Here is a 72,089-nt window from a genome sequence, read left to right as displayed (position 1 = left end):
AGAAAAATGCACTAAGGGCATTCAGAGCCAAATCCCAACCAAAACAAATGCTAGGAATGCACAAACATTGGTGTGGGAGTAAGAAGCCAATCCAACAAAATGAACTAAATATAACAAACCCGCTACTTGTTTAACCACCACGATAGAGGAGCTAGGCAATGCTATTGAAAAGAAGAAGGAGAAGGTGCAACAAATGGATCTAGATACAAACCCCAATCAACAGGACTCAATAGAAGCACTCTTCAGTTGTTGTTGGATGGAGGGAAAGATCAAACACTCTTACATGGAGTTAAAATGATTGCAACAACTGCCCAGAAGTGCCAAAGTACCACCTTGGTTTCCATGGCAATAAACAAAATAAAGGTATCCATTACTCAAATGGATACAAGGTAAAAATCAGGATCATTCACTTCATTTAACCTTTGAATGCATGATTGAGCGTCTGAGCATAAAAGGAACGTAGGGTATCAACCTTGCACACACTTGGCACAAAATAGTTCATGTCGTGAACTGGTTCAAAAAGGTTCACGTCGTCGTCGTGAAACAGCCAAAATAGTTCACGTCGTGAATTGGTTCAAAAAGGTTCAGGTCGTGAAACAGTCTAATCAGTTCCTGCCATGAACTTATTCTCAAAGGTTCACACCATGAAACGGTCAAATTTTCTTCGACCTATCATTGGAAGCCACATGGCATTCTTCATTATTAAGGCAACCGCCCAGTCCAACGGCTATGCCATAAATTTATTTTCTTTCCCTTTTCGTGCATTTTTCATTCGTAATCTTCATCGTGTGTGCGATCCTCGAGCTTGTATCTCCACGATTTCGATTCCCATCTGCGTATCTACCTGCAAAATTGACATATCAGGGTTGAGGTGGGAGCTCGTACCTTGCCTTTGCGTTTTCTTTTCATGTTTTTGGTTCTTTCCTTCTTGAGCATAAATTGCATAATCAAAAGTGGTTGATTGCATAGGCTTGATTGATCGCTCCCCGTGTCTTCAATTACATACATTCTCATCATCTCACAAACCCCACAATCTATTGGTAAATCACATCCTGCACTCTCACGGTACTATATATTCACAAAAACTTGTTGTTGCATATGAATCTTTTGTACCATAACTACACTCACCCATTCACTCTTCAAACAGGATATAAAACCTGCACTTTTACGGAAACGTCTTTCACGGAACTAAAACCTGCATGTTCACGGAAATACCATTTCACGGTTTTGAGCTATTTCACGGAAACACCATTTCATGCCGTTTAAACCTTCACGTTCACGGAAATACCATTTCACGGTCACTCCACTACACAACCACACAACAAAAACAACCAATTTCTCACAACTTTTTACTTCCATTCAAATCTTATCCATTCATTCCATACACAATGCACTACTAGAATGCAAAGGCAATGATGAAACTTATGTAATGGGAGTTGAAACTCAAAGAGGATGGAAGAAACAAAGGTGTTTCCCTGACAGCGGTGCCAAAAATGTTATGAGCTACCACACCTCCAATAAGGAACTCAATGAATTCACCTTTGGAAAGAGCAATAGAACACAACTGTCATAGGGCACTTGCCAATGCTTCGAGCTCATGTCCCTTGAGGTCTCCAAGCTCACTTGAGAAGCTCCAAGCTCCACCTCCACGCTGTCACCGTAGAGTCACTCACACCACCACACAAGGCAATCACTCTCTCTCACTCCTCCATACAAGCATACAACATACAAGTATAGACAAGGCACATGTGCTTGCATATTTTGGAGGAGAGGCTGAAGTCAAGGAAAAACTAGAGAGAGTTGGCCGATGGCAGAATGTCTCCCCCAAACCATTGATACAAAGCTGTGTGCGGAGTACCTCAAGACATACGACAAGGCCACTAAGAGGGGAAAGGTAACTAAAAGCAAATGACACCAAAGAGAAAGTTTTAATCACAGAAGAATCGATATACGGGAGGATCTACAATTACCACCACCACTTAATATACACTCTCATGATTATGAAAAGATACCCTTGGATGCCATGCTGAAGAAAAGTTCTTACAACTCCAATGGGGCCGAGTATGACAACATTAGGGACGGAGCGACAGAAAAGGCCTGTAGAGCAATGTCACTCATAATGCAAGAAAAGCTAGTAGACAGGTACAACAGGGTGCCCCCTAACAAGATAGCCAAAGTACATGAAGAAAAAGAAGATGACTAGGCTTATTACATCCATAGAGAAATGGATAATTATCTAACGGCACACCAGTCAAAGATATGCAACCCTTATTTGATGACACAGGTGCTGAATCACATAGCTCAATGCTCTCTTCCAGATCCGGAACCAGAACCAGAAGAAAGGATGCAACTAAAAATACAGACAGTACCACCACCACTTACCTCTAGAGAAATGCAAGGACAAGCCATACTAATGGAAACAAAAGAAATCATGAAGGAGATCAAGAAAGGGAGAAAGAAGAAGACTAAAAAGAATATGAGAGGAATTATGCCTGACGTTGCTTAGGAAACACAAAGTACTAGGGCACCAGGAAGCAACAAGTCTCAGCTTGTCAGCACCTCCAGTAGAGGGAACGGTAGCACATATACATTATCAAACCCCCCCTCCAAGTACAGCACAACTGATTTTTAAAAATCTTTCCCCTCTTAAAAATTCAACAATGTCAGATACACCTACTTCTGCTGAGCTTCATAAAGATACTCAACAGGAAGCATTTCCAAAAGCAGAGCACCAAGGACACAAAGAAGCCACAACATCACTCCCAGAGAAGGACTTCCCAAAGAGCCACTAAATACAGGGAAACGACAAAGGACTAAAGAGACACCAAGCCCTAGTAAAAGGCAACGTCTGGATGATGCAAAGGAGATTCCAAAGACATCTTTCCTCCATATCTTTCCTCCATAACATGGATTACGACAAATTCTTTCATGAGACTATGGAAGGCCTGGAAGGACTCTTGCAATTGCCACACTCTGGACTGGAAGGGGTAGCAGCAGCAAGTGCCTCCCTTTGTGGGAACAAGAGTAGAGAGTATGGGCGCGATGACATCTTCTTACAACTCATATGCTTCATGATAGAAACGCAATGCTATGTAAGTAGGTCCAGGAGGCTACCAATCAAGTTCAAACACTGCAAGAGCATCTAACAGCAACGGAAGCAACACACAGGGATGTAATCCTAAAAAGCTTAAAGGCTGCCAAGGAGCAAGAAGTCAGATACCAAACACTCAAAAGTAATAACCTTGTTTTGATTCAAACTTTAGTGCAAAAAATCAAGGAAAATACAAAATTGAAAGCGCAGCTGAAACAGGCAAAGAAGCAAATTCAAAGGGAAGTAGCACATAACAAGCAACAAGCAACTATCCAAGCTAAACAGCTACAGGAGCTACAGCATACCTCCCACCAAGCTAAGGAAGAAGAACTACAAGGAAACCTAAGTTCACTATCCTCAACTCTGAAGGACACAAAACAAAGAGTGCTCCAACTCCAACAAGAAAGAGAACAAAGCAATAGAAAAAATATGAGCACTCAATGAGACAATTAGCACCAACAACCTAGAAATGGAGAAGATGATGGATACACACAAAGAGGCAATGCTACAAGTAACACAACAGCTCCAAGCAAGTCAAAGCCTTGGCCGCAGAAAGACTTCACAAGATTACAGAGGCTCAAGGAATGGAGGCTACAGCCAGCAGACGAGCACAGGAGGTAGCAACAAGGCGATTTGAAGAACTGGATGCCGCAAGGATAGTGCAAGAAACAAGTATATCAGATCTTCTCACCACCAAGTACTCGCATATACAAGAGTTGGAGTGCCGGCTGGCAATCCAGGAACGCAGCCAAAGACACGAACCAGATGACGAGATACGACTACTCCTTGATGAGCGAGCCTCAGAGAGGTTCGTTACTAGTAACTCCTCGGGCCCCTCCTCAAACTCTGACTTTCTTTTTGTCTACACTAACCCTCTCTTTACTATAATATGATATCAATCTATCTGATGATCTAAGCCTAGGAGAACTAACACTTATTAAACAAAATACAGAGTGTGATGCTTACCCTACTGTCATCATGGGAATTTTTCAGGGGGACCTAGTACTACTGATTGATCCTAAAGATATTTTCTTCTATACATTGCACCCCACTGTGCTCAACCTTTGTAGTTGGTGTCGGGTGCTACAAAACTTAGACATCCTGGACAACAGTGTCCATAAATTAGACATGTTTGTTCTAGATGATATTCCTGAAACACTGACCAATTACGAGGTTTGTGAGTCTACATTATATCATCCTTTTGGTATTCTTAAACTATATCAGAATATCCACAAACATCTAGAAGCCATGTTGACCACTGTACTTTACAATTTTGATAAAATACATATTGAGTATCCTAACATATCTGGAGAGGATATCACTAAGCTGCAAGAATTTATGAAGCTCCATAAATCCACCCACCCCCTAGTTCCGGGGAGAGGGTCAAGAAGAAGCATCAAGTTCATCACCTAATCCTACTCACCCTGTATATTCAAATGGTGCAAGTAAATTGCTTAATCCATATCCAAGTGCTCCACCTACTAATAAATCTCAAGCCGACTGTATGTTTTCTAGACTTCTTTCTCAACCCTTAGAATTTCCCACATAACATTCTCTCCCCCAAGGAGTTGCCAGGACCAAACTCGTCTCCAACACAACCAACTCAAGAGGTTAGTCACACTCTACCACACAAGATACACTTGAGCCATTTACTGATGATTCTATTCTTGAGTCTTTATCTGCTGCTGTAGAGTACGAAGGTTTAATAAGAGCTGGGAATCCTCTACTCAAGCCAAAATTAATGTTCAAAGTGTTAATGCAAATAACACCTTTTGAACCTACTCGTCGATGTTACACCAACGAAGCAGTTGTATGTACCATACACTCTCCGAGCACCAAGACTGGACTTAGAAGGCTACCGAACGCACACTTGGCAGATCTACTGGAAATTAGAATTGTTACATTTATGATCAGTTACTACTTTCGCATGTGGAGAAAGGCTAATCCAGTCCACACAAGAGGGGGTTATACACCCATTGTCACAAATGATGCCAACCCCAAACTAGAATATTTTGGTATATAGCCGGATTGGAGGAAAGAGTACCTTATCATTCCAGAATATAGCCATCAATATATGTGTGCACCACCAGCACAGAGAGTGGACCCTTTGTACCTACCACTGAAAAGAAGGTGGACACCATTGGAATTTCAAGAGGCAAAGCAAAGGGATTCACATGTCTGCTATGACTTCCCTATATTCTTGCCAGCAACATTTAAAGGTATAGGAGAGCAAAGAAAGCAATTGCTGACTTGGATACATGCATAGCGCCGCATTCTGGACCCGAAAATTATAGCCAGTATTTGGTTCTTGAAACTAATTGTGGTCCTCATAGATAAACCTAAAGAAAGATATGGTGGATAAGATGCTAATCAGGTGCAATTCGACATGAATCAAGAACCTAGTGATAGAGGCATGATGCTATATTATCATCCGCCTAAGGTGTCTACCAGCATACATGCATGTCACATTCAAGGATATGGTTGACACTGGGTTCTGGAGATCACACGCTGCATCCAGAAGAACCCTTAAAAAGCTTCAGCCACGCTGGAACTTTTATTGTCATTCACGAGTTCAGAGAGACCAGATCATCTTTAGACCTCAATAACAGGTTCCACGGACAGAACCTACATCAGGTAGGGAGGGATGTTAATCCTATTTTGGATTAACAAATATGCTCCTCCATTTGAGGATATTAATAAGTGTCATGCAAAGGCACTATAATAGTTGTACATTATGAGATATTAGCCACCCAAGGCCTTAGTTAAGTAAGTTTTGGGCACCCATGTGTGTGAATAAGGGCCAAGTGTATATAAGGCATGAGAGATTAGGTTCTTATGTCTACATCTAGGCTCTTGCAACCTATTGGGTTGGCTCAAAATTCAAGTTGATATACATTATGTGCTTGAATATGATGGAATTACCATTATAGTACCCTTGAGCTTGGAGCAGGTGTGTAGGCGCCATATTTCTTGAATTGTGTATATTGGGGATGCCATTATTATTAAGTTTTGGTTATGCAAGCTCTGGCTATCTTGTGGTTTTCCTTGGAATCCACAATTTAGAATTATCTTTGTAATGTAGCCATGCTAATGTGGAACCCATAACTTTTGATTTTTTAGAGGTTTTTACCAGAGGATGTGTGAGTTTTCATCGAAGACATGGTAGAGTATGCCCATAGCCACCCATAGCCAACAAACTAGATTACTACCCTCAAAATAGCATTGATCTATCAAAACAACTTCTTTTCCACCCATCTTTTAAAGCTTTGTAGATATCTTGAAATTGACCGACAATGTGGGAGGAAGTTTAGTTTTTGTGGGTTTGGGCCCATCATTGTTGTAGATGAGGTTTGGGTCTACAACAAGAGAGGGGATGGCCGATGATGTTGAGGTCTTAGGAATGGATTCATAAGATTGCCTTTGTTGTTGTTGTTGTGAATGACTTGGGGATATTATTAAGAACTTCTATCGATGATAAAGTTTTTGTGATGAAAGCCTTTTTGTCCTTTGGTGAGGTTGATTGAGTAGAGGCTTTATCATAGAATTTTTTTGTTGTGGAGGAAAATTCTTGATTTTTACTAGTGGCACATGTTGGAGAGCCTATACTTGTAGAGGAATATTCTTGATTTTTACTAGTGACACATGTTGAAGAGGCTATACTTGTGGAGAAAGCATCTATAGATGTTCAGACTGGTTTGGGGTTAAGATTTGATTTGTGTTATTGTGGTGTTGACAAAATCTATGAGACATCTTTAAATTTGGACTCAAAATTTTTCCCTTGAAGGGATCTCTCTCTCTCTTCCATGTGTTATAGCTTACACCACTCTTTGTGACATTACTCAAACATCAAGTCATGCTTACATTAATTTATCTTGGGGACTTGTCGATTCCTGAGCTATAACACATGGAAGAGAGAGACAGATCCCTTCAAAATTTTTCCCTTAAAGGGAAAAATTTGGACTCAAAATTTTTCCCTTTAAGGGCTCTCTTCCTCTGTCATGTGTTATAGCTTGCACCACTCTTTGTGACATTGCTCAAACATCAAGTCATGTCTATCTTAACTTATCTTGGGGACTTGTCGATTCTCAAGCTTGTATCTCTCAAAGACTCCAAGTTCTAATAGTTAGTGCTAGCTTCTTCTCCTCTGAATCCCACTCCTTGTTGTTATTGCAAAAGGAGCTCCATACATACCTCCAAGGCTCTTGCTCACTCTCACACAATGGAGAATAGGCACATGCAATAGTCATGCACACTACTCTCAAAAGGAGCTCCGTACATACCTTCAAGGACTCTCACTCCTCTCACTCTTGATCACTCTCACATGATGAAAAAGAGACACATCCAAGAGTCATGCACACTACTCTCAAACTCTGTCTCTCATACAAGACTAGAGCATAAAAAATAAAGTAGACAAACAAGGCTCATCTGATTATGAGAAACAGTTACTTATATACATATGGCCTTTATTCACGCTTGGGTACCCAAAAAACTTATAGTGAGCTTGGTGAATGGCTAGCGTTTCTCATAATGCAACATTTTATAATGCCGTTCATGACACTTATTACAAAATCCATATCTCATGTATACATGTTACATTACCATGGCATAGCATACCTCTTATGTAGGAACAAACAAAGTGGGATGGAAGAGATACATAGGCATATGCGTTGCTTACTTTGTCAGTCAAGAGGAGTATTATTCCTCACATTCGATCATGCACTTGCATCATTATACCATGTATGTAATGAAGCACGTGTTGCTTATCTATGCAAGCACTTAGAGTCAGAGCATATGGATGAGGGAGACTCCATGGACAATTTCCTTTACAAAAATCAAGAATTTTTAGGAGTAGCTAGCCAGTGTTGATGAAGTATATTCTGAGAGCTCATTGGTACCTACTGTCTTAAATGTGCTCTTGCCAGAAGATCAATCTCCATGCAAAATCATACGTATAGAAGATTAGGCTTTTGCTTTCAACCAACAAAGAGGCAAAGATAAATTTTCCTTAGGGGTAGTTATGAGCGAAAATGAGAGTCATCGAGCAAGCCTGCAGACAAGGAAGGCGATAAGCCAAAGAAAAAGGAAAAATGAAACTCTTGCAGAAAAAATTGGTCACCACATTAATGAGTGTAAGAAATAGCTGGAGAAGGAGATAAAGAAAGACTCAGGTGTGGTTGTAGATGTTTCATCAGCATCTAATGCAGAATCTGTAAATTATGCACATGATGATTGGGCTTTCATTATGAAACAGCTGCATGCCCCTAAAGACTCACACTGGGTTGGACACACGCATGTCCACGAGTGGTTTTTGCTTTCACCTTGGTGATTCATGTATATCTCAACAAGAAGCAACCTACTTTGGGCCACTTATAGGTGTGAAGCTGAGTACTGGACAGCGTTTAAAGCTACAGTTGAGTGTGTTTGGCTGAAGCGCCTTATTAATGATTTGGGCATTGGCGAGTCCTCAGCCACTACCATCTTCACTAGCAATCAAAGCGTTATGGTAGTTGTGAGGAATCTAGATTTTCAAGCTCGCACAATGCACATTGAGATGCACTATCATTATGTTAGGGAGAGATGCTTTACGGGGAAAATTAGCTTGGCTTATATTCCAACACAAGACAACTTGGCAGATTTGTTCATAAAGGCTCTCCCACGAGAGAAGTATGAAGCTTTTCGCAAAGCTTTAAACTTACTTCTCTTTGGGGACTAGTCTTTGCTCCCTACTATCACAGTCCAAAGAGCCTAATACATCTCTGTACTTCTAGTGTCGGCTCACCCCTTGTTCACATCTCATCACTCCATGGGGATTTGTAGCCATATTTGGTAGTAATGTTAGTGTGTGAACACACTAGGACCATCCGGGATACTTTTTTCCTTTTTAGGAGGTTATTTTCCTCGTACTAGTATACACCCATCTTGGGGTATACTTATCATCTTTGTATAGTAGTACACATTCATTATCTATCTATCATCTCATTATGTACTCCCTTGAGCTTCTCCATTTTTTTGTAGATGTGTGTGTGTGTGTGCGCGCGCGCGCGTGCATGCGCGTGCATTCTTGTAACCCTAACCAAGATGAAAGGGATGAGATAAAGAGCTAAAGGAAGATTACACCTAACCCCTCTTTAGGCCTATCATTTCCTTAGCTCAAGAAAGCATAGAAGCCAAGAAGAGGGAGGATACTAATAAATAGAGAGATATTGACCCTTCTTCTTCTTCTTCTTCTTCTTTCTAAAATTTCTATTTCCCCCCACTAACACTCTAAACCCCAAGGAGTTGCCAAAAACAATGCCAACAACTGCAACCAATCCACAACAGCAAGAGACTCCATTTGAAGATCAGCACCGATGTCATCCCTGACATGCCAGCAAGTATGAGGTGATGATCCGAACAGTTAACCCACTGCTCAAAGCTTTGCAAAACAAACCACACCTTTTGATCCCACAACATTTATTCTACCTGAGGCCTATGTAAATACAAAGAAGCAGCCAGGGTTACCGTACATAATCAAGGCTCCAAGGCCAAAAATGAAAATCAATGCCGATGTGACAAGTGAAGGAACCTTATGGAAAAATATAGATGTGCACAGAAAGTTAGCTAATCCAAACTAGGGAGATCTTTTGGAAATCCAAATTGTCATATACATAATCAACTACTATTACGTAGCAATTTTCCTGCCAAGTAAAGGGGAGGATATGAAGAGATCACACCCAATGCTGATGGTAAGTATACAATAGACAGCTACGGCATTCAACCTGCATAGCGTATGCATTCCTCAAAATACAAGAGTCTACCAACATTTACAAAAGATCTCCACAGGCACTCTGGGTAGATCCTATGTACATGCCGATAAAAATGAGGTTGGCTGAAGCAAAATTCAAAGCTCACAAAGATAGAGATTCCCACTAATGCTTCAATTTTTCCTTCTTTAAACATAACAAATTTGATACCTTAAACCTGTATTACATGTTGATAATAATGAAAGTGTAATGGAACATTCCAAATCCAACAGTCATGGCAACACTCAGATTCTTCAAGCTGTTGATTGTCCTAATAGATAAACAAGATGATTATGTACACATTAAATAGAGAACGCATGAATTTTGATCTTAATAAACGGTCGGAAGAAGATGAACTATTATCACAAGTATGCTATCTTACATGCATACTACATTTAAAGACATGACCGACATAGGCTTTTAGACGTCCTTTTATTATATGAGATGAACCCTAAGAAGGCAGCTACCAACTAAAAGATCCAGATACCAAATCTTCTTGGAATCAAATGTCTTTTAGAAATAAAGATTCTAAGGACATAATCTACATTAGGTGGGAGGGGATGTTAACCCCATTTTTGGGTTAACTAAGCATCTCTTCCGGCTCTACATATGAGAGATTACTCATAATAAAATGTCATGAACGGCACTATAAATATTGTATTATGAGAAGAGATGACCAATGACCAAGTTTATAATAATTTTTTGGGTGTCCAAGTGTGAATAATGCCCATTTGTATATAAGTAACTTTTTCTCATAATCTAAGACATAATCTTCCTTGGTGCCAATTGAGTCTTGCTTGTCTACTTTCTCTTATGCTCTAGTCTTGTGAGAGAGAGAGAGAGAGAGAGAGAGAAAGTTGAGAGTAGAGTATATGATTCTTGGTGCATGTGCCTCTTGTTTATTGTGTGAGAGTGAGCAAGAGTGAGAGCAGAGAAAGTCCTTGCGGGTGCACATGAGATTCGGAGGAGAAAAAGCTAGTACCAACTAGTGGAGCTTTGAGCCTTCAAGATATATGAGCTCGAGAATCGACAAGTCTCCACGTCAAGCTAGGGTAAGCATAGATTAGTATTTGAGAAATCTTGCAAAGGATTGTGCAAGACATAATAAGCACACATGCCATACAAAGGCTCAGAACCAAATCAATGCACACTTGCACAACATCCACATGAAAATGCATGCAGATTTGATAGAGGCTAATGAAAAATGAAAGAAAAACTTTGTTTGCACCAATGGTGGATGCACAAGTGAAGCGCCTACAACAGAAAATTTTACAAATGCAGGTTGAGCAACAGAACGAAAAAGCAACAAGCACTAACTCAAGGCTGATGTTACATAGGAACAATTTAGAATGTGCGGCACAATGTTTAACTAGGCTAGCAAAAGGTTATGATAAAGATGATTTGCCAATATCAATCAATAGAGAGAAGCTTCAAAAACTTATTTAAGTGTACAAACCCACTAACCTAGGGCATCAAAATGCAACATCAACACACAAACTCATCCAAGCCGCTCTATACAATTTGACAGTCCACGTCTTCAAGCTAGCACAGGGCGTTCGCTCAGGGTGTAGGATGTAGTACTACCTTTGCAATAGTTGTTGCTGCATCCGAAGATGGTAGTCAGATTGTATTGGATGAGAAGGCAAAAGCAACGTCAGACCCCTGGACATAACTTCACACGAAAGCCAAGTTTTATGTCCAGGTGTCTACATACCAAAGTCTACACCCCTCTACAAAGAAATCATTTGACCAAATCAAAGGAAGAAAAAACAAAGAGAAAGAAGGGAAGCTTGGAAGCCGGCAAGTGCAATGATGCCCCCTCCATCCCTGTATATCAGTCATTCCTCGATCATGATAATCTCTGACAAGGCTAGTCCAGCTGCATGTCGTCAACGTAGATAGCAACATTTACCATGTACAATACTCCGTAATCATCAAACAATAAAACATAACTAACAAGCGCAGGCATATGAGCCACATGTGCAGCATGGGAGAGGAGAATGATCTGACAAGAGTTGAAAATAGCAAATAGTGAGCAAATAGTTGGTTAGTTAACCATTCAAAGAGTCTTTCTCTCATTTTTTCCATGGCGCATACTGATACATTGATATGCATTAACTCTCTTGTAACTCTCTTACATATATTAATACAAGATTGTGCATCCGCCTTAGTGTGCAAGCTTCTCTTGCTTAAGTTCTTTCAGTGGTCTGTTAGTGTACTCCCCTAGTGCGTTGTGCATTACACTTCACCATTCAACTGGCAATCCTACTCATTGGGCAAGCATTGTCAAATTCGTCCTAAACAATGGACGACAATCGTCACTTGACCCCCGAAAGGGAGCGACCGTCTGAAACTCATAAGCAAATTAGAGATTGGCATCATTTAAAGCAAATTAGAGATGGACATCATATAAAGCAAAAATAATGATGAGCATGTCAAGTACATAATCATTGCTCACCCACTCTCTGCATGGTTTGAAAAGATGTAGAGAGGGAAGAGAGCTTAAGCTCTTGCAAGCACACATACTCATACAAACCCTAGAAGAGCACACACAAAATGAAGCTGAAAATTCTTCTTCTTCTTCACACAACAAAAAAGGTCTACAAAGAAGATAAAGTGACTAACACACATAATAGAGTATATACCAACGGTCCATAATGTGAACACACTAAGAAGAGTGGGTAGATGTGGACTAGTCGGTGTAGTCCAGCTCTGTAGAATCTCTGGCATAGAAGTAATATGGGTAGTCAAAAGAGCTAGGCGGTGATGCGTTCTAGAAGAATCACAGGCAGCGCGACGGATTCATGAAGTACACCAAGTTGGGAGTTTTCAGGATAGATTCATGAGTGGTGGTTGAGAGGAATCATGAGAGAATGGAGTAGCGAAGATATGTCAGTGCCAGCTACCAAACCCACCAGTAATGTAAACGTCGAACGATCATGCAAACCCCTCATGAGTGTCAGCTCATGTTGAGCTTGACATCTCAACATAGTTATAAGCCCATCATGGCCTATATCGAGGGCTTATCTCTTGATTACCAAGACTAGATTACTCCTCGATACAAGCCAAGATGGCTGCAAAACCATGCAAAGATGCAAGTTCGAAATAAATTAATCCACAAGAAAGTACAAATCCAAGGTCATCAATCAGACAAGCTATTAGTCGAGAAGGAGACAGCCTGTTTCTACTAGGAAGAGAGCAAGACGTGCCTGTCCTTGACCACTCTGCAAACAACGGTGTCAGGACTGCTGCTCTTCCTAGCAGACACATGTTGCCTCCTTCACAACTTGGCTTTCCTTCCTAACACGACAAGACATACGGCCTCACACTTTCATGCCATGCTAGGAAGAAAGCAGGTCGTGCCTTTCCTTGGCTGGTGCAAGGACTTCTCTAGTCCTAGCACCAACTTGCAAGGTAGCCAAGGGTATGACAAAGAAAGATAGCGACTCACAACAAGCTGAGTAAGTGTCTTAACTAAAAGGCGGGAGAAAGAAAGAAAGATATATTAACGTCTACAAGAGGCCAAAGTGGCGTATGAGACAAAAGTACCAATACATCCAAAACTCAAGGAAACTAAATGTCCCGAGTAGAAAATGAAAAGCATAAACTGAAAAACAACTAGCCATAACATGTGGCCAAAGAGGAACTAGTGGCCTGATACAACTGCCAAAAAAAAGGCATATCTGATAATAAAAGTGTGAAACTGGAAAAATGATAGGCTATGGGAAGCGGCTGAAATAGACTCATCCCATAATGTCTCACATAGGCCGATCCAGCATAGACAAGATGAAGCACCGAGGTCGTGCCGCACGACGTCGTGCCAATATCGCATGTATCCTATGATAATCTCTTGACTGGGACCGCGGCCCAATGGGTTGTGGACATCGTGCTCTACATAGCTCTCCAACGTTGTCCAAGGTGACTCCTCGAGGTGGCTGTGTGGGCCCAACCAACTCGTGGTCAACGGTGCACAAGTCGCTGCTGCTTTGGAGAAGTTGAAAAGGGTGCGCTGGCCCATGTCTCGTACGTGTCTCCCCTATCTGGAGCATAGGATGTAGTCTCGATGTCTGCACAGCTCGAGGAGAAAAAGCCCAAGGCAACATTGGTCTGAGTAGTCCATCACTCTGGACAATGACCCAAATCCATCTCGGAAGACGCAATGAAAGCGCCCCCAAATCTCATAATACACTGGGCACTGACATGTAGTGCTCCTCAGTCTCTGGCTCCAACTGACAGAGTTGGCAAATCCGATCCTCGAGGGCAAAGGAGACAACTCCATATCGATCGGTCTCTATCCTCAGCTAATGTGAAGACGTGCAGATCTAGCCAATTGCACATCCGACTCCATGAGAGAGGTGATTGTCCATGTACCTCGAGAGGACAACAAAACCATCAAGGGGTAAGTGGAGAAGATGCTCTCAATAAAAAGCCATCTTCATCCCTAGTGGCTCGGCCGATGATCCCGATCTCTATCCTAAACTGAGGTGAAGACGTGCGGATCTGGCCAATAGCACATCTGAGTCCATGAGAGGTGATTAATCGTCCATGTACCTCGAGAGGACAACAAAACCATCAAGGGATAAGTGGAGAAGATGCTCTTAGTAAAAAGCCATCTTCGTCCCTAGTGGCTCGGCCGGTGTGATCCACGTGCTTAATATGTGTAGCTGAATGATGTCCATCCTGATGATCTTGTTGAGCTCATTCCGACTTAACCCCAAGAAGGGGGGGGGGGAGTAGGGAGGGAGTCCAAGCTATACTGTAAAGGTGGAAGGCGGTCCATGTGCATACCACATAGCTGTATCCATGTGCTAGTCTGGACATACCAACATTGTGTCACCTTGTGATGCAAGCTGTCTGGACGATACTAGCGCAAGTCTAGATTATCTGTGCCTAGAGAAGGCTCCATAGCCTATGTATGAAAGTGACCATGTGAAAGAGGGTCTCAACTATGATCAGTGGGGCTCCCATCTCCACCTGAACTATCTCATGTGGTACTGATGATTTACTCCTAATCATGTGGCAAATGATCATCACTAGTGGTCTCTCCATCTGCTCCCACCCATCATAAAACTCCCCTCCACTCGAGGTTGGCTGCTCTGCTAGAGATCCACTCCTCCGCCTGTGAGAGACTCAGCACCCAAATGGGAGCGCCGTACAAAAGCGTTGGCGTAACCACCATGTCAAATAACCAGAGCTTCGTCCGAGGCTTATGAAACTTCATGTGTGCACACTGGCTCTCCAGGGCTCCGAGTGCAACATACCCTCTAGTCAATCTGTCCGCCGCCACCCTCCTCATGGTAAAGCACAGTCCAACAAAAGTGACCCCAAGTAGACATATCTCCTGACTCTCTGCACTGTCTCCTCACCATAGGTGAACTCAGGCAACCGGTCAGCCAACTGCTGAGAGGTGTTAAACAGCATTACCTTGGTCTTCCCAATGTTCACTGTAAGATCCCTATCCTGGCAGAAGGTCTGTAATGCATCCAGGTGTCTCTGCAACCCTTCTGGTGTATCTGAGATAAGTACAATGTCTTCGGCATAGAGCAACAGAGGGATCAGCACTCCTCCCAAGCCAACTCCCAAGTCCTTCTAGTCTATCAACGTAGTCGAGGATCTCATCAATGCATCAATGTACAGCCCGGAGAGAGAGAGAGAGAGAGAGAGAGAGAGAGAGAGAGAGAGAGAGAAAGACCTTCTCGGGGCTGTAATCGAGTGTGCTAAGACACAGAGCTTTGTTCATCCTACATGTCTCGTGTGGAGAGTTCAATACATGATATTATAACCGTAATAAAAATTCATATATTTAATAAGCAAACTATTATATTCAATAAAATTGCACACCCGAATAACACATTCATTACTATCCATCATGCCGGCACCGGGGGGGGGGGGGGGGGGGGGGGTTGCCTGGCAAGCACGCCAACACTACCTACACCCTTATCACAATGTCCAAATGCACATCGCCCTGCCGTGTAGGGAGCTCCCACAAATAATAAATAGATTTGTGATATTTTCATTCGGTTCAAAATGATTTTTCTAGCAACAGTCCATATAATCAATAGTTTTAAAAAACCTGTTTTAAAAAAATACATTTTATCAATAATAAATATTAAATAATAATTAGTAAAAATTTGTGGTCTGTCAACATTATATTTGAGTATAACAAGATATCCCAATACTGAAAAACATAGCAAGTGGAAGTTTTGACTCACCAATGTGAATAGTACTCCCTTCTCCTGTAAGTCATTATGCCTTTCAAATATACTTTAATAAATACAGTGATATTTTTCGACAGAGTAATTGAGCAGGAAGACAAACAGAATGTGTCCTTTCATGAAAACATTGTCCTGGATATTGATGCGTACACTATATTTCGAGTACCAGTGTCAGCATTCCAAGTAATTCTGACTCTTTCCACGTGGTGATGTCCTCACAAAGTTGGTGGAAGATAGTGAATACAAGCGGATCTACCCAAGCTTTATGATGATCTTTAAATTCGAAAAGGGATGGAGGGAATGGAGGAGAAATACAATGGAAATGCATGAAATTCTTAAGCTCAAGCATTACAGGAACTCAAGCGCCCAACTCCCTTGTGTCCAGGCTAGGTAACATGTACGTTCTGACAGCACATGAACTTGGTTCAAGACAAACCACACAAGAACGTTTGTATCCTACCCTAAAAAGCTCATCCAGCCATTCTTGACTTAGGAGTGTTCAAATATCAAGCATATAACAACCATACTCCACAGAAACCAAAAAATCATGCAGACTTACCTGTCAAGCTCTACCACCACTTTAATCATATTCATAATTGGGACTCACCTTGAATATACCTTCATAACCTGCGTAAGACACTTGTTAACGTCTATAATTGTATACACTCCTCTTAATTAACTCTTGTTTGGCGCTCAGTAATCAACAACCATGGAAGAAGACTGCACCCTTTTGGTCTTAGCTTGAAGTTTCTTTTTTCCAAACCAGTATCTGAACCTCTACATTACAAATCAACTGCAGTTACATGCACAGGGAAATTACCATCACATCAAGCTAATGCTCATTCCCACGACGACTGTTCAACATAGCTCAATCAAGGACTCAAATGAAGATGCTGGGAGACCAAAGCTGCAGGTATGGACTTTAGCCTTACTGACTGCAGACTTTTAAAAACTTCTGCATGTAGGGATGGTCATCATGTCAACGACCCCAGGTCCGGGAGCCTCCGAGTGGTATCGTATTAGAGCCAGATTTGAATGACCCTCGACCTCCAAACCCACGACTACGTTGATCACGAAATCCTGCATTGCCCAAAGCTCTATTATATATAATTGATCAGTTATGTCGTTTTAAATAGTAAAGAAAACACTCTCCACAGAAAAACAACATTCAAAAGTAGGTATCAGACAGGTATCATACCTCCACCAAAACTAGACCCTGCCATTCCTTGCAAAGCAGGGTTAATAGGTTGCCCTGCTTCACTTAGAATGCCAATGAGCTCTCTCGCATGCTTTGCATTTGCTGCTGTGAAAAACGTGTACGCAGTACCAGTGGCTCCAGCTCGACCAGTACGCCCAATTCGATGCACATAGTCTTCGCAAGAACCCGGAAAGTCATAGTTGATCACACACTTGATATCTTTGACATCTGTAAATAGTTCGAGAAATTAGTTGATAAAGCATGCCAGAACCGACTCCAAAAGAGATCCAAACCTGCTAGTTTAAGGCCTGTTGACCGTCCAGACACTACACCCAAACATCAGTTTCTAACCAATTCCTACGACCTAACCTCGACATCCTCAACCTTGAACAACACTTCCCCAAAAATTTGGTTCAACAACACTGTGCCAACTTCCTTTACTTCTGCCATGGACAGCATGAGAAGCCCACCTTTGTAGGATAAGAGCCACGCCTCGAAATCAGTCGGGCTGCACATTGAAGCCAGCTCCAAACATGCGGACCACAGCATGGCGGCGGCAGAGGCCACATTCATAACAATAGCACCTAGCACATCCCATGTATCACTGCACCGCCGCCACGCCACAATCTCGCCTTTAGAACGCTGGCCAGCAGCCCGCTGATTTCCATACCTCTTTAATATGGTGCAAATTAGTCTGAAACAGTACTCTGAAGCAACCTTAGAAAGAGCCCACTATCAATGTACATACCCAACCCGCGGGCAGCAACATCAGTTGCTGTCATAATTGGACTTTTTCCTGCCTTGAACTCAGAAAGAACCCAATCACGTTCAGCTTGACTTTTGTCACCATGAATGGATAAAGCTGGCCATCCATCCATGCGCAGTTGCCTGGTCACTTGATCACACCCTCGCTTGGTCTCCATGAAGATCAATAATCGACTTCCATCCATTATTTCTTCTAGAAGCTTGATCAGCCTAAAACAACCCTCATTAGACTGGTTAGAATCCATTGCAGATACACCGAAAATAAGCAAATGCCTGCCACCGACTCATGATTCATGTTTTCAGGAACAGTAGGTTTAAAGCATAGCCAGTGCCAGTAGAAGTGATTTCAATAGTATGCTGATTCCATGCCCACCTAAAATTGATAAGCTCCAATCAACTGCAGACTTACTTTAAATACTTCTCCTGCTCGGAGACAACATCTACAATTTGTCGAATGGCATGGTTGGCCTTCAGGTCAGTTGAACCAATGATGACCTATTAAAGATCACAGCCGGTCATAACAGTAATAGAAATCTATACACTATGTGCTTTCAGTTATTGGATAACGAAGCAACAAGTGTTACCTTGTAAGGATTATGTAGAGATTGCCTGGCCAGGAACTCAACCTCTTTCGGCCAAGTTGCACTCCAATACAAGGTTTGTCTGTCTGGTCGTATCTGCAAGAAATACCATTTTCCGATCAAAAGCCACATATTGGCAGCGCAATAACCACTTACCAATGAACGACACAATTGGAACCCCAACATTTGAACACCATGTAGACTGCTCAATATGGACCTGTGAAACAATTTTTCGGATCTGTGGTTCGAATCCCATATCCAACATCCTATCAGCTTCATCGAGAACAAGATAAGTCACCCTCCGTAAATTTGTTTGCCTAGCCTCAAGCATGTCAATCAGTCTCCCTGGAGTTGCAATCACTATTTCCACACCTGCAAAGAGCAATAATACATATTAAGACCTGAAAGGCTTGCAAATAGCAGCCAAAAAGACACACTGTGGTGAAAAGACCCAAGTCTGACAGACCTTTCTGAAGATCTCGAATTTGTGGGCCCTTTGGAGCCCCTCCGTAAATACACGTGTTCTTGATCTTCGACGATGCCCCAAACTTTGTGGCTTCCTGCTGAATTTGAACCGCAAGCTCTCTTGTGGGCGCAAGGACCAGAACGATCGGCCCATCTCCAGGAGCTGGCCAAAAAAAAAACAAAACAAAAAAAAAAACAAAGGCTATCCATAAGCGCTTGCGCACACGCGCGCACACACACACACACACACACACACATACATATATGTGCCAATAAAAAGTTCAGGGTATTCTGAAACTTGACAAAAAAACAAAATGTGATCTTGACTCCATGTGAGTCTACTCACAAAGCGGACATAAAAAGCCTGCTCACAAAAAACAATAATCATTGCTATGCTACGTTTTCTGAATAACAATAGTTTGTCCTAAGCATTGGTTACATATACTCTAGCGATATGAGAGAGGAGGAACCTTTGTCGCAGTGCATATTAACCTTCACGAGCTCAATACTTAGTCTCGTTATTACCTAGATAGCTTAGGTTCTAAAATAGACATCAACTTCGTATACACTTAGTCAACACCTTTTTTATGAGGATGTTTTGTCTTACAAACCTACACTACACATACGACACATACTAAAAGCTGATGACGCTAGAGTGTCTTTCATGCTACATCCTTACTTAGCCAAGTCCAATATTCAATTCTGGTTACACAACCTAAGAATTAAGAAATAGGCTAACTGATATCAGCTAGGCTAAGGGTTAGGGTTAAAGGCTAGCCCAAAATTAACGTTAGGGTTTCATCAGGCTTCGGGGCTAATAGGAGCTTGGGCGTGGGGCTAGCAAAGATGAAGTCTAGATGGCCTTGCATCAAGTACCTCGATGACTACCAATAATGGTCGTGCATGTCATGGAGTAGCTCTGCACAAAATGTTTTCAACACACAGAGTTGATCTTTGTAAAAGAGCCAACCATCCCGTATGATGAAGTAATGTCACCAATTGGCCGACCATTTGGTCCATTCCTAACTTTTGCGTCTCGTTCACTTGAGGCCAGGCCGGTGTCTCATGTGAAGAGGCCAGTATTTTGCTGACATGGACGGGAGCCAGGACTGGTGCCACCCGTGTGTTAGCAGGATGGTGTCGTATGGACGGGAGCCAGAACAGTGCCACCCGTGTATGACCTGGACTGTGTTCGATCCATGGGACTGTCACGCCATGGAAGAGCCAGTATTCGTGCCGTGTTTTACCTATGGGACTGTCACACCTAGGGAAACTCGTGCCTGGAACTGTGTCTTACCTATGGGACTGTCACTCCATAGGAAGACCAGGTTTTTATGTAATAAATGTCGTGCCAGTTTTGTGCCGACAAATATTTTGTACATGTTCCATGAACGGGAGATATGTCCATGTTACTTTTGCACATGCACACATATTTTGCATGCTTGAAACTGTTTTCGCATGACATGTATTCGTGTGTTTGCCTGCTTGACGTGTTACTTACTGAGCGGGGACGCCTGCCAGTGAGTCGTGAAGTGTGCTCTGTATTCTGACGAGTTTCAGTGCATGTGAACAGGTGGTAAGTATATGGTACATGTTGTTTTAATATTTAAAATTCTAACCCTTTGATTTATAAGGTTAGGGGATTCACACTTATTTAAAAGTGGGCACCCCCTTTGGGCACCCACTTTGGGGCCAAGGTGGGGAGCCCCACTTTTAAGTGAGTGTGGGGGTGGGCATGGTCACCAACCCCCACTAGTCCCCCACATGCATGCCTAGAATTTACTAAGGCTAACTTCACTTTAATTTATTAAAAAAGAAATCTCTCTTTCAAGCGTGGGATAAAAAAATCGCTTCTCCCTGGCGTGGCTTCATCACCCTTCGTAAGCTTCTTGGCGGCTGGAGATTTGCTACGCCTGCTGCTGGGGTGTTTATGCTGCTGCTGCCTACACCAACCTCTCTACAGGCGGGCTACGAACTGCACAGCAGGAGACTGCCTATGCTGCTGCTCTCCACAGGCGGCTGCTCATCTCCTACAGGCAGCTGGCTGCGCCTGACCCTCTACAGGCGACTGAACCTGTCCCCAGGTGGCTGTCTTCCACCTTTGCTCTGCCAGCTGCGCCTGCCCCTCTACAGGCGGCTGAACCCTGCTGCTGGTGGCTGCGTTGAAATCCGCAAGGTACTACTCATGCTGCTGCTGCCTGCGCCAACATCTCTACAGGCGGTTGAATGTGTTGCTGGCTGCGCCTACTACCCTAGGCAACTGCTGAAACCTGTCCTTCACAAGGCTATGTTGTGGCTGCTCTGAGACGTGGACTCTCTACAGGCTGCGCTGCCTTTCTTCTTCACTGTTTTCAGACGTGGCCACATCCACCAGGACTATTGTGGCTGCTCTCACAGGCGGCTGTGGTCTCTCGTGGTGGTGCTTGTTTTGTTAGTTCTACACGAGACTGCTCCTTCATCAACAAGGGTGGTTTCATCTTCCTCATTCCGCAAGATTTGGTCTTTTATCAACCAACTACAAGTAAGTGATTTTCAGATTTGAGTAAAGCATTTAAATGTTTAAATCTGGTAAAAGATTCGTCCCGCTCGGCCTACACCCGTTCGGTGCCGGGTTGTCCAAGCTATATGGGCGAACCTCGGTCCAAAGGTGCTGAGATCGGGAGAGCCAGGCGTTAGTACGAGAGCGCCTGTCTGTGCGTGGTCTCGGAACACCAGTGTGGTGCTCTCCGCGGAGTCCAGTGAAAGCACAGGACCGTAGTGATTGGACCACACTAGTGGTCGTTCTGCTCCGAGTTTTTCTACATCGAAATTCGAGCTATTTGTTTAGTACTGTTTTCATATGTACATGGACATGATCTGGTTCTCAGAACCCATGGAGCATTGTATTCTTTAAATACTCCCAATAAATATATCATATATTGAGGGGGGGGTCGGCCCGTTCCGGCCCCAGTGCTGGTGTCCATCTTTCCATTTCTGTTCATTTAAATTTCAAGTTGTTTTAAGTTGTCCATTTCATATTTGTGGTTTTAAAGTTGTGCTATTAAACGTGTAGGTGTCCAACTGAGTCTTTCCCACTTGACGGGATCGGTTTCATTGGTATCAGAGCACGGTTGTTTCCCTCTTCCTAGTGGGGAAACGAACCTGTGTATTGGACATCCCGCTTTTAGCAAACTTTGAACACAATGGACAGCCAAGGCAACCCTTTGGAAGTACCAAATTCGAGGGGTCTCTCTAGTGCTTCTCGTGGGTCTGATGCCCTGCGAGGTAGATACAAGCCTCTTGAAAGGGTTCTTGATAGTGAATCCAAAGGTCAACTGTCTCCAGGAAAGACAGTTATGCTTGAACAAGACCCTGATGCTATGAGGGCTGAAATGGAACATATGAGAAAACTTTTGCAGGCTCAAGAGCAAGAATTGAAGTTTTTGCATGAAGATCCTCATCTGCAAAGTGCTATTGAAGCCAGGAAGGCTGATGCTATGGTTGATGTAACCTTTGAATCTATGGCTCGTGAAGTGGGCAAGAAACCAAGGGAATTGGCACTTGCCTATCTCCTTCGCAAAGGTGATATCAAAGAGGGGGATGACGGAGAGCTAAAATTCAGAAATCCACCTCGTTTAAAGCATGGAGATCCTGCATCCCAGAGGCTGAAATCTTATATGCAAAAGGAAGAGGTGACTGTCACCTCTCGTCATGCATCCTCTCCCCAAGGCACTAAGCCTGACAGAAATATGTATGCCAGTGCTCATGGAGGGCACGAAAGTCACATGCATGCAAGATATGTATCTCATGGTGACAGGTCTGCTTCCAGGAAAGTTTTGCCTTCTGAGTTGTCTCATGGAGAGACCATGCCATATGCAGGTAAGTCACATGCATCTGAGCTTCGAGTTCGTGGAGCACATGCCACCGTGCCCCATGAAGCTTCTATGACGGCCCATGGAGCCCATGCAGACAGGGCTACCCCGTTGGATAAGGGGAAAAGAAAAAGAGAGGACCATGAGCCTCATGCCAGGAAGCTCAAGGAGTTCAAAGCAGGTGATAAATCTGTCAAATTTGATGTCTTTCATGGTGAACATGATGCTTCTAAGGTGCTAGCGTTTGTGGCACAGTTCGACATTGCTTTTAGCGATGAAGACTTTACAGAAAAGTCGAAGGTGCGCCATGCTAGTATGTTTTTGAAAGGCACTGCTGCCCATTGGTGGATCACCGAAAAGATCACCAAGGATCCCATCTCTACTTGGAAGGAATTCAAAGACAGATTTTATGCTCAGTTCCTGCCACCCAATGCAGAGCAAACTCTCACTCAAAAGTGGGACAGGCTGGAACAAAAAGATAATGAGAGTGTGCAACAGTATGTGAACAAATTTTGGAAAGTGTTGCTGGAAGTGACTCCCTTCATGCTAATCTCTGAGGAGGAAAGAAAGAGGAAATTTCGTTCTGGATTGCAACCTGCTTATAGATCGGGTATTGAATTGCACCCAAAACATACGTTGCAACAACTCACAGCTTCTGCCCTTGCTACAGAGCAATTGGTGCTCAAGATCAAGCAAGATCAAGGAGGTTCCAAGGCAAAGGACAAGGCTGCCCCAAATCAGCAAAAGGGTGGACAGCCACCTAAAAAGAACTTCCGGGAGCCTTACAAGGGTGGTAAAGCTGAAAACAACCCATCTAAAGAACAGGGCCCAAGAAAGAACAAATTTGGATTAACCCCGGAGCAAAGAGAGCAATATGCTAAGGATGGAAAATGCTTTTCTTGTGGTAGCAAAGACCACATGTTTCGGCAATGCCCAGATCGCAAACCAAAGCACGAGGACAAGCATACCAAAGCAAATGTTCATGCAGTTCCTGATGTGCAAGGTAATACAGGTCATGATGCTAAAGAGAGAATGGTTTGCAAGGCATGGGGGCAAGTTAAGGATCAGCCCGCACTCTTCATGTTTGATGACTGTGCAACTGACAATTTCATCTCTATGCAAATGGCAGCTGCATTGGGAATTGAGGTTGAAAGTATGGGACCTCAGATTGAAGCCGAAGCTGCATTTATTGGCAAAGAGGTGCAGGTTACCCCTTTGATTGGGAAGTTGCGTATTCATATTCAGGGCTATCTGGATAATGAGCATTTTTTAGTTGCTCCTTTGAATGGATGTGATGTATTGTTGGGCAAGCCGTGGCATCATAGGCTTGAGCCCCGCAAAGACTACAAGTCCAATATGATTTCTTTTATGCATAAAGGCCGCATGCACTTTATTGATGCTGGCAAAGAAGGGGATTCCATCCCAGTTGTATCACACATCCAAATTAATAAAGCAATGAAAAAGAGTCTTTCAGCGTACTTGATTTTTGTGCGTGATAGTCTTGTGCCAAATCATCAAAGTGTGGATGCTATGTCTAATGATAAGCTGAATTTTCTTAATGCATTCAAAGACTGTTTTGCTGACTCATTGCCAGGTGAACTACCTCCCCAAAGGCCCGAAGATCATTGCATAGATCTTGTGCCAGGTAGTTCTCCACCTAACAAACCCGCATACCGAGTGAGTGCTGCACAACAAGAAGAAATTATGAAGCAGGTTAACGAGCTTTTAGAGAAAGGATTGGTTCAGCCCAGTTCCTCACCTTACTGCTCTCCTGTGCTTCTTGTTCAAAAGAAGGACGGATCATTCCGTATGTGTGTGGACTATAGAGCTTTGAACAAGCTTACCATCAAGAACAGATTTCCTATTCCACGTATTGATGATATCTTGGATAAGCTTGATGGCTCAGCTTGCTTTAGCAGACTTGATTTGAAGAGTGGTTATCACCAGATCCGAGTGGTGCCACAAGATGTCCATAAGACTGCATTCAGGACAGCCTTCGGATTATATGAATTCTTGGTAATGCCTTTTGGTCTCACCAATGCTCCTGCTACTTTTAATCGTATGATGGATAGGATATTCCGACCCCATCGTAAGTTTACAGGAGTCTTCTTTGATGATATCTTGGTTTTCTCCAAGAATGAGCAGGAACACAGAACTCATTTGGTCACAGTGTTCGAAGAGTTGCGAAAGCACAAACTTTTCGTCAATGCCAAGAAAAGTGAGTTTTTCCTTTCAGAGATTCATTATCTGGGACATATTGTATCCAAGGATGGAGTTACAATGGATCCTGCAAAGATAGAGACTATTCGGAATTGGCCCGAATTGCAAAACGTACATCAAGTACGTAGTTTTCTGGGATTATGTTCGTATTACAGGCGTTTCATAAGGCACTTTGCTATGATTGCAACTCCTCTACATGATCTCACGAAGAAGAAAACTGTTTTCAAATGGACTTCAAAGGAACAGGATGCTTTCTTGCAGCTCAAGCATGCGATCATATGTGGTCCAGTATTGATTGTTCCTGACTTGCACAAGTCATTCGTGGTTGAATGTGATGCTTGTGGTGATTGCATAGGAGCTGTCCTAAATCAAGAAGGGCATGCAGTTGCATACGAGAGCCGTCGTTTGCATGATGCTGAGCTTCATATGGATATCTATGAGAAAGAGCTCTTGGCTGTAATTCACGCCTTAAAGATTTGGAAACACTACCTTCTTGGGGCTGAATTTGTGGTCAAGACAGATCATCAAAGCTTGAGATACTTTTTATCTCAAACCAAGCTTTCAGAGAAGCAAATGAGAATGGCGAATTTTCTTTCCATGTTTCATTTTCAGATTGTGCATACTCCAGGAAAGAAAAATGTAGTGGCCGATGCACTATCTAGGAGGCCTTATATTGCTGCAGTCTCAGTGGCCTCTCATGGCGATCTATCTGCTATGAGAGATTTGTATCATTTGGATGCTGATTTTTGCCATATATGGACTGATTTGATGGCTGGTCATTCACATGCCTCTTATGTTATCAATGAGGGTTATCTCATGAAGGATAATTGCCTATGTGTGGTGAAGGATTTGCGTCCAAAGGTTATGGACGAATGTCATGCTCCACCTTATGCTGGTCATAGAGGTATTATGCCTACTACTCGCATGATTCAGAGGTATTTCTTTTGGCCAAGCATGCGTAAGGATATTGAGGCTTATGTGCGTGCATGTATTACTTGCCAAAAGGTGAAATTTGACAGGCAAAAGCCTCCAGGTTTGCTTCAGCCATTGCCTATTCCCTCGCAACCTTGGGAAAGTATTACGATGGATTTTATTATGGACTTGCCTAGATCCCAGCATGGGAATGATGCTATTTGGACTATTGTGGACAGGTTTAGCAAGCAAGCTCACTTCTTGCCCGTCAAGAAAACCATTAAAGCTGATCATATGGTAAAGCTTTTTCTTGCTAATATTTTCAAGCATCATGGTATGCCTAAATCCATTGTTGGGGATAGAGATCCCAGGACTACAAGCCTATTTTGGAGGGCTTTGTTTGATAATATGGGTACTAAGCTTGAGTTTTCATCAGCTTATCATCCCCAAACGGATGGCCAAAGTGAAGCTGCGAATTCAGCTGTGTTGGATTTATTGAAGTGTTATGTGGCAGATCAAAAGAGTGCATGGGAGAAGTATCTTCCACTTGTTGAGTTTGCCTACAACAATACAATCCATGCTTCCACAAGAAAGGCTCCATTTGAGGTTGTTTATGGCAGAGTGGTCTTGCCACCCATCCTTCGTACCAAGGATGAGATTTTTGCTGCTGATGAATATGTTCGTGACTTGGATGTTGCCTTTGGTCAAGTGCGGACAGCCATTGCAAGATCTCAGGATAAGCATAAAAAGGCTGCTGACAAGCATAGAAGGGACATGGAAGTCAAAGAAGGTGATTGGGTATTGCTGAAATTTGAGAAGGCTAGGCTTCGGAAGAGGCCAGGACGAGAAGGATCATATCCTAAGCTTTCTCCTCGCTATTATGGACCCTTCAAGGTGATTCACAAAATCAATGACGTGTCCTACAGACTTGCTCTACCTAGTCATTGGAAGATTCACAATGCTTTTCATGTGAGTCTATTTCGGAAATATGTGGGGCCAGATCCTGATGAGCCTGTCACAGAAGATCCGCCAGAAATTGAAGAGCTTGAGGAGATCCTCCAGCCAGAACAGATTGTATTTCACAAGGAGCGAAAGCTACCTGCAGGAAAGCTTTCCAGGAGATACCTTGTGAAGTTTAAAAATTATTTGCCTATTGATGCCAAGTGGGTAAATGAGGATTATTTTGCAGATTATCCACAATTGTTGCAGGCATATCTTGAGGCTTTTAAGTTGAGGTCAACTCTTTAGAAGCCCGGGGGGATGTCACCAATTGGCCGACCATTTGGTCCATTCCTAACTTTTGCGTCTCGTTCACTTGAGGCCAGGCCGGTGTCTCATGTGAAGAGGCCAGTATTTTGCTGACATGGACGGGAGCCAAGACTGGTGCCACCCGTGTGTTAGCAGGATGGTGTCGTATGGACGGGAGCCAGAACAGTGCCACCCGTGTATGACCTGGACTGTGTTCGATCCATGGGACTGTCACGCCATGGAAGAGCCAGTATTCGTGCCGTGTTTTACCTATGGGACTGTCACACCTAGGGAAACTCGTGCCTGGAACTGTGTCTTACCTATGGGACTGTCACTCCATAGGAAGACCAGGTTTTTATGTAATAAATGTCGTGCCAGTTTTGTGCCGACAAATATTTTGTACATGTTCCATGAAAGGGAGATATGTCCATGTTACTTTTGCACATGCACACATATTTTGCATGCTTGAAACTGTTTTCGCATGACATGTATTCGTGTGTTTGCCTGCTTGACGTGTTACTTACTGAGCGGGGACGCCTGCCAGTGAGTCGTGAAGTGTGCTCTGTATTCTGACGAGTTTCAGTGCATGTGAACAGGTGGTAAGTATATGGTACATGTTGTTTTAATATTTAAAATTCTAACCCTTTGATTTATAAGGTTAGGGGATTCACACTTATTTAAAAGTGGGCACCCCCTTTGGGCACCCACTTTGGGGCCAAGGTGGGGAGCCCCACTTTTAAGTGAGTGTGGGGGTGGGCATGGTCACCAACCCCCACTAGTCCCCCACATGCATGCCTAGAATTTACTAAGGCTAACTTCACTTTAATTTATTAAAAAAGAAATCTCTCTTTCAAGCGTGGGATAAAAAAATCGCTTCTCCCTGGCGTGGCTTCATCACCCTTCGTAAGCTTCTTGGCGGCTGGAGATTTGCTACGCCTGCTGCTGGGGTGTTTATGCTGCTGCTGCCTACACCAACCTCTCTACAGGCGGGCTACGAACTGCACAGCAGGAGACTGCCTATGCTGCTGCTCTCCACAGGCGGCTGCTCATCTCCTACAGGCAGCTGGCTGCGCCTGACCCTCTACAGGCGACTGAACCTGTCCCCAGGTGGCTGTCTTCCACCTTTGCTCTGCCAGCTGCGCCTGCCCCTCTACAGGCGGCTGAACCCTGCTGCTGGTGGCTGCGTTGAAATCCGCAAGGTACTACTCATGCTGCTGCTGCCTGCGCCAACATCTCTACAGGCGGTTGAATGTGTTGCTGGCTGCGCCTACTACCCTAGGCAACTGCTGAAACCTGTCCTTCACAAGGCTATGTTGTGGCTGCTCTGAGACGTGGACTCTCTACAGGCTGCGCTGCCTTTCTTCTTCACTGTTTTCAGACGTGGCCACATCCACCAGGACTATTGTGGCTGCTCTCACAGGCGGCTGTGGTCTCTCGTGGTGGTGCTTGTTTTGTTAGTTCTACACGAGACTGCTCCTTCATCAACAAGGGTGGTTTCATCTTCCTCATTCCGCAAGATTTGGTCTTTTATCAACCAACTACAAGTAAGTGATTTTCAGATTTGAGTAAAGCATTTAAATGTTTAAATCTGGTAAAAGATTCGTCCCGCTCGGCCTACACCCGTTCGGTGCCGGGTTGTCCAAGCTATATGGGCGAACCTCGGTCCAAAGGTGCTGAGATCGGGAGAGCCAGGCGTTAGTACGAGAGCGCCTGTCTGTGCGTGGTCTCGGAACACCAGTGTGGTGCTCTCCGCGGAGTCCAGTGAAAGCACAGGACCGTAGTGATTGGACCACACTAGTGGTCGTTCTGCTCCGAGTTTTTCTACATCGAAATTCGAGCTATTTGTTTAGTACTGTTTTCATATGTACATGGACATGATCTGGTTCTCAGAACCCATGGAGCATTGTATTCTTTAAATACTCCCAATAAATATATCATATATTGAGGGGGGGGTCGGCCCGTTCCGGCCCCAGTGCTGGTGTCCATCTTTCCATTTCTGTTCATTTAAATTTCAAGTTGTTTTAAGTTGTCCATTTCATATTTGTGGTTTTAAAGTTGTGCTATTAAACGTGTAGGTGTCCAACTGAGTCTTTCCCACTTGACGGGATCGGTTTCAAGTAACATGGTCATGTGGCTTCCAATGCATGTGCCAAACTCCTCGGAGTCGATGTACTTGTGCTCCATGTCCTCTAGTCAACACCCATCAAGCATGCTAAATTGCTGGAAAATATGGACAGTGTTGGCGTTCACTCCATTGTGCACTAGGCATGGTTTGCAACCATTTAAGCATAGTTGTTTCTCGTACCGGTACGAACCCATTCGTACCATACGGTTCGTACGGTACAATTTTTTTTCTCCCCTTCCCTGCCCCCACCTTGAGAAAAAAATTCCAAATGCTAAAAAAAATTTAGAAATCTTGCTTAACGAAGATCCCAAATGCCCGCAATACTTCGCAACTTTCGTGTCCACTGAGTATTCCATATGGGGTTGCTGAGAGACCTAAAACATCGGGCAAGGTAGACTGGTAGTGTACACATGATTGGTAGAATGAGAGAATCTTGCTACATCACTTGGAGATCCCTAGTATAGGTAGGCTAGACAGTGAGATCCTCAAGTTACAAGTTATGTACGAGGGAGAAGATTTGGACATGGCCATTTTGATCTAGAGAGGAGTCCCTAAACCTATCACCCTAGATGCACTGCTCGTGCAAGGACGGTCCCTTAGTCATAAACGCTACACTCGGAGACCTTTGGTATTGCATTCGGAGACCTTTGGTATTGCATTACCCATGCAGGTTCTTTTTTGGAGACAATTGGGAGATCCAACTCGGAGAGACACATCTCCATGTTCTGGTTCCTCAAGCACTGTAGACTCCCCCCCCCCCCCCCCCCCAACCTTCCCTCACATTCAAGCTTGAAGCTCCATAGTTTGTAAGTGTTCTTTTTTTTTAAACGTATTTTATCGTACGGTATCCGAAAATTTCATATAGTACCAAAAATTCCCATACAGTATAGTATTTTCGTACCATGACAACTATGGTCTACTTATTATCAGAGTTGTTGACTCGGGATATGGATATAATTTGTTTCTTCATACAGTTGGCTCTTGTGCCCGTATCTGACTTCGAATCATAAATCTAGAATTATGTAATACTATTGATGGACAATGGATCTGCTATATTTGAAGGATATTTCAATGGTATCAAGCTTATACAGTTGCGGACAACTATCTTATAAGACAAGAGGGGATGTCACCAATTTTGTCCTCTCACCAGTCTTGAACAATGTTTCACACACTATCTGGAACCAAGGTGTGAACGGGGATTTTTCACAAAAGAAAACTAGAGCATTTTACTGGCATGGTTTGACCTAAAAGATGGCCACACAGCATGGCACCATGGGATTTTTGTCAATAAAGTGACTTATAAGTCGGTGTGTTCACATTATTAAAGACAGGCTGGACATATGATATTTTGGACATGACACGTGGACAAAAGGAGGCACCTAGATGAAACTTGGGCATCAAGCCAAGAAAAGCATAAAAGTTGATATTTTTGGGTAAAACTTGGAGTACAAGCCAAGAAAAGCTTTAAATTGATATATTTGGACAAATTCAACTATTTTTGGGCCAACCCGGTTATTTTTGGCAAAAGGAGAAAAGCACAGCTATTTTGGGGCTGGTCGACTCCTTTAAAAGCAGGAGGAAGCATGCGCATGAGAAGAGGGTGGCAAGCAGTAGATAAAAACGTTTTCTTCTCTCTTCCTCTCCAGAGCAATTGGCCGTACAGTGGGCAGCAATGCAGCTTCTCTCTCTTCCCCTTGCGTTAGCCGTATAGTGGACAGCCTTCTCCTCTCTTTGGTGCAAACTATGCAGCAGCTAGGCAACACCTCCTTTCTCTTTTCAGGTGACCGAACAGTGGTACAACAGTCGGTTTTTGCCACTCTCTACATGTTGTAGAGTGGTACAACAGTGAGTAAAGAAATACCGCAAGGGACGCCACTGCGTTTTGGGGCCAATCGGTGTCCTTGTACTATTTGCAGGAGCACTCTAGCTCCCCCTGTTTGTTTCCTTTTCTAGGTTCCCATGGGTAATTTAGTGTTTTGTGTGCCAGTGTTTGTTTCACCGCCCGTCAGATTTCTAAAGGCCGGTTTCATGGTTCCATCACCGAGATATCGTCTACTTTCTCAAGGAGGCGAGCCCGTGGTTGTCACATCAAAAGCTTCTACATGAGGAAAGTGAAAAGGCAATGCAGGAGACAGTGCAGGATTATGAGTCTTTGCCTATATGAGGTGAAGAGCAAAAGCTAAAGATGAAGCTCAGGAGAGAAGACACCAAGGACAGGAAGTAGTCAACCAGGAACAAGAAGCAGTTGAAGTGTTATGGCACAAAACATGGATTGAAGGCTATGGCTTTCGACATTTTTGTCACCAATGGTATCTTCACAGAGGCTTCATGGGTTCGGAAGGCAACTTCTTTCTATGTTTGGCAGTGGTGATCTACTATGCTTCATTGGGGACTTGTGCTTACCACTTGGGTGGAGTGCAAGCAGGTTTTGGGTGCCTGTGGATGTATCAGATGAGGCTCAGATGGAAGCAGAGGAACTTGATGAGGTTCTTATTCCAGAGCAAATACTGGCACATAAAGAGGAACAAGGTAAAGTTTCCAGTCACTATCTTGTGAAGTTTAAAGAACTATTCACCAATGGATGCGAAGTGGATGGAGGAGAGTGACTTAGCAGGTTCACCTTAGGTATTGCAGCTTTATCTTGATGCCTTTGAGTTGGAGCAGACTTTTGCTACGGCTCATTCAGGTTCAACAGAGCTGGGGTCTGGAGCATTACCTGATGCTCAAGAGGGGGGTAGCACCTCCGCTTCCTTGTTACAAACAGGCTCAGTTTTCATCTAGGAGTCGCTTGGTGACATCTTCGTATTCACCCGAGGTACTGAGGCTGACAGTACATCTGCTTATGGGACTTCTATGATATTGTGTACTAGTCACATGAGATGATGCTATTTCTGGAGTTGGTCTCCTTTGGAATGGCATGATTTGGTTTAGCTTAAAGTCTGCAGCAACCTGAGCTAACACTTCGAGACTCTATGAAGGGCATAAGTCTTGCAAGCAGTCCTAGAGTTGGTTTGGTTTGGTTCATATATGGATTGAACTCTATCTGTGCATGTATTTATACACTTTCCGAGGTATTATTGTATTCTAGTGCCATTGGATCCTGGTACCATTGGGGATACATGGGTAATACTCTGGATGTGTCAGGATGAGATGCATGTATGTTGGTATGATACACCAAGTACTTTATTATGTTCATGGATGCATCATTGAGTGTGACTCCTGTGGGATAGCCATAAGACATATGTGGGAAGTACTTACTGGATGTACAGTTTAGATGCATTGAGTGCTTTCATATGCTCATGTTATACCATCAGTCTCATGGGTCCTGCGGGATATACATGGGTGTAAGGCTTGCGTGCAACCCTAAGATTGATATTTTGGAGTAGGTAGAGCATCTTGAGGAGCATATTGTTTGCAAATGCATATATGTGTCATGCATATGTTTGTCATATGTTGAATGATGCATGGTTTTGTTTTTGGCTAACACAAATTACGTGTTTCCACTTGGTTTTAGACTTTTGCTACAGGTTCTGAAGGAACAAGTAAGAGTTGCTTGTCACTTCGATGTGACAGTGTGGCCTTATTGTTCAGAATGATTGTTTCATCACCCAAATGCACTGGAGGGGCATTGCTTTGGTCATATGGGAAATCTTTTGGATGCTTACTGTGTTATTGAGTGCAATCGGGGACGCTTGCTATTTTTCGAGAGGGGGATATGTTACGACCCTCTGTTTTTCCCTCTGGACAACAAGCAGGTGGGCACGGACACGGGCATGAAATGGACAGTGTGGATAGGCATCAGTTGGATATGAAAAAGAAAATTCATAAGTGTGACTAGCCCAAGTGTGAAAGGGAACAAAAAAAGGGACTTTAAAATTTATAAGGTTTTTAAACCTTTGATGATTTAAAATATTAATATATTTTTAAGCATGCATTTTGCCGATTGCTTTTGGCGTTTTTGAAAAGCGATCGCCTCTTTAAAAAGGTGAAGGGTGGGACTACAGTGTGACAACGCACGCATCCTTTTGAGCAAGTCGCCGTGTGAAATCGTAGTCGTCGTGTGGTCGTCGCAGGCAATCGTACTTGGATGGTATATTTGTCATGGAAACTGGACATTGGTTTTTCGAGAAGAAACAGGACTTTGGTATCGAGGAAACAGGCCTATGCTTTATGGGATACAGGTCTTTGGTTTATCAGATACAGGTCTTTGGTTTCATGTGGAAAGCATGTCTCTGGATTCATGTGAACAGGTTCTAGCTTTCTCGAGGTTACATGCAAGCTGTGACTATAGGAAGTACATGTGGTTTGGTACAGCCCTACTGCTGTTTGGGAAAGGGTTTGTGAGATCCATGGTACAGATGGAGAAGACCTTTTCAAGCAGGGAGGTGCTGTACAGGTGTTCCTTCTCTATGGAATGCTTTGCTATAATAACAAGAGTTCTTATTTGGAAGTCTTGGGTGAAAAGCTTCAAGGAATCCTATTGGTAGAGGATTCTACAAGTTGTACTTTGTACTCATATTTGATCAAGTAAAGAAATACCGCAAGGGGCGCCACTGTGTTTTGGGGCCAATCGGTGTCCTTGTACTATTTGCATGGGCACTCTAGCTCCCCCTGTTTGTTTCCTTTTCCAGGTCCCCATGGGTGATGAAGTGTTTTGTGTGCGAGTGTTTGTTTCACCGCCCGTCAGATTTCTGAAGGCCGGTTTCATAAGCATTGATGTAAACGCAGATTTAAACCCCTAATGTAAGCGCTGATGATAGGCTGATGTAAGGAATGATGTAAGCGCTGATGATAGTTGTCCCATGGTGTGGCCTGTAGCAGAGAGTGGGCTGCTGTCCCGAGATGTGGCCACATGATAAAACCCTGAGGTGCTGTCCTGTCAGGCGATGATGAAGCAATGTGATGTAGAGCCCAGCAGAAGCAGCAAATGGCACCGGATATGTGCAATGATGTGGTACGGAGTGGTGAATGATGAGGCAAAGCTATATATACAGTGGGGGACTGCTGGTCGGCCAGCAGAAAAGACACAAAAATACTAAATGAAACCAATAAATGTCCAGAAACTTCCCTTTTTAGGGCTGGACAAAAAGCTGTTTTCACACTTTGTGCAGGTTTGGGTACTGTAGATTAGATAGCCCTTTCTGAGATTGGATGGCAGAGGATAAACCTAGGGTTTATCTTGCAAAGTAGCAGAGTACCAAAGAAGTTGCCCGAGGAAGACTCGTTCAGCAGATATGTGTACAGATGTGCATATACATAGCGTGATGGATATGTTATGCAGATGTGTGATATACACAGCGTGGGGCTCACCTAGGTACTCTAGCCCAAGCAATACAGGGTACTCAGCATGCATAACAGCCACTTGCAACTCGCAAGCAATGTACCCAAAATGGTTTCAGCTTTGGAGGCGAACAGGCTTTGAAAGTTGCCTATCAACACCAGAAATGCTTGACAGCAAACACAAGCAAAAGTAGCTTCTCTTCCTAAAATTTCTTGCAACGAGGAAATTGCGATCCTGTTTAATTTGACAAATTTCAACCATTTAACTGAACTAGGTGTCTACTGGACTGAAACGCCTCTCTCGGCCACACTGCTTGCAAAATGTGGATCTCTGTTAGCAAACTTCCAGTTCATCTGCAACCTAGATCACGAAACGGATGAAACCCTTGCATGACAAACAGCTTGAACTTTTGATATGGCCAAATGAATGACTTTCCCAAAGAAAAGCCTCCATTTCAGAGAGAACAAACTTTTCCCTTTGTAAACTTTTAGATTTTATAGCAATTTCCACCACCATATTTGCATTGTATTTACCATCACACTACACTGCAGTTTTGATAAACAATAATCACTGACATTACTTAAAATATTTCTCTTTTTTTTAATTCAATATTGAGAAAGCTTAAATTGTGGCAGATTCTTACCGAGAAATGGCTGTGCGTTGACATGGACAATCGCAGGCAAAAGATAAGCAAGTGTCTTCCCAGACCCAGTCTCGGCAAGCCCAATAAGGTCCCTTCCTTTCAAAGCCATGGGCCAACCCTGCGCTTGGATGGGGGTGGGCTCTGTGAAACCAGCCCTCAAAACCTCTTGAAGGACGTAATCTGAATCAGACAATGAAAAAGGGTTGGATCCAGAGAAATGACTTCAATCTATGGGCAATCTTTGACAGTAGTAATGTTGTGCAAGATGTGCTTGTATGCAAGTATGCATATATGAATTGACTAATGGATGGATAGAAAGATGGATGTGAAAACTATTACCTGGAAAGGATGCTTCGTCAAAAGAGCGGACCGGTTTTGGTATGTCACGACCTTCTACCGTGATCTGCCTTCGCCTTCTGTAGGCCGAGACATCCTCTTCAGTCATGGCGGCCACTGCTGGATGCTCCACATAAAAGTTCTTCTCAAACGGTATCAGACCATCAAATTCCTCTTTTGGCAGCACAACACTGTCAAGATCCCGCTTGGAGCTTGTGAAATCTCTGTCACCCCAGCCGCCTCCTCTTCCGCTGCCATTACTCCAGCTACCCCCATCATTTCTGCCTCCTCCAAAACGACCGCCAGCAGGGCCCCTCCCTCCAGACCCAAATCTTCCTCCAAAATCACTGCAAAAAAACAAAACAAATGAAGAAACAACGTGAAGCGAAGTAAGACTAGGCGTGCTTTAGCTGTTTTTGCAAATTAGGTTTCCTGTAGTTTAGGATATCCGAAAACACAGACGATTAGCTGCCCTGTTAGGGTTTCTGTAAAAGCAAACTTTCGCACAGGCCGCTTCGCTAGGGTGTCATCAAAAGCAGAGTGTAAGGGTTTCTACAAACGATATAAAGGTTTGTGCAAAGAAGACAGTTAGGGTTTCATGGAGACTGTTAAGGTCGCACAAGTGATAGAATTAGGAAGATTTCGTACCTCCTCCTGTCCCGAAAGGTGTTGAGGTCACCGAGTCTGCCATCAAAGCGATTCATGTTTCGAAGCCCTTGCAAAAGGTGCTATGTCTCTCTGCTTCTCAAAGCACCTGCGGGCTTTGCAAACTTGCTTCGGAAAGAACCACCGTCCCAACCTTGCCCGTCCATCCCATGACTTTAGGAGGTCCCTTTCACACTAGTGTCCGGAAACAATTGGTCCTCTCTTATGTTGGAGACTATGAGCCTTGGAGGGAAAAGGCTTACTGAGATTATTGGATCAAAGATCCAAAGGTTGAGATTTTTTTTGTCATTTTGGTTTTTGAAAATTAGTGGTTTGGTCTAGATGTGTTTTGATGGATGGCTATTGAAAGTGATTGCAAGTCAATTTGTGTAGGTACAGTTTTTATTTTCAATGTGAGTGGATACTAAAATTTAGATTCGAACCTAAAACCTCCACTTTGGGAGGCATGAGCGCTACCACTTGTTTCCAATAAAAACACTACAAAGTGGCACAACACCTTTTTGGAAATGGGTATTTACAACTTCTTTGTTTCATTAAATGAAACCTATGTATACAGATCAACACCCATATTTTGACATTAATAAAATGTAGTAGGATTCATGGAGACACCCTCTTGTACATAACCTTTGTGACAAGAACAGAAAAAAAACTCTATAAGGAGCTTGCCACTGCTATGGGGGTAGAGAGAGAGAGAGAGATTAGCATCTACAAAAATGGCCTATGAGTATATTATGCATACACTCTACATTACAAGATACCTTGAGCATCCTCTAAAGACTATTGTAACAACAACAAAATACTAAAAAAGAGGAATCTTCGGGCTCTGCATGTGCATCACGTTGAGATTGAGGACCTAACAACTTTGGTTTTTAAATTCCCTAATAAGGGCTCTCCCTTCACAAAGGATTGTCCACTTCATGGCTCTCACCTTTATCTACGTTTTGTCACTATATGTTCGTCTGATATCTAGAGGTTAGTTCCCTTCAGTTTTTAGACTATTGGAGTATTACAAGGTGTGCTCATGTGTGTGTGTGTGTGGAGAGAGATAGACAGACAGAGAGATATTTATTTAGTTTTGACGACTTTTAGCCTATTAGAGTCTACATCTAATGATCCATCTCATCCATCATTCGTTTGGGGATAGCTCGACCCTGATACTAGATCTAACCAAGTTAATGGTGTGAGGCAATCTTATGCATAAAGGCAATCCTATGCATAAAGAGCTTGGAAGCGACTCATTTTGATGCTATGGTGATAGGATGTGTTGTAAGAAAATTCTACCAGGTGTGTGCAAGTAATGCATCCATATTCAAGGTTGTTAACCACAATAAGATCAAAGAATGTCCTTGATTACTTAATTTGCTCTTTCTGTTTGGTTGTTAGCCCCTTTGTGATAGGCAACAACAACGATGCGATCCAAAGAAGTTCCTACTATTGCCTCAAACAAAGCTATCCGAAGCCTAGAAGTGAACTCGATGTCTATGTCATTTACAAACCTTATCTTTTCATACCAAGGTATGAAAATCTGATACCATCCATTAACCCTAAGAATCCTCTGATTTCGATCCACTAACTTGGGTTCCGGTCAATCTCTGACTACTTGAATCTTGATAAGGTCTATAGCTCTTCCATCCTTGGATACCACAAATCCCAAGTATTCTACGTGACTCATGTGAAGGAAGGTATACTTACTTTTTGCACATGCATCTCTTGATCATAAGCATTCTTGGAATACACCAGAATGTCATCAAAGAAGACAAAGATATAATTATCCAAGTGCTCCCTAAAAATTTCTTGCATGAGATGAGAGTATTTGTTAACTTGGATGGAATAACTATGAACTCATAATTCCCATATTGAGTATTAAAAGCTATTTTTGAAACATCTTGCACCTTGATTATTTTGATCTGATAGCACCGTGACTTTAGATCAAATCAATCTTTATAAAGATCTAAGCACCATGAAAAATCAATCCAAAACCTAATCAATTCTAGCCATGAATAACTGACGTAGAGATGCCTAGGTACTATATATTCTCGTGAGATATAAAGTAAGTAAGGATTTTGTATATATTTTGGTGCCATTGCAGGTTATAAAGATCAAAAGCCAATAGCGCATTACTTCATCCATAACCTCAAGCTTCCTTAAGATCATGGTGAGGGTGGTGTTCTCCCTAAACTACTTGGGCAAGCGAGCAAACTTATTATCCCACCATCACGAGTCCATGTTCTTCTTGTGTTGGAAAGAATAGTTCCTCAAAGTGTTTTGTCAATTTGGCATAATCCTCTAGTTTCTTAGAGGTTCGATAAAACTGAAGGCAAACACTATCATATCATCCTCTAAGGATAATCCCGGGTTTTCTAATAGTACGCAAGCTTTGGTTGCATTTATGTCCCGGGCGGGTGTATTTTTTTAGCGAGCATTTTTTAGTGAGCGCTTTTGGTGTTGAGGCGAGCGGTTTTTATCCATACCCTTCTTGTATTCGTCTACTCCTCTCCTCTACTATCACACCTGCGAGATGTTGAGCACTGGACACTATGTGAAACTGGCCTTGACGGGCGGTGAAACAAACACTCGCACATAAAACACTTCAACGCCATTAAGGACCTAAAAAAGGAAAACAAACAGAGGGAGCTAGAGTGCTCCTGCAAACAATACACGGACACCGATTGGCCCCAAATCACAGTGGCGCCCCTTGCGGTATTTCTTTAATTGATTATAAGAGCTTTGATTACAATATAAGGCTAGGAACTCAGCCGTCACAGTAGAAATATTGAAGCCTGCAAAGAACCTACATCATGGCTTCAAATCCACACGGCATCCACACACAAGTCCAGCCATTGTTCGCATCGAAAGACTCTCCCACATTGAGTCTGCATACAGAAGCTTTCTTCCATGATCAAGGCTGCCATAACCATCCATAGCCTCTCACACTATGAACAGCATCACACCCTGACACATCCAGTGCTCCTGCATCACAACACAGACTCCCAAACTGTCTCTCAAAAGAGAACTCGTATCACAGCACAGCATACCATACAGTCGACACACCTGTACCAACCCTCTCTACCTTCCAAGGGTACTATCCATCTCTGTCATGGATTCCTTGTCCCTGCCCAATCAGTAGCAAGGCTGTACCAAACATGTGTCCATTCCTGTACCCTTTGCCTGCATGTGACCTATCTCCTGGAGAAACCCAAAAACATGTTACCTCGAGAAACCTACGACCTGTTTCCACATGAAACCCTTTGGCCTGTTTCCCTTTGAAACTTCTGTCCTGTTTCCATACAGAACCATGCATAGCACCATTCAACAACAGTGCCAACAACGGTATACATCTAGTTACCTGTTCCCTCATGAAACATCTGGCAACATAGAGATGCCCATATCTGTAGGTCCCTCTGTTCCTTTCTAGCAGGAAGAAAACAATCTGCTCCATGAGCACGCAGCCATGCGAGCTTGCTTCACTCCCATGCCAAGAAACATAACCAAATGACCTGTACTTGCAGCCAAAAACCCAAGCACATAGCTGAATTTGCAGCCAAACAAAAACAGCCCATAAACTGTCCCAAAACAGTCCAAAAACCTTGCCTTGTTTCCATCCTCCAAACTGCCAAACCCTTCCTCTCACAAAGGGCCAGAGAAACAACTCCGAGTCACAAGCCAGTGAAAAGAGAGACTTCGAAAGACATCACCTGCAGTCCCACTTGCTCACAAAGAAAGAGAGACTTACAGTCTTTATGTCGCTTTCCACAAGAGAGAAAAAGACACGAGGAAAAGCCCCGTTGTGTTCTGCCTTCTTGTCCCGCCTGCAGTCTAGCACCTGATTCGACGTGATAGAGAGAGAGAGAGAGAGAGAGAGAGAGTGAACACTTGTAGGTGGACCTGCTGTCCAGCCTTGCACTCCCTCCTACAGTCCACGTTTCGATGTCAGCTCTACCTGTATGGACAGCAGTGTAGCCAACCAGTCTCTTGCTAAAAACACAGGAAAAGGAGAGAGATCTAGAAGGCGTCTGTGTATACTGTTGCGCAGCAGGCCAGACAGCCCTCCAAAAGCCAAGAAGAAGAAGAAGGATTCAGTCTGCGCCTGTCTTCTCTGCTGAACAACCAGCCCGTGTACTTTTCCCAAAAAGCAAGCCTGTCTGTGGAGTTCAGGTTGAGTGTATTTTAGTGCAGCCTATCAGCCGATTCTGTGCATCAGTCCTTTCCACGCCTGCCATCAGCCCAACCTTGTATGCGCTTCTTTTTTTTTTTCCAGTAAGATCTCCACGCCTGCAGCCTGTCCACTATCCCCCCAAAAGCAGGAATCCAAGCGGTGCAGCCTACAGCCTGTTTGCGCTTTTTCTCTATTAGAAACTCCACGCCTGCCCTTCCACGCTTCAGCCAGCCTTCCTTTTTTCCAAAAGCACACACGTGGCCCCAAAATAGCATAAGGGCCACGATTATCCCCAAAAAAGGGATTCTTTTATTTTTAAAGGCTTTTAAACCTTTGTCCCCTCCAAAACCCTTTGTCACACCATGGGTTATGAGAGAGAACTTTAATCACTTGACCCCCCTTCACACTTGGGGTTGTCCACACATGGGTTTACTTTTTGACTCCAACCCGATGCCATTCACACTGTCCACCATGTCCCCGTGCACACCTGCATCTTGTCCAGAGAAAAACACAGGGTCGTAACATACCCCCCTCTTGAAAAATGGCAAGCGTCCTCGATTGCACTCAATGGCACAGTAAAGCATCTTATGAGCAAAGACACCCCATATGGCAAAAACAATGGCCCTCCATTGCATCTGGGTGATAAAACAATCATCCTGCATAATAAGCCACACTGTCACACCAAAATGACAAACACCTCTTGCTTGTTCCTTCAGAACCTACAGCAAAAGTCTAAAACCAAATGGAAACACGTTAACGGTGTTAGCCAAAAACAAAACCATGCATCATTCTACATATGGCACACATATGCATGACACATATATGCATTTGCAAACAATATGCTCATCAAAATGCTCTACCTACTCCAAAGTAACAATCTAAGGGCTGCTCGCAAGCCTTACACCCATGGGCATCCCGCAGGACCCACGACTGATGGTACAACATGAGCATATGAAAGCACTCAATGCATCCAAACACTACATCTACCAAGTACTTTCCCACATATGTCTCATGGCCATCCCGCAGGAGTCACACCCAGTGGTGCATCCATGAACATAATAAAGCACTTGATGTATCATACCAATATACATGCAGCACATGACACAATGCAGAGTATTTTCCCAATGTATTCTCAATGATACCAGGATCCAATGGCACCAGAATACAAAAATACCTCTACCTCAAAAAGTGTATGCATACATGCACAAATAGAGTTCGATCCATATTTCCATGAACCAAACCAACTCTAGGACTGCTCGCAAGACTTATGCCCTCCATAGAGTTATCCATAGTTGCAGTTATAGCTCAAGGTGCGCGCGACTGTGAACCATACTCAACCATCATCTCATGTGTCTAGAACACAAGATCATAGAAGTCCCATAAGCAGATGTACTGTCAGCCTCAGTACCTTCGGGTGAATACAAAGATGTCACCAATAGATGACAACTGAGCCTGTCTGTGTAACAAGGGAGTGGAGGTGCTACCCCCCTCTTGAGCATCAGGCAATACTCCAGACCTATGCTCTGCTGAACCTGAATGAGCCGTAACAAGAGTCGACTCCAACTCATAGGCATCAAGATAAGGCTGCAACTCCTGAGGTGAATCTGCTAAGTCACCCTCCTCCATCCACTTTGCATCCATCAGTGAACCTCCTCCATCCACTTCGTATCCATCAGTGAACAGCTCTTGAACTTCACAGGATAGCGATGGGAAACCTTACCCTGTACCTTTCTTTCCTTATGTGCCAGTATATGCTCAGGAATAAGAACCTCGTCGAGTTCCTCCACTTCCATATGAGCCTCATCTGATACATCCTCAGGCACCCAAAACCTGCTTGCACTCCACCCAAGTGGTAAGCACAAGTCCTCGATGAAGCATAGTGGATTACCACTGCTAAACATAGAAGGAAATTGTCTTCCGAACCCATGAAGTCTCTATGAAGATACCATCGATGACAAACTGTCGAAAGCCATAGCCTTCAACGCATCTCCTGCACCATAACACTTCAACTGCTTCTTGTTCCTGGCCAACTACTTCTTGTCCTTGGTGTCTTTTCTCCTGAGCTTCATCTTCAGCTCTTGCTCTTCACCTCAAATAGGCAAAGACACACAATCCTGCACTGTGTCCTGCACTTCCTTTTCACTTTCCACACGGTGAAGCTTTTGATGTGACTCTCATGAGACAACCACGAGCTCGCCCCCTTAAGAAAGTTGGCAATTGTCCCGACCAAAGCAACCACGGACTCGCCTCCTTGAGAAAGTCGACGATGTGTCCCAGCAACGGAACCTTGAAACCGGCCTTGACGGGCGGTGAAACAAACACTCGCACATAAAACACTTCAACACCATTGAGGACCTAAAAAAGGAAAACAAACAGAGGGAGCTAGAGTGCTCCTGCAAACAATACACGGACACTGATTGGCCCCAAATTGCAGTGGCGCCCCTTGCGGTATTTCTTTAATTGATTATAAGAGCTTTGATTACAATATAAGGCTAGGAACTCAGCCGTCACACAGTAGAAATACTGAAGCCTGCAAAGAACCTGCATCATGGCTTCAAATCCACACGGCATCCACACACAAGTCCCAGCCATTGTTCGCATCGAAAGACTCTCACATTGAGTCTGCATACAGAAGCTTTCTTCCATGATCAAGGCTACCACAACCATCCATAGCCTCTGACACTATGAACAGCATCACACCCTGACACATTCAGTGCTCCTGCATCACAACACAGACTCCCAAACTGTCTCTCAAAAGAGAACTCGTATCACAGCATAGCATACCATACAGTCGACACACCTGTACCAACCCTCTCTACCTTCCAAGGGTACTATCCATCTCTGTCATGGATTCCTTGTCCCCTGCCCAATCAGTAGTAAGGATGTACCAAACATGTGTCCATTCATGTACCAAACATGTGTCCATTCCTATGCCCTTTGCCTGCATGTGACCTATCTCCTGGAGAAACCCAAAAACATGTTACCTCGAGAAACCTACGACCTGTTTCCACATGAAACCCTTAGGCCTGTTTCCCTTTGAAACTTCTGTCCTGTTTCCATACAGAACCATGCATAGCACCATTCAGCAACAGTGCCAACAACGGTATACATCTAGTTACCTGTTCCCTCATGAAACATCTGGCAACATAGAGATGCCCATATCTGTAGGTCCCTCTGTTCCTTTCTAGCAGGAAGAAAACAATCTTCTCCATGAGCACGCAGCCATGCGAGCTTGCTTCACTCCCATGCCAAGAAACATAACCAAATGACCTGTACTTGCAGCCAAAAACCCAAGCACATAGCTGAATTTGCAGCCAAACAAAAACAGCCCATAAACTGTCCCAAAACAGTCCAAAAACCTTGCCTTGTTTCCATCCTCCAAACTGCCAAACCCTTCCTCTCACAAAGGGCCAGAGAAACAACTCCGAGACAGTCACAAGCTAGTGAAAAGAGAGACTCCGAAAGACATCACCTGCAGTCCCACTTGCTCACAAAGAAAGAGAGACTTACAGTCTTTATGTCACTTTCCACAAGAGAGAAAAAGACACGAGGAAAAGCCCCGTTGTGTCCTGCCAGCCGCCTGCAGTCTAGCACCTGATTCGACGTGATAGAGAGAGAGAGAGAGAGAGAACACTTGTAGGTGGACCTGCTGTCCAGCCTTGCACTCCCTCCTACAATCCACGTTTCGATGTCAGCTCTACCTATATGGACAGCAGTGTAGCCAACCAGTCTCTTGCTAAAAACACAAGAAAAGGAGAGAGATCTAGAAGGCGCCTGTGTATACTGTTGCGCAGCAGGCCAACCCTCCAAAAGCCAAGAAGAAGAAGAAGGATTCAGTCTGCGCCTGTCTTCTCTGCTAAACAGCAACCAGCGCGTGTACTTTTCCCAAAAAGCAAGCCTGTCTGTGGAGTTCAGGTTGAGTGTATTTCAGCGCAGCCTATCAGCCGGTTCTGTGCATCAGTCCTTTCCATGCCTGCCATCAGCCCAGCCTTGTATGCGCTTCTTTTTTTTTATCCAGCAAGATCTCCACGCCTGCAGCCCGTCCACTATCCCCCCAAAAGCAGGAATCCAAGCGGTGCAGCCTGCAGCCTGTTTGCGCTTTTTCTCTCTTAGAAACTCCACGCCTGCCCTTCCACGCTTCAGCCAGCCTTCCTTTTTTCCAAAAGCACACACGTGGCCCCAAAATAGCATAAGGGCCACGATTATCGCCAAAAAAGGGATTCTTTTATTTTTAAAGGCTTTTAAACCTTTGTCCCCTCCAAAACCCTTTGTCGCCATGGGTTATGAGAGAGAACTTTAATCACTTGACCCCCCCTTCACACTTGGGGTTGTCCACACATGGGTTTACTTTTTGACTCCAACCCGATGCCATTCACACTGTCCACCATGTCCCCGTGCACACCTGCATCTTGTCCAGCATTTATAAATATATGTCATTTATAAAGACACCAATTATGATCTATAACTTCGATTATATTCCAAAGTAGATTTACAAGACTACAGCATTACATGACAAACACCTACGAGATGTTGAACACACGCAACAATATATGAAAGCATGTGTGTACACAATGTTCTTTACTTCCATGGGCCACTATCATTGCAACTCTTTTACAAAGACACCATATTATGATCTAAAACTTGCATTGTATTCCAAAGCAAATTTACAAGACCACAACATTACATGACAAACTCTGGCCGAGATGTTGATGAACACATGCAACAATACATGAAAGTAAGGGTGTACACAATGTTCTTTACTTCCATGGGCCGCCATCATTGCTACTTCTTCACAAAGACACCCTAGAGGGATGCAAATTCCATATATTTAAAAGAAAAATTGCAATATTGTAGCATATTAAGACCGCAAGTATGCTAGGAGAAAATGGAAGATCATTTTTAAGGAGCATGATACAAGTAGTACTCCAAAAAGAACATCGGAAGTTATAGAGTGCAGTCTCATTGAGCGCAAGGTGAATGAAGCAATGTGGAAAATCCGAAGGACATGCATTGGCAGCAGCAAGGTCACATGGCAGTGAAACGCCTCGTGGGGGTAAGAGGTGTGGGCAACAAGTATACACCGTATCTTATGTGGGGAAGTGACGAAGGCTTAATTGTGTGTGTAACAAAGGGTGTAGGTTACAAGTTAATGCCTTAAAGGATTAAGTTACCCTCTTGCACATCGAGGTGTCAAATCTTAAAGTCAGTTTAAGTAGGCAAAAAACTATAATGACCAGAGTGAGTCATGACTTATTCAAGTACCCTGATGAAGCATTCAAAAGCACCTAAAAGCAATGACTTGTTCAAGTACCTTGAAGCATTTAGAAGCACCTAAAAGCAGTCAAAAGCACATAAATGTGATGACTTGGTCAAGTACTCTAAAGCAGTCAAAATCATATGAGGAGTGACTTGTTTAAGTACTCTAAAGTAGTCAAAAGCACATAAAAGCAGTGACTTGTTTGAGCACTCTAAAGCAGACAAAAGTACATAAAAGGAGTGACTTGCTCAATTATAATGCTAAAGCAATCAACAGTACATAAAAGGAGTGGCTTGCTCAATTATGATAAAGCAGTTAAAAGCACATAAAAGTAGCGGCTTGTTTCAAGTACTCTAAAGTAGTCAAAAGCACATAAAAGTAGTGACATGCTCAAGCACTCTAAAGTAGACAAAAGCACATAAAAGCAACGATTTTTAGGTGCTTCTAAATGCTATCAGGGTACTTTTAGCTGCCTTTGACTGATTAGAAGTGCTTTAAAGCACCTGAGAAGTTCTTAGGTTTGGATAGCTTTGAGTACTTTTAGCTGCCTTTGACTGATTAGAAGTGCTTTAAAGCACCTGAGAAGTTCTTAGGTTTGGATAGTTTTGAGTGCTTTTCACTGCTTGGAAGCAGTAGAGTAAGTGACTCCTTTTTGGTACTTTAAAGCACTACATAGTATAGCTTACCATTGCTTTGAAGTAGTGAAAAAGTGGATAGTTGCTTTAAAGTAGTACAAAACTTAATGGTTGATTTAATGTGTTCATGTACTGCTTACCTATGTTTTGCAAGAACAAAATGCCAATTTAGAGAGGGAATTAGAGGAAGTGCAATCTCAATGCTTATTTGTTGGTGGTTTGCTTTTGCAAATTCAGAACGGGCATAAATACTACTAGAAGTGCAAACTGCCAGAACGAAGGAGAAATCGCATTTTTAGCAGGCGCCGTTTTTCTGAGCTGATTTTGATATTTCTACTTTCACAAATCAAATTGCTCTAATTCCTCATAGCTCCAGGGGTTTTCAAGCATGCTCTACAAGCTGGTGAAGTCAGAATTTAATTTCATCAAGTCTACAGGGCCTAATGAGAATTTGCTGGTTTTTGATTATCCATGCCTACATTAAGCTATTTGCTAATTACTCACTAATTACATCTTAATTATTTACTAATCACTTTGTTAATGATGTTGATTCTAGTGTTTGATCCACCATAGCTCATCACATTACTCTAATTTCAACAGAGTCAAGAGTCACTTGAGGACCCTCCTTAGATGCTTTGATGTAAACACTATAAATTGAGGCATTAGCCTAATGGAAATTTGCTGGTTTTTTATTATCCATGCCTACATTAAGCTATTTGCTAATTACTTAATTACATCTTAATTATTTACTAATCACTTTGTTAATGATGTTGATTCTAGTGTTTGATCCACCATAGCTCATCATATTACTCTAGTTTCAACAGAGTCAAGAGTCACTGGGATTAGATGCTTTGATGTAAACACTATAACTTGAGGCATTGGCCTAATGAGAATTTACTGGTTTTTGATTATCCATGCCTACATTAAGCTATTTGCTAATTACTCACTAATTACGTCTTAATTATTTACTAATCACTTTGTTAATGATATTGATTCTAGTGTTTGATTCACCATAGCTCATCACATTACTCTAATTTCAACAGAGTCAAGAGTCACTTGAGGACCCTCCTATATAATAGGGACATGGGGCACACTCAAGGGATGTTCTCTTGTGTAGAGGATTGCATCTACTCTTATGCCATTTCACACTAGAGCTATGTGCTGCTAGAATGATGTCATATCTCTTGGTGGTATGGGACACCAAGGTAAGGTATGTGGTACTTCATTGTATTTATGTGTGCACCCTTGGGCTCGGGGGTGGTTGGGTGGATGAGTTTATGCCTGGTTCATGCATGTTTATGCATGGTTATTAACTAGAGAGATCTTAGGGTTTTAACAATGGTGGTGAAAACCTCTGGAATCATTGCTTGTCTTTTAACCCTTGAAGTATTTGATTGTTAGGAGTTGAACACCCCCATGAGTCCAATCTAACCCTTGAAGTATTTGATTGTTAGGAGTTGAACACCCCCATGAGTCCAATCTAACCCTTTATATGATGATCTTTCATCTGGCAACATTTATTTGGTTATTGATGGATTCTTTAACCTTTGCACTCCTTTGATGATGATTCATCAGATCACCATATTATATTTGTATAGGAGGTTCTTGTGACATTCTACCTTTGCCAAGTAGTGATTCTTGTAGCTAATTAGCATTTGTTTTACCATGATGTGAGCAATAGGTTCTTGTGTCTACCTCCATTTTTAGGAGAGTTACAAGCTTGTGTGACCTTAACTACTACTTGTTCAAAGAGTGGGTTCATGTAGTTGATTTGTGGAGACATCTCTAATTGCATCCCTTCGTTGGATGAAGTGATAGGCAATTCCTCATGGTGTGGGAAGGTAGACTTTTCCATGTGGTTAGGCTGTTTTTGCTTTGATCTCCATACCATAGAATTATCAATATGATGGTATTACCCTTATAGTATCCCTGAGTCTAAAATAGGTCTGTGGGTACTCATATTTGATGAATTCTTAGGTATCAAGCATGGTATCTTTGAAGAATTCTTAGGTATAAAGCATGGTACCTTGGTTGTTGGGTTCTTTGTTTTAGTGCATATTTCTTCTTGGTGGGTGGAGCATGGTTTGCCTTTTTGGGATCCAAACTTGGCTTACACCTTCATGATAGCCTTGGGCTTGCAGCAGTATTAGCTTTGGAATCCACACTTCCTTTACTTATATTTTCTTGTGTAATTATTTTGAATGCCATGGTTGAGGCTACCTTATTTTCTTTGTTATAGGTTTGACCATTGGTTTCACCATCGTGGTTTTTTCCTTATAGTAGAATTTGCATCCTTGGGTTCTTTGCTAGACATGGGTTTGACCATTGGTTCCACTATTGGAAATTATTTTTAGGAGTGGTTGTTGTAGACGAGGTTTTGTGGTTGAGATCTTGTGGAGGGGAATCCTAAGACGTAGTGGTTGTATCTTGGATGGTCCTTTCTTTAGATAGATGTGGCCCTTACTCCTAGCCTTAGTGAAATGAAATGGTCACGTTCACAGAGATTTGTAGTTTGAGGACTCTGAATATGTAGATTTGGGACTAGTTCCTACTTTAGGAATATGGATTATTTAGAGAGTCCATAAAAAAGGATCTTTGATGGAAAAGGTGGGTCTTCATTAAGAGATCTGCTTTCCAACACGACGTCTAGCACTCAAAACTTATATTTCAAGGGGTTAGACTCCACATAAACTGTGCATTTAAAAGATCCTAGACATGGCATACCTTGAGTGTCAGTTCATGTAATCCATTCATGAGCTTGCAAGCTTGGATTGCCTATACAACACCATAGCTCATATATGTTATGAGATTGTGTTGCCTGTAAGGACATTAGATGCTTGTTATGAGAATATATTTTAAGTCCTCTTTAAGAATATTATTTTTCCCTCTTGAGTAATTTGGGGACGCCTAGGTTACTCTTGCGTCATGCCGGCTAGGTTAATATCGTGGGTGACACCACTATAAATATTAATACGTGCGGTATATGACGTATGCTTGGGGCCGTCTATGATTATTTCAGTTAGGTTTGTATTGGTAGGGTGATCCTTGGAAGTACTTATGCCTGGTAGTCATGAGTTGGTTATGGTTTGTGCCTGTTTAATATTTGTGGGATTAATTTAATTATTAATTGGGCTTATATTTTCAGGTGAAGAAGATTACGAGGATTGATAAATAATGTCGAGGAGAATGTTTCTTATGTTTATCATATTTAATTTTTGACAAGCATAGTAGCTTGCAACCTTAGCATATGATTTTTCCATTTTGAACTTTAGGAAAGATACATTTATAATATGGAATTTATTAAAGCCTATGGCTTTACCCTAGTCCCAATATTAGACACTCTATTTTTGTAAAAGAAGAGTGCCGTGCTCTTAAAAAGCACCTTTTGTATATTTTGGGGGCTATGGACTATTTTTTTAAAAAGCTAATTAAATACCCTTGTGTGGGGGAAGGCCACGCACAAAGGGGGGGGAAGATTGCACCCAGCATGGTGTTGATGGTGATGTTTTTATTTCTCTTGTCTTATGTTTTGTTATATGCTTTAATTTTCAATTTAATTCAAGTAGTTGTTTTAATATTTGATATATTTTATGAGTTTTTGATTATTCTCTTCAAGAAGATTAAAGGATCCCGTTTCAATGCTTTTGATTCCCAAGCTAATTTTAAAGCCAATTTCTATTCTAGGAATCCATTGGAATGGTTCAGGTTTCAAAGTCTTAGGTTGTAAAGCTTCAAGTTGTTGAGCTTTTTTGCTGTTTTAGCTTTGGCAAGATGTTTTTAGACTCTACAGTCTCATGTTTAGGCAAGGGTTTTTCTGGTGAGTGTAACATGAAGGATGTCTCATGGGTTTCAAAAAAATTGGTTTTTTTTGCTTTCATCAATGGAGTACTAGGTGTTAACCAACCAATCATAAATTGAAATTAACATTTGATATTATTTTAAGTGAGAATTGTGTGTGTGAGATATGTTGGATGTTAAAGGAGATGCTCTGCACCATAGACTCACAGACAAAACACACATACAAGATCAGAGAGTGACAAGGACAATAGCAATAGCTGGAATGTACTCAATAAGATAATGAGCATGTGGAGTATAACATAATAGTAGGGATGACATGGCTACTAACACACTGAGGGTGTGTTCTCATCACGGAGAAAAAACCTCTATTTAGCATAAGGTAAAGAGTGCTTGTGATCAGCTCTCTATTCACACTTGAACTTCCTGGAGGTAGAAGACTACCCCCCCTTGAAAGCTTAAAAATAAAGCTTATAAAAATTTTATTTTTTAGCTTTTAAAAAAATATAAAAAAAAGACTTTATTTTAAATTCCAAAGAAAGCTTTTTCAAAGCTTGAAAAAAAAAGCTCTAAAAAAGGGGGAAGAAAATATGAATTTTGAGAAAAAAATCTCTGAGAATATCTGGAATTTTTTCTCTTAAAACCTCTTGGCTTTCCGCATTTCGGGAAACCTTTTGGCTTTTCGAATTCCGGAAAATCTTTTGACCTTTCGGATTCCGGAAACTTTTGACCTTTCACATTCTGATTTTTTTTTTGTCTTTTCATTTTCCCAAAACTGTTGGCTTTCCGTATTCTAGGAAGACCGTTGGGATTTCGAAATTTTTTGACTGTTCATATTCTAAATGCGTTCGGGGTAAATTAAAATTTTTAAAAAATTCTTAAAAATTATTAAAAAATTAGACAAAGGTTATTTTAAATTTTTGAAAAATGTGGGGTTGGTGTTGGCATGTGGTGTGTCCATTCAGGCCCCCGTGACCATTCAAATTCCTTTAAAAATATATTTTTTGACCCAAAAATTTAAAAAATCCATTAAAATTATAAATTTTCATTAGATTTGAGAATTGTTGGGCGGAATTTGAAATTTCATGAACGATGGGATTCTCAGGAGAAATTAGAAATATCCTAGAAATTATTTTTAAAAATTCTAAAAATTGATATTTTTTAAAATATCAATGGCATTTTAGCAAATTTAATTGCTAATTTTTTTTAGAAAAATATAGGTTTGGAATGCCGTAAGATAGGTTTGGTGGAATTCAAAATTATCGTATTTTGAGGCCCTATTAAATTAGGGAAAATTTGGAAAAAATCATGATAATTTTTTTTCTCGAGAATTTAATATTTTTGAGGGTTATTTAATGTTGAAGTACGTTTTCTCGTGCCGACATTAGATTGATGTGGATTATTCACATATTATTAATATGATTGTACATCGTATTAGTAGTTATTTCTGTTTGGATTAATTCTAAACAATGTTTTCATGATTTTTTTACCATTGTTTAGCCATTCTTTTTGGACATGTTCCTTAATTTCTTTTGATGGCTATAATTTGCATTCAAAGTGTGTTTCACCTTTGACACTTTTCCATGATAATTTATTTTACACTTTTTTAAGTGTGGTCTATGCTTAATTTCCTAAGCCTAAGAATTATATTGTAGAGTATATGCTTAGTGCATCTGTTTCTGGAAAAGCATCAAATTGGAAAAAATATCCTCCAATGATGGACTTTGTCTATAACAGTTTTAAACATACGGCTACTGGTTTTAGTCCGTTCATGCTTATGTATGGGTATCAACCCAAGGCACCTATTGATGTTGTTCTTAAGGACATCGAGCTTGGTGCATCGAGGGATTTCTTGCGTGATATGCCAAGAAATGCTGATCGAAGCTCGGGATTCTATCAGGAGTGCTCAGGATAGGGCACGGTTCTATGCTGATAGAGGACGCTAAATTTGGTCTTTTGAACCAGGAGCGTTGGTTTATTTAAAATTTCCTAAAGATTTTCAGACTTTGTTAAAAGAAAAATTCTCAAATTTATCTCCTAGATATTGTGGCTCATTTCGATTTATACATCGGATTGGCACGATTGCGCGTATGAACTTAACCTACCTCCACATGTTAGAGTTCATCCAGTCTTTCATATCAAAAGATTGAAAGGGAAACTGGGAGGTGAGGATAACATAGTTACTCATAAGAACTCATTGAAGTCAAAGAATTATCCTATGTTCCACATGAACATGATAAGGTACTTGAATTCAGGGAAAGAAAACTTTGTAGTTGACTAATCCCTGAGGTTAAAATTAGGTGGAAATATAGGGAAATAGAGGATTCGACTTGGGAGTCGATTGAGATTGTTCAGCGCGCAGTTCTCCTTCTTTTCATTGCAAGAGTGCAATGTTTTGAGAGAGGGGAAGTATGTTATATGCACATTATGTGTGCATATACTAGGAGGCTAACCCACATTAGGCTTGTGAGCATGGGAGCATGGGAACAAGCTCTAGTGGAGCATGGGCTAGGACTAACCTTAAGGGTTAAGGTTAGGGTCAGGCATCCCAAGGGTCACACATGGGAGATGGACGCTCAAGAGTCATTTGAGGGCCCTCCTATATAATAGGGGCATGGGACACACTCAAGGGGGGCTTAGGCTATGGTCTCTTAATGTTATCTTAAGGCTAGGTTATGTTATGTTCTCTTGTGTAGAGGATCATAACTACTCACCTACCATTTCACACTATAGCTACATGCTACTGGATTGGAGTTATACCTCTTGATGGTATGGGACATCAAGGTAAAGGTATGAGGTACTTCATTATAATTCATGTGTGCATCCCTTGGACTCGGGGGTGGTTGGGTGGATGAGTTTATGCCTGATTTATGCATGTTATGCATAACAATTATCCAGAGAGATCTTAGGGTTTTAACAATTGCTAAGATGGAGGTTGTATGCTAGTAGAAGCTAGGGAGTAAACTCACAGTGATGATTGATGAACTATGTAAACAAGGGACTAGTCGTGTATCTATAATATAGGCATGTATACGTAGGGTTGACCATGACATGATGGCATAGATCCACGATCATAGTCGAGGCCACCGTCTACAATATAGACTTGGCCCATAAATATGTACTATATATTGCATAGTAGTGTCCCCAACTCCCATAGCCATCAGTCCCCAATGTCAGGACAAGGTGTCCAAGTGTAAGTCTATCTACTCCATGTGTGGACCATTGTGAAGTAATAATCCACCAATGTAGCATGTAGCCTATTTGGCAGTGTGCAAATCTAATCCACGTCATCTCTAAATCATCTGTCCTCCTAGGTTACCTTTTCATATAAATACGGGGATGTCAAGCACTACTCATAATGGGGGCCATATAAACATGAGCTAGCCGGTTCCTAGACAATACAATATGAGGGTGGATCGTTGATATCTAACAAAAAGACCCATATCTTACACAAATACAATTAAGAGGATCCACACCACATCATGTATTAGCACTTGAAGTGTGGATCCTTCTCCCCAAAAGCACTTGAGATCCCCATAGCCACTAGGGATAAGAGAACCTTTTACTACTCCCAAATTATACATCAGCTATAATTAAGGACATAGAGTTAAGAAGGAAGAACAAACCACCCATTTAGAATTAAGGAAGGAATATCGATGGTGCCTTAGAAAAGATTCTAATAAAAACTCTCATTTCCCTGACTTCACATGAAGTCATTTCAAATGATTGAACTTGTTGTTTAGCGGCACAACATACTCTAGGCGGAATACTATAATACCTTAGGTGGATTCACCATAGAGATATAATAAAGCATAAATGTCACTTCAAATCTTCTTTGTAATTACTATATGTACAAGCACCAAGCGCTCATTATACACCAAATTCATACAAAAGATTCATTTTGTTATATAGAAGATAAATATTATAATGAGAACCAAATGCTCGTTATACACCAGATTCATACAAGCACCAAGCGCTCATTATACACCATATTCACACAATAGATTCATTGTAATAGAGGATGAACATTAATACAATTTAATTCCAATTATGTTTCTACATTACTTTTTTCCCAGACGAAGTGGCCAGTGATTGTTATTGTTTAGATTGGTTTTTGTGCTTTTGTTGAGGTACCCTTCTGTTGGATGTTTTGCCTGAGGGATGACAGTGGTAATACAGTTAGAAATAGCTTGCTGGATGAAGTGCCTAGAAGCTCCTTGTTCAATCATTTTTTTCTACAGCTCACTGGATGATGTTGCCGAGGAGCCTAGTTGATTCATTTTTTATTTATTTTGTATCTCTCCAGAAGGTTTGCCTAGAAGGATCATTGTATGAGGTATGCCTGGCAGCCTGCTTGTCTTGTGGATGGGAAGCCAGTTCCTCCACACTCCACCGACTACTCTGACTGCTCCGACCGCCGTCACACCGCTCGTCGGTGCCCTCCAAGCACTCCGACCGACGATGTGCTCCGACCACTCGGTGCCCTCCGAGCACTTCAACCGCCGATGTGCTGCGACCACCGGTGCCCTCCGACCACTCCGACTGCCGTCACCGCCGGTGCCCTCCGACCGTCGGTGCTCTTCGACGCCTCTGACTGCTGATACCCTTTGACATCTCATACGTACATGGCCAACTCTGATGGCACTCATGGAGGCAACACCCCTCTCCCTTTCCCAAGGCAGGGAGAGATCCTCTTCGAGATCCTGAGCACCATCTTCCTTCCCCCTCTCCCTTTCCCAAGGTAGGGAGAGTTCCTCTTCGAGATGCTCATGTGAGCACCACCTGAGGAGGAGGACACCCAAGGAGGAGTTAAGGGGAGCACTCTCGAAGCAGCATGGGAGGGTCTGGAACACACTCTCACAGAGGAGGACACTCTCTCATGTATCACCTTGAGGTCTAGCACAGTCCTTCTATCGGACCGGAGTCTCCCTTGTATCATTCCTTTTTGGTATTTTGATTGGAGTGTTGCGCTCTATGTGGTGTTTTTGTCTATCTCTTTGTGTGAGCGAGGTGAGTGAGGTGTGAGTGGTGTGTGTGGTGTGAGTGAGAGGCCTGTAGGGGTAGTGCGGTGCTAGGTGGTGGTCGGAGAGCACGGTAGATAGTGTATCACCTTGAGGTCTAGCACAGTCCTTCTATCGGAGTGGAGTCTCCCTTGTATCATTCCTCTTTGGTATTTTGATTGGAACCATGGGCTTAGAAGCTTGTCCATGCATTGATCAATATGTATGCTAAATGTAGGATGCTAGCAAAAGCACATGAAGTGTTTGATAAACTTGTGGTTTATAATGTAGTCTCATGGGGAATGCAATGATTGCAAGCTATGAACATGAGCATGGTGAGGAAGCACTTAACTGTCGGGAAAAAATTCAAGTTGAGAGTGTTTCTCCAATGTTAGATATCATTTTTATTTATCATTCTAAAGGCTTAGAACAATATCATAACCTCAGAGCAAGTCAATGAAATACATGATAAGATATTTAGAAAGGGGGTATTAGAAGGAGACCTTGTTCTTGTAATGCATTATTAGATACATACGCCATGGCATGATAGCAAAATACCAAGAAGTATTTGACATGCTTCCACATCAGAATGTAGTCTTATGAGCACTATCTTGATCACATCAGAATGTAGTCTTATGAGCACTATTTTGATCACAAGATATGTAGAGCATGATTGGGGATGAGAAAGTATGATAGCAAAAGACCAAGAATTGTTTAACATGCCCCCACATCTAAACGTAGGCTTATGTGCACTATCGTCTGCTCACAAGTTATGTGCACTATCATCTGATCACAAGTTATGTGGAGCATGATTGGGGAAGCATAAAATAGTTTTAATCAGAGGATGTCTCTCCAAATGTTGTTATGTTTGCTTGTAACTTGAATGCTTGTGGCAACAGTGGCACCATAGGAGCCATAAACAAGGAAAAAGACCACATTTGGGATTTTGGGAAAATCCTGTTACTAATCCAAAGTCGTCGGACAATGTGGATTTAGAACCTACTCTTCAAGAGCTTTCTAAAGATATGTCAGATGAGCTAGTTTTGACAAAAGCTTAAAAGGGTTCACCGTTTTAAAGAGAAAGAGATTATGAATACTTTCACAATAATGGCATGATGATGGTGAGGTGAATTGGCACATCAAAAGCATTCATAGGTGGGATATGTCAATTATTTGTTTTGAGAATTTCGAAGAGAAAGAGATTATGAATACTTTCACAATGATGGTGAGGTGAATTGGTACACAAAACCATTCATAGGTACAAGGATCACATTTTCTATTGTTGGATATATTGTATCTTATGGGTAGCATCATACAACATGAGTTTCATGGCAAAACAACATGATTTCTCAAGTCGAGTTCTGCCAAAGATGGTGTACTTTACATCACAACACGACAAAGACATGAGTTACTATGGCTGCGAATGTGTAACACACTAAACATGTCAAACTAAAAAGGAATAAATCAAACGTTTTGGTGCCCTATTTCACTTTCATAGTTTCGAGTGAACATGGGACTGTAAGAGCCTTTGGTTAATTAAAGGCTTAATGGGTCACTCAAAAATATGTAGGATAGCAAGTGAGTCCAATAAAAGGGGTTTTTTTCTCTTGTGGACTTATAGAAAATTAGGGGATTTTTAATTGAAATGGTGAAAATTTTGATACATAAGGGGTACTTTAATTTTGATACATAAGAGGTACATAAGGGGTCCATTATTTTAAAGAGAAAGATATTATGAATACTTTCACAACAATGATGGTGAGGTGAATTGGCACATTAAAGGCATTCATAGGTGGGATATGTCAACTATGTGTTTGGAGAATTTGGAAGAGAAAGAGATTATGAATACTTTCACAATGATGGTGAGGTGAAGTGGCACACAAAAGCATTCATAGGTGCAAGGAGCACATTTTCTATTGTTGGATATACTGTATGTTATGGGTAGCATCACTCAACAACACGAGTTTTCATGGCAAAACAACATGATTTCTCAAGTTGGGTTTTGCCAAAGGTGGTGTACTTTACATCACAACATGGCAAAGACATGAGTACTATGGCTGCGAATGTATGACACACTAAACGTGTCAAATTAAAAAGGAATAAATCAAACGTTTCGGTGCCCTATTTCACTTTCATAGTTTCAAGTGAACATGGGATTGTAAGAGCCTTTGGTTAATTAAAGGTTCACTGAGGTCACTCAAAAATATGCAAGATAACAAGTGAGTTCAAGAGAAGAGTTTTTTTTTCTTATGGAGTCACAAAAAAAATTACATACATAAGGGTTTTTTAATTGAAATGGTGAAAATTTTGATACATAAGAGGTACTTTAATTGTAATAAGTGTTACAAGAGAAGGAGATTTTATAAAATTAAAAAACCCGTAAGTCGAGGCTTTTTTAAATACCTTGTGAATATTGTTTTTAAAATTAAAAAATCCGCGAGCTGCTTGTGAGCAGAAAAAACAGTACAGAATTCTCGAAATCGGCTCCTGGGTCCTGTAGAGGAACATACTCGCCTTCTACTCCATGAAGAGTCTCTGGGGAGGAGCACACACATGTGCACGAACACATTTTTCCCCCTCTACTTTTTTATATATATCTACATGACCATACACAAGGTTACTTACTTATGGAGTATATAAGATAGCATGTGAGTTGAACATAAGGAGGTTAACTTTTCATTATGAACTTCCTTTCACATGTACATGATTACATAGGCAAGGGGGTTTAAAATTGAAAAGTGAAAATTTGTAATTAGATAGTTTCATTACCTCCAAATTTACAAATGGTCAAACCTAAAAGGCCAAATTCCTTGGTAAGAGGCTCTAAAAAACTCATTGAATTCCATCATCTTCCATTCATTTCAATATCGTATAAAATGTCAATATGTTTTTCATTTTATCAAGTCTCATTTATCATAAGTTTATGTCAAGTCTCATGTGTTGTTTTTTATGTCGCATGATTGTGTGGAGCACACTCTTTCTCAAAGAACCATAAAATTCAAGAATGGGCCATGCCCTCCTTTGTCATCATGTTTCATGTGCCTTGGTCATGGAGCCATTCTACCATGTTTGGCTTTCTTATAATTGATACTTGTTACTAACAATGTTGTGTTTCTTTTGATGTGCATGCACGATGCGCCTCAACATTTGTCGAGAGAGCATAAATAACTTTAATGATTACGAGGAACTACCTTATGTAAATTTATTATTTGAATTAAATATGAGAATATTTATATTTTTATTATATAAAATGTTATGTTTCTTGTGATAAGCTTGCACCTTAGTACTTATTGAGAGAAAAAAAAACTTGGATTATTAAAGGAACCTACTTTATGAAGATTTCACAATTTGAAAGTAAGAGAAGTTATGTTTTGAGTTTTTAACATTACTTTTTAATTGTATTTTTTTACTTTTTTAAAAGAAACATATTTATGATTTTGTTGCAATATTGGATTCAGATATACACAAAGAGGGCTTTAAAAGTAAGTACTTGAAAATTTTCTAGTCTCACTTACATCACTTACATCAACTCTTGGCCTATTTATTGTGCCCACACATTTGTGGTATTACCTTGGCATTGGACTCTATTCCTCAACTTGTGTGAATATATTGGTTCTCATGTTCAAGCTCATTAAGATTATTCATCGTAATGGTGATTAACGCACTTTGATTTTTCAAAGATCAAAGCCAAGCCAAATGTGTTTAAACTAGACATTGCATGAAAACGTCATTGGCCTCTCTAGTTTAGCAAATATTATATGTACTTATGTCACAAGTGCCCCCCTAGAAATCATGTAAGATTAGTGGATAAAATCTATAAAAGGGATGCCTTTAAAATCTCCAAAACCATATCAAAATACTCTAATGCTTCTTTTGGTAGGTATGGTTTTTTTAATATATCGCTATATAGTCTTATGCTAGATATCTAGTTTGATATATTGTGTAATGTTAGATACCTTGTTTGTTTTTGTAATGCTATAATTACGACAACTCCTGAGCCACTATTTTGTCTTGTGAACTTGTATTTGTGCAAAGTATCTTGCTTTATAAATGTTGGAAATATTGAATGTCAAGTTGTTTTGAGATGTTGGGCTGCACATCCCACTTTAGAATTGAGAATTCTTGTAAGTGGCAATTTGATTGGGGGTGGGGAGCAGGGCTCAAAAATAACGACATTCTAGTGTATTTGTACCATCTAGAACAAAAAAAAACCAATTGAGATTTTAAATAGCCCTTATTTTAAAGAATGATTTTTCATATATTTTAGTTGTAAAATCAGCATTTTAAATAAACCTAATCTTAATTAGAACCTATATTCACTCTACTACCCATATTGTAGAGATTTCAAAAACAAAAACCGGATAGATGTAAGGGTTATCCTTATTTTGATGGGAAAAAAATGCTTTTTTCGAGCACCGGTGGGGATTATACCCGGGCGGGTGAAAAAATAAGGTATGTAAAGAGAGAGAGAGAGAGAGAGGAGAATTTTTTAACGTCGTAGGAAACTATCTCAAGAGATCAAATTAATCTATCCGACAAGATTTGAACTTAAGACCTTTGATTCAAGAGGGAAAAGAGAGAGAAGAGAGAGAAGAGAGAGAGAGAGAACTATACAAGTTACAACGGTTGGAATAAAGAAAATGTATTACGAAATAATGATTATATTTTTGATTGCAAGCAATTGTGTCTGTAGTAAAGGCGAATGTGTAAAAACCGACCCCTAGTTGCTCCACGAATGGGAACGCCCACAGAATCTCTTCTGGGCCAACAGCATGGCTTGGGTCAGTGTAGTGGCCGGCTCGGTCACTTGGATCTCAGGAAAAGTGCTGTCCTCCAATCTCCTTTGCAGGAGCGCCATGGCTTGTCGGATGCTCGGTCGGGCTTCCACCTCCGGGTTGGCACAGGCCAATCCCACCAGAACCACCTGTTGCAGCTCATCGGCGTCAAATTCCCCGGCCAATCTGGGGTCGGCGGCGTCGGTAAGGCTCGTGGGCGAGCGCCGGTAAATGTCCCACACCCAGTCCACCAAGATGGCAGGTTCCCCTTCCTTGTTATTGTCGCCGATGGGCTTCCTCCCGGTGGCCAGCTCAAGGGCCAGAACGCCTAAGCTAAATACGTCGCAGGCGGGTGTGGCGGCGCAGGCTACGCTGCTCTCCAGCAGCATCTCCGGCCCGGCGTAGCCCCAAGTTCCCGCGCTGCCGGAGAACCTCTCGCTGCCCTTGTCGACGTCTGACAGAAAGGCAAGGCCGAAGTCGCCTAGGCGGGCGTTCATGTGCGCGTCGAACATCACGTTGGCGCTCTTGACGTCCCGGTGCACGGCAACCTGCGTCCACTCCTCGTGCATGTATGCCAAGCCGGCTGCGACCTGGCGGAGCGTCTGAGCGCGCCTGCTCCAGCCCAAGACAGTGGGGCTCTTGTGCAGCAATGATTGGAGGTCACCGAAGGGCATGTGGAGATACACTACAAGCGACTGATCGGGGTGATAGCACCAGCCGAGCAACGGCACGAGGCTGGGATGCCGGAAGGTTGTAATGAGTGACGCCTTGGTGATGAACTCGTCCTTGTCCGGCCACAGCACTCTGGAAACTCGCTTCACCGCCACCTGAAGCTGCCGGACTTGATGGCCTCTTGGCCCTCCTGATCCGGCCGATAGCGTCCCGCGATACACGATGCCGAAATTTCCACGGCCGATTATGTTGGCCGGATGGAAGCCGCCGGTGGAGTAGCTCAGCTCCTCCAAGCAGAACTCGCGGGGGAATCCGTCGATTCGGTCTGCGTCCACGATTTCCGCTGGCACATGAGAAGCCATGAACTCATGCTGCGCTCTCTTCCCCTTCCTGTAGTGGGATATGGCCTTGTGCATGTCTAACAAAGCTTCGAAACAATGTCTCCTGCAGCTGCGGACAATGATGGATCGTCTAACTATGCGTGAAGGAAGTGAAATCAAAGAAATGTCGATGATGATGGGTAAGCTGCCTTTTTCAAGAAGACGTAGCAAGCACGCAGCGTAGAGCTTTTTTAATGGACGACTGGTTGTCAGAAATGGAAAATATATAGCTCTCCACGAACCCACTCATTACTGGCCATCTTCGACCCTTCTCTCTCTCTCTCTCTCTCTCTCTCTCTCTCTCTCTCTCAAGGTCTTCGTCCACAGACGAGGAAGTTATCGTAGTGCCCCTCACGCTGGGATTTGACCCTTAGGCCTGAATTTCATTAATCAACCCTCTGACTCTTTCGATTGTTCTCTCTCCTGACTCTTTCAATTGTTCTCTCTCTAGATTCTAGAACATCATCGCATGAGCCAAGTGCACGACACGATTCACACGAGTCACGACGTAATGTCCATTTCATTTGTCGCCTCCCCTCATTCAAGCACGTTGAAGTTGCTCTTTAAGTCAGGGACTGCAAGAAAATCATGTTCGCTACGGCATTTCAAAAGAATGAATACTTTTTACAATTATCAATACAAAAAAGCTTCTTTTCTCTTGGGAAGAAGTGATGCTTTATTAAAAAAAATTCTGAAGTAGAAGTCGAAGACGAGTCGTCACTAAACAAGAGAGACTTTTCTTTTAAGTTTTAGGCAAGGATCAAGAGGCGCCTTGACAATATCTTCGTTTCAGATAAGGACTTCTCGTCTACATCTTCCTCTTTTTATTTTGCTTTTTTTTTTCTTATTATTATTTTTTTAAAAAGAGAAAAAGAGAGGAAAAAACAAAAGGGGAAAAAAAAGAAAAAAGAACAGAGTGTGGAAGACCTAGCTAACCATTTACAATCTTCAAGCATGAACTCTTCTTAGACTATAAACTTTAAGTATTAATCTATCTCAAGCTATGAGCAACATTAATCTTTACCGTATTCATATGAAATCCCTAATCTTTAAGTATTAGAAAAATGAACCTAATCATGAGATTGGTCAATTTTCCTAATCATGTGATTAACCAAGCTTTGTAACCATGAGGTTAGCCATTATTTCATAATTTAAGAGAATTTCTTCTTTTAAAATGAGGCTTGATTGAGCTTCCTCAAACTTGAGATTCACCTAAGTTTATGAAACACAAAGTAGATCATTAGTAAATGGCCACACTTAAGATTTTCAATAGTAAGAGTTTAATCAATAAGTCTTTAGTCATAAGAATCGTTAGTCCTAAACTTCTTAAGCATGATTAGGAAGTATAAATACTTCAATGCTTTAAGAATCATGAGAATTATAAGCATTAGTGTTAGCATGAAATCTTAATCGCTAACCGTAATCTTTTATAAGCATTGGTAATCCTTAATCAAAATCATTAGTACTCGTAAGATTCCTCCCCAGTCTCTCAGGATGTCCAGTATCTTCCCCTGTACTCAAATCCCTCTTCAGAAAAGAAAGATCTTGTTTCTACTTGTTTTGGCTTAGAGAAAGAAAATGTTCTAGAGAGAGGTTATTCAGATTTTGGATATTTTTGGATAGAAAAATATCTCTTCTTATTAAAATAGATTCCCCCGAAACAGAAGCTCAAAAAGATTTCTCAGAAGGTGCATTAGAAATCAATTATAATCTGTTCAAAAGGCCTTATCCTCAGGGTCCAGATTTTTGAAAAATTTTAAATTAAGATTCTGAGGGGCCAATCAGATTCATCCAAATGTATGGAGGAGATAAATGAAGAAATAAAGAAAATCTCCCCAAAAATGAGTAAATACTCACATAAGATGAAGAGTTGACTAAGGACAAGGATATTAGTTAAAAAAAGAAGAGATATTTTGTGAAATGATGCATTTTTGACACCTCAGTGTGGGGGAATTTTCCTCATGAGAAGGAGGTGCCTATTTCACACGTGTGGGTGAGTTTTAAGCTCACAAATAATGAGATATTTTCATCTCTCCTCTCTCCTGCTTCAACTAGATCCAAAAAGTGAGCTAAACTGACCTAAAAATGGTCAAAAATTGACGAAACTGATCTGAAAAATTCTAGAATCAGTTTGCTTGGTTCCCGGGGCCTCCACCTTCCAAAAAAGTTTGTATCACGTGCGTTCAAAGGCATATTTTAAAACCCCTCTGTAGCCTGATTTCCCCTATTTTATGCATACCTCCTATTACTTTTGTAATATGTTATTATAACCCTCCTGTAATTTTAAAATTTCCAGCTCATAGAATTTTTCCCCCCCTCTAGTAAATTTAAATTTAAAGATATCACGCCCCTTACAATTATTGAAAAAGGTGATCACAAGAATAATCGATAAGCCTTTGTCAACTTGCATATACTACTACATCTAGAAGGATGCCGTCATGTTGTACACATTCTCACCTTGACCTTATCTTGGAATTTGTGCATTCCAAGAGAAAACAAGGGAGATCCTTAAGAACATGTTCTTTCTAAATGCCTTATGTTTAGGAAAATCAAGTGAGGGAGTAAAATTTATAGAAGAAGTGCATAGTGATTCATTCAATCACTTCATTGTAAAGGTTTATTGATTGAAGAAGAGATTTGGGAACTTCTTTCACCTTTGAAAGGAAGAATAAGAGGAAAGAAATCAGCCCATTAGTAGAAGAAGAAAGCAATCTTCCTATTATCCAACATGAATGAAAATCTCAACCCATAGAAACTCTTTGAGATAACCCACAAGCAGCCCATTAGTAGCAATATGCCCATTGTCCTCCTGCAAGAATCAAAACCCTCTTTAAGCTAACCCACAAGCCATTAGAGTGAAAAGTGAACCCACAATAGAATAGATTATAGAAGGGGATTTGAAAAAAATTAGAGCACAAAGATAGAGAAAGGGGGAAGAGGCGTCCAAAAGGAAGGAGGGAGTACTAAAGAGAGAGCATCATTACGTGAGATGTTTCTTTATTGCTTCTCTCTTTTACAGCAACTAATTTAAAACACTTCACTTTAAATTTAAAAAACGTTAAATAGAGTGTGGAGCCAAAAAAGAACTTTAGAGTGTGGGGCCAAAAAACACTACTAGATTTGAACCCTCTACCTAGACCCCAACAAAATTATGTCATACCACTAGAATAGTACCCTACTTCTGAAGTTTCGTGAATAAAAACACTCCTTATTTTATTTTTTCCAGGCACAATTGTAATACCCCTCCTTTCTTTTTAAAACTGTAAGTGAGATTTATATTAAAACCCATCCTTTTGAACGCACGTGCTACACCTACAAGTCTATAAGGTGGAGGCCCCGGGGCTTGGTTAGAGGCTTGCTTTTTCTTATAAATGAAGCCTCCCCCTTTGTAAATGGTTAATAGTATTTTATGCACTGTTACTCTACTCCACCCCAGAGTCAAGAACTATGAATTGACCATTCTCTCTTCTAAAGAATTGGTGGCCACTCTTGTTGCAAACAAGAGTAGATCCCTCAAACCATCAAGCCAAAAGAAAGCTCCCAGAATTTCATGTAAGTTAGAAATCTTACTTTTTCTTTATTCTTTTAATGGTTTTCTAAATTTTTGTTATCTTAAAATGATAAACAGATACTATGCCTTGTTGGAAAGGCTTTCCCCCTCTCTTCTTCTTAAATTCAGTCTTCTTTATCCTAGTTAAGTAATCTAATTGTTGGAATTAATCTTTTCATATTGTTTCTCTTTTAAAAGTGAAATTTGATTAGTTTAGAGTGCTTAAAATTGAAAAATGGTCAGCCAAACAAAGGAGGTTATGGCAAAATTTTCTAAAATTTGGTGAAATAAGTTTTATCTTTTATTATCCAAAACGAGTAATCCCCACCAAATTGTGTATTCTAAAAGTGTAATTTTGATTTTATGCATAGAAAGATGCATAAAGAAATTTATTTTTTATTTCAAAAGAGTTATTCTTATCAATTTTGATTTTATGCATAGAAAGATGCACAAAGAAATTTATTTTTATTTCAAAAGAGATATTCTCATCAATTTTGATTTTATGCATAGAAAGATGCATAAAGAAATTTATTTTTATTTCAAAAGAGTTATTCTCATCAATTTTGATTTTATGCATAGAAAGAGGCATAAAGAAATTTATTTTTATTTCAAAAAACTTATTCTCATCAATTTTCATTTTATGCATAAAGAAATTTACTATTAATTCAAAAGAGTTATTTTCATCAATTTTTATTTTATGCTTAGAAAGATGCATAAAGAAATTTATTTTTATTCCAAAAGAGTTATTCTCATCAATTTTGATTTTATGCATAGAAAGATGCATAAAGAAATTCATTTTTATTCCAAAAGAGTTATTCTCATCAATTTTGATTTTTTGCATAAATAGATGCATAAAGAATTTATTTTTATTCCAAAAGAGTTATTCTCATCAATTTTGATTTTATGCATAAATAGATGCATAAAGAATTTATTTTTATTCCAAAAGAGTTATTCTCATTAAAATTGAATTTATGCATAGAAAGATGCATAAAAGATTTATTTTTATTTTGAAAGTGTTATTCTCTTTAAAATTGAAATTATGCATAAATAGATGTGTAAAGAATCTTTATATAAAAAATAAGGATTCTCTTGCATTCTAAGGATAGATGTAATGAGATGTGATGCGAATCAAATAGATGAGAATGTATGGATGGATAGATGTGATGAGAATGAGAGGTAAATAGATGTGATGAGATGGGATGCAAATCAGATAGATGGGAATGAATGGATGGATGGATACGATGAGAATAGGAGTGACGAGAATGTAAGGTGAATAGATGTGATGAGAAGTAATGTGAATCAGATGGATGGGAACGAATGGATGGATAGATGTGGATGTATGTGAAAGAATGGATGTGGATGTATGTGAAGGATGGAAGTGGATATAAGAGAAAGAATGGATGTGGATGTATGTGAAGGATGGAAGTGGATGTATAAGAAAGAATGGATGTGGATGTATGTGAAAGAATGGATGTGGATGTATGTGAAGGATGGAAGTGGATGTATGTGAAGGATGGAAGTGGATGTATGTATGTGAAAAGATGGATGTGGATGTATGTGAAGGATGGAAGTGGATGTATGTGAAGGATGGAAGTGGATGCATGAGAAAGAATGGATGTGGATGTATGTATGTGAAAAGATGGATGTGGATGTATGTGAAAGGATAGATGTGGATGTGTATGTGATAAGTATGGATGTGGATGTATGTGGAAGAATATATGTGGATGTGAATGTGATGGATATGAATGAGGATAGAGGCGATGAGATGGAAGTAAATTGGATAGATATGAATGATAAAGGTGGTGAATGAATGATATGGGATGTGAATGAATGTGTTAGCATGTGAATCAGGATGTGAATAAATGATAAGGGATGTGAATGAACCTGTGAATCAGGATGTGAATGAATGATATAGGATGTGAATGAATGTGATATGATGTGAAATGGATGTGATAAGATGCGATGTAAACTGGATAGATGCTAATGTATGTGAAGTGATGAGATGTATGGGTAGATGCAAGTGGATGAGATCTGATGAGGATAAATGAGGAAATAAGTGATGAGATAGAAAAAGATGTAATTAGATGAGAATGGGAATGCTTATGAAATGAATGTGGATGGATGTGTGAATGATGTGGATGATGTGGATTGGTGTGTGTATGATGAGTGAATGATGTGGATGGACGTATGGATGATGTGGACTAATGTAGATAGATGAGGATGGATGTATGAATGATGTGGATTAATGTGGATTGATGTGGATGGATGTATGAATGATGTGGATTGATGTGAATGATGTGGATTGATGAGTGGATGATATAAATTGATGTGGATGGATGTATGAATGATGTGGATTGATGTGAATGATGTGGATTGATGTGGATGGATGTATGAATGATGTGGATTGATGTGAATGATGTGGATTGATGTGAGTGGATGATATAAATTGATGTGGATGATGTGGATTGGTGTGTGTATGACGAGTGAATGATGTGGATTGATGTGGATGGACGTATGGATGATGTGGATTGATGTGTGGATAATGTGGATTGATGTGAATGGATGTGTGGATAATGTGGATTAATGTGGATGAATTTATGGATGATGTGGATTGATAGGTGGATGATGCGATTGGATGTGATTTGATGTGGGAATGATGTGGTGTGATAGGAATCGATGAAGAAAATAAAATTGTGGTAAGATGAGAAAAGATGGGGACTAATGTGAAAGGATGCGGAGTAATGAGAAAAGATGGAAATATTGTTGGAACTGTATTTATATGTGAAACCTATTTTTCAATGAGTGTTTTATGTCAAGAATGCTGTGGAAGCATTTTGACCGTCTTGTGAATGAGGTCGTGGAGACCTATCTATTAAAGTTGCAACTGCTGACGGAGAGTCAACGGAGGACGTCTCGCGTAGCAAGGTCAGCCGAGGTCTTGACCAGCCTCGGTTTGATTTAAATGGTGGGCTTCCGGTACAGTGGATGAGGGACCAAGGAAGCAGCCTATGAGTGAAGCGCTGTTGGAATTAGGGTTGCAGGAAAGCACACAAAGCTTGGAGAAGAAGAAGCAAGAATGCACACAACACAAAGTATTAGATTGTGTCAATGTACAAAGATAAGTTAGCCCTAGAATGATGGGCGTATCTACAAGCCGAGGGAAAAAACCTCCTAAAGAGGGAAAAAGTGCCCCGACGGTCCTAAGTGTGTTCACACATCACTGCCTATATATATGGCAACAAATCCCCCCTGGGAGTGATGGTGTGAACGAGAGTTGGCACTCATGTATAGGGGAGTGCCATGCCCGAAGTAGATCAGTCCACAAAGGGGAGCAAGCCCAAAGCTTTGCGAAAAGCTTCGAACTTCTCACGAGGAAGCGCCTTTGTGAAAAGATCGGCGAGGTTGTCCTGTGTTGGCACATAGGCCAAGCTGATCTCTCCTGCTGAGAGTCTCTCCCTGACATAGTGATAATGCACCTCAATGTGTTTTGTGCGAGCATGAAAAACTGGGTTTCTCGCAACTGCCAATGCGCTCTGACTGTCAGTGAAGATAGAGGTGGCAGACTCCTGTCCAACACCCAAGTCAGCCCCATAAGCCGTTTGAGCCACACACACTCAACCGTAGCTGTGAAAGCTGCCCTGTACTCACCTTCACAACTAGAAGTGGCCATAGTAGGTTGTTTCTTGCTCAACCAAGATATGCATGAGCTACCGAGCATGAAACAAAAACCACTTGTGGACACTCTTGTGTCATAGCAACCAGCCCAATCTGAGTCCGAAAAAGCATGTAAATCTGGCGGCAACAACGATCCCCCTTTGGGATAAAGCAACCCAAGATGTATGGTGCCACTCAAGTAGCGAAAGATGCGTTTAACGGCCTTCCAATGCTGAGACCCTGGGCTATGCATAAACCTGCTCACCTGTGAGACTGCAAACTGAATGTCTGGCCTCATTATGCATACATAAATGAGGCAACCAACAGCTGTCTGATAGAGTGTGACATCAAAGTGATCTCCAGCATCATGAAGACTCAACTTGAAACCTGTCTCCATTGGAGTAGCAATAGGCTTGCAGTCTTCAAGGCCAAATCTTCGCAACAATGTCTCAATATACTTTGTCTGACACAAAGCAATACCTCCATCACACTGCTTAAATTGTATCCCCAAATAATGATGCAAATGCCCCAAATCTGACATCTCAAAAGAGGCATTCAAATCAGCCTTAAAATCAGCAATATGACTCTCATTTGGTCCTGTGAGCAGCATGTCATCGACATAGAGAGCGATGACTAGATGTACATCATCCACACGTTTAACATACAAAGTGCTTTCTGTTGGACTATTCTGAAAATTATGTGCAGTCAAATATGCATGTATCTTTTCATACACCAAGCTCGTGGAGCTTGCTTTAAACCATATAAAACCTTTTTTAACCTGCACACTTTGTTTTCCTGCCCTCTTTGAACAAAACCATGAGGCTGCGTTACATACACCTCCTCATGTAAATCTCCATTCAAGAACACAGTCTTTATGTCCAACTGATGTACATTCCAACCATTATGAGCTGCCAATGCACAAATGCTACGAATGGTAGTCATACGACAAGTGGGAGCAAAGGTCTCATCAAAATCAATGCCCTTTTCTTGAGCATACGAATGGTAGTCATACGACAAGTGGGAGCAAAGGTCTCATCAAAATCAATGTTCTTGAGCATAACCCTTTGCAACAAGTCTAGCTTTATAGCAATCAACACTGCCATCTGGCTTTCGTTTCAACTTAAAAACCCACTTACATCCAATGGCCTTTTTACCAATAGGCAAATCACACAAAGATCATGTACCATTCTTCATTATAGCATCATATTCACTTTGCATTGCAGCCAACCAATTTTCTAATTTTTGTGCCTCATCAAATGAAAGAGGTTCTTCCTCTTCACACATACTAGACACAGCCAAAGCATAACAATCTGATGCATAAGAGGCATGCTGAAAACCTGAACGAGTACGACTAGACATAGGTGCATCAATTTTACTATCACGCTAGGTTTGAACCAGCCATTTAGGCATACCTTTAGCCTGCTGATTTTCAGCCCTATCTTCATAAATTACATCCTGTAAATCTGCATCAGAAATAGGCTGATCTATGATGTCATTTGAAATCTGCATAGGCTGAATATTTACCTCATTAGGACTTACATTCGAATTCCCACCTGTAAAGAGAGGCAACAACGTATCAAATACATCCCGTGAGCTCACACCTGTCTCTTTGGTATACATGATAACAAAGGCTGCACAGCATCTTCCACAAAAACAACATCTCGACTAATCAAGATACGCTTTGACTGCGGATGATACAATCTGTAACCCTTGCTCTCAGCACTGTAACCAACAAAAATGCATTTGACAGCCTTATCATCCAATTTTCTGCGTTGTTGCACAGGCACTAAAGCATAGGCCAAGCAACCAAAGACACGCAAGTGACCAATAGAAGGCTTCCTGCCATGCCAAGCTTCGTATGGAGTAATAGACTGCACGGCCTTAGTGGGACACCTGTTGAGTACATATGCAACACACATGACAGCCTCAAGCCAAAATGCATGTGGCAAAGCTTGGCTCTTGACCATACATCGTGCCATCTCCATAAGTGACCTGTTTTTCCTCTCAGCAACACCATTTTGCTGAGGGGTATACGGCACTGTACATTGGTGTTTTATCCCATGACTAGCCAGAAATGCATCAAACTCTTTAGACATGTACTCCCTGCCTCGATCAGAACGGAGGGTGCCCACATTACAATTGGATACATTTTCAACCATAAGCAAAAACTGTTTGAAGCACAAAAACACTTCGGACTTTGCCTTCAGTGGATATACCCATGCATGCCTTGAGTAATCATCAATGAAAGCCACGAAGTACAAGTGTTTACCAAATGACGGAGTTTGCATAGGCCCACATACATCACTATGTACAAGTTGCAATTTGCGAGTGGCCCGCACAGAACCATCCTTTGGAAACGCAGAACGCTGCATTTTGCCCAAAATACAGCCTTCACAAACATGTTTCAATGGTGCCTCAAGAGGGGGCAATGCAGCAACCATATCAAATTTCTGCAAACACAGCAAACTAGCAAAGTTCAGATGACCAAAACGAGCATGCCATAGTTTTGCATCTGAAAGTGCCTTTTCATCAGAAACTGCATTTGCTGAATCTTCCACACACTTGTCATAAGAATTGAGCCTATACATCCCACGAAACAAGGTGCCAGATACAATAATCGTATCAGCAGAAGTCAAATCATGAACAGTATATCTGTCATCCACAAATTTGACTACAAGTCTAAGTCTAGTAAGCGTAGAGACAGACATTAGATTCTTCTTTATCCCTGGCACATACAAAGCATCTGAAAGTGTGAAAGCGCTGCCATTTGCAGCAGTAAGCATAATTTTACCAATGCCCTTCATTGGGTAAGAAGCATTATTGGCACATGTGACAGTATTTCCATTAGGGACAGCCTCAAGAAAAGTGAACATATCATGATGCGAGGTAATGTGCTTTGTAGCACCACTGTCAAAATACCATACATGAGAGTCAACAGAAACTGCCAAACATGCATCATGTACAAATGGGTCATACTGGCAATACACGCTAAACGCCCATTCTGTATCCTGCACAACATTTACAGAATCTGCATTTGTAGAAGCATCCACTATTGTGGCTGCATTTGGCTCTTTCTTCTTTGCCTCTTTAGCCTTTAGCTTAGGGAAATTCTTAATGACATGATCATTTGCCTTACAATAGTTGCACCTGGTCTTTTTCTTGCCTTTATCAAGAGCTTTCTCAGACTTATTATTGCTACCTGTGGAAGGAGAAGAAGTTGCAGACCTACTAATAGGAGAAGAAAGAGTGGAAGGGGCTGCCTTACCACTTCTTCTCTCTGCTGGGCAGCAATAAATGCCTGATCAACTGCACGCTGCCTAGCCCTGTTTTGCCTGGACTGCGCTTCTTGCAAGAGCTTGTTGACTAAAGTATCATACTTGACAACATCAGGTCTGTCCTCAGTAACAAGTCTCCACGTGGAAGCAAAAGTCTGATATGACTCAGGTAAAGCATCAAGAACAGTCTGCACAAGAGAATGATCTCGAATAATCTCATCTGCAAAAATCAACTATTCCTTGAGATCTTTAATCTCAGCAAGAAAAACATTCATGTCATCATCTTCCTGCATAATCTTCGATTCTAGCTCTTTACGCAGGTAAGAGATTTTTGCCTCGTTACGACCTGCATACAAACCAGCTAGAATATCCCAAGCCTGTTTTGCTGTTTTAGCTGAACGAATATGTGGAGTGATGTTACGTTTGATAGAAAGTGCAATCAAGGCATGAGCCTACGCATCTTTACCATCCCAACGAGCTTGTTCAGCAGTGGGTAAAACAGCAGCAACAGTAGAGCTGCTAGAACCTGTAACATCCTCAACAGATCCTACATCCACAGAA

General features: G+C 41.6%; 2 protein-coding genes across 3 annotated transcripts; both read right to left on the bottom strand.

Moving 5' to 3' along the window:
- Nucleotides 1–16,684: 16,684 nt before the first annotated feature.
- LOC147609139 (DEAD-box ATP-dependent RNA helicase 20-like) lies at nucleotides 16,685–36,519 on the bottom strand. 2 transcript variants are annotated; one of them, XM_086788726.1, is made up of 10 exons: nucleotides 36,362–36,519; nucleotides 35,717–36,060; nucleotides 35,378–35,557; nucleotides 19,099–19,260; nucleotides 18,850–19,004; nucleotides 18,636–18,728; nucleotides 18,461–18,546; nucleotides 18,035–18,261; nucleotides 17,287–17,514; nucleotides 16,685–17,168 (listed from the first exon to the last, which is right to left on the bottom strand). In XM_086788726.1, exons 1-10 carry the CDS (start codon nucleotides 36,415–36,417, stop codon nucleotides 17,068–17,070), a joined length of 1,632 nt encoding a protein of 543 aa, XP_086644852.1. In that variant the 5' UTR covers nucleotides 36,418–36,519; the 3' UTR covers nucleotides 16,685–17,067. The 2 variants fall into 2 exon arrangements, 1 of the variants encoding a protein (XP_086644852.1); XR_015264398.1 differs by lacking the exon at nucleotides 16,685–17,168 and adding an exon at nucleotides 17,757–17,890 and having other exon boundaries at nucleotides 17,377–17,514.
- Nucleotides 36,520–59,942: 23,423 nt separating this feature from the next.
- On the bottom strand, nucleotides 59,943–61,085 carry LOC147609138 (L-type lectin-domain containing receptor kinase IV.4-like). The gene has a single exon (XM_086788719.1). The coding sequence runs from the start codon at nucleotides 61,083–61,085 to the stop codon at nucleotides 59,943–59,945; it is 1,143 nt and encodes a 380-aa protein (XP_086644845.1).
- Nucleotides 61,086–72,089: the final 11,004 nt, after the last annotated feature.

The sequence above is a fragment of the Cibotium barometz genome, chromosome 52 (genome assembly GCF_041138505.1).
Source record: "Cibotium barometz isolate CiBa-2024 chromosome 52, ASM4113850v1, whole genome shotgun sequence".
Taxonomy (NCBI): Eukaryota; Viridiplantae; Streptophyta; class Polypodiopsida; order Cyatheales; family Cibotiaceae; genus Cibotium; species Cibotium barometz.
Note: the sequence above shows the minus strand (reverse complement) of the source record. Positions and strands in the feature narration are given on the sequence as shown.

Bases quoted from the DNA above. Each gene is read 5' to 3' on its own strand.
- LOC147609139 (XM_086788726.1), bottom strand. From the start codon at position 36,417: ATGAATCGCTTTGATGGCAGACTCGGTGACCTCAACACCTTTCGGGAC. The intron at 17,515-18,034 runs GTATGTACATTG...AACTATTTACAG, and splicing joins TGTTGCTGCCCGCGGGTTGG to ATGTCAAAGATATCAAGTGT. The intron at 17,169-17,286 runs GTATGATACCTG...TGGGCAATGCAG, and splicing joins AGGGTCTAGTTTTGGTGGAG to GATTTCGTGATCAACGTAGT.
- LOC147609138 (XM_086788719.1), bottom strand. From the start codon at position 61,085: ATGCACAAGGCCATATCCCACTACAGGAAGGGGAAGAGAGCGCAGCAT.